The sequence below is a fragment of the Pseudopipra pipra genome, chromosome W (genome assembly GCF_036250125.1).
Source record: "Pseudopipra pipra isolate bDixPip1 chromosome W, bDixPip1.hap1, whole genome shotgun sequence".
In the NCBI taxonomy this organism is placed as follows: Eukaryota; Metazoa; Chordata; class Aves; order Passeriformes; family Pipridae; genus Pseudopipra; species Pseudopipra pipra.
Window position 1 is genome coordinate 55,352,663 of NC_087580.1, and position 72,089 is coordinate 55,424,751.

Consider the following 72,089-nt stretch of genomic DNA (forward strand, 5'->3'; position numbering starts at 1 on the left):
CTCACCTTAATCGGTTCTGAGGTGGAGCCAAGCCCGAGCAGAAATGGCCTAGTAGCTCTCCTGGAGGCTCTTATATAGCCCCCCTATGACCTGCTAACGAGCCTGACCTGCCCCTCACTCGCCTTAATCGGTTCTGAGGTGGAGCCAAGCCCAAGCAGAAATGGCCTAGTAGCTCTCCTGGAGGCTCTTATATAGCCCCCCTATCACCTGCTAACGAGCCTGACCTGCCCCTCACTCGCCTTAATCGGTTCTGAGGTGGAGCCAAGCCCGAGCAGAAATGGCCTAGTAGCTCTCCTGGAGCCTCTTATATAGCCCCCCTATCACCTGCTAACGAGCCTGACCTGCCCCTCACTCGCCTTAATCGGTTCTGAGGTAGAGCCAAGCCCGAGCAGAAATGGCCTAGTAGCTCTCCTGGAGCCTCTTATATAGCCCCCCTATCACCTGCTAACGAGTCTGACCTGCCCCTCACTCGCCTTAATCGGTTCTGAGGTGGAGCCAAGCCCGAGCAGAAATGGCCTAGTAGCTCTCCTGGAGGCTCTTATATAGCCCCCCTATCACCTGCTAACGAGCCTGACCTGCCCCTCACTCGCCTTAATCGGTTCTGAGGTGGAGCCAAGCCCGAGCAGAAATGGCCTAGTAGCTCTCCTGGAGGCTCTTATATAGCCCCCCTATCACCTGCTAACGAGCCTGACCTGTCCCTCACTCGCCTTAATCGGTTCTGAGGTGGAGCCAAGCCCGAGCAGAAACGGCCTAGTAGCTCTCCTGGAGCCTCTTATATATCCCCCCTATCACCTGCTAACGAGCCTGACCTGCCCCTCACTCGCCTTAATCGGTTCTGAGGTGGAGCCAAGCCCGAGCAGAAATGGCCTAGTAGCTCTCCTGGAGCCTCTTATATAGCCCCCCTATCACCTGCTAACGAGCCTGACCTGCCCCTCACTCGCCTTAATCGGTTCTGAGGTGGAGCCAAGCCCGAGCAGAAATGGCCTAGTAGCTCTCCTGGAGGCTCTTATATAGCCCCCCTATCACCTGCTAACGAGCCTGACCTGCCCCTCACTCGCCTTAATCGGTTCTGAGGTGGAGCCAAGCCCGAGCAGAAATGGCCTAGTAGCTCTCCTGGAGGCTCTTATAAAGCCCCCCTATCACCTCCTAAAGAGCCTGACCTGCCCCTCACTCGCCTTAATCGGTTCTGAGGTGGAGCCAAGCCCGAGCAGAAATGGCCTAGTAGCTCTCCTGGAGGCTCTTATATAGCCCCCCTATCACCTGCTAACGAGCCTGACCTGCCCCTCACTCGCCTTAATCGGTTCTGAGGTGGAGCCAAGCCCGAGCAGAAATGGCCTAGTAGCTCTCCTGGAGGCTCTTATATAGCCCCCCTATAACCTCCTAACGAGCCTGACCTGCCCCTCACTCGCCTTAATCGGTTCTGAGGTGGACCCAAGCCCGAGCAGAAATGGCCTAGTAGCTCTCCTGGAGCCTCTTATATAGCCCCCCTATCACCTGCTAACGAGCCTGACCTGCCCCTCACTCGCCTTAATCAGTTCTGAGGTGGAGCCAAGCCCGAGCAGAAATGGCCTAGTAGCTCTCCTGGAGGCTCTTATATAGCCCCCCTATCACCTGCTAACGAGCCTGACCTGCCCCTCACTCGCCTTAATCGGTTCTGAGGTGGAGCCAAGCCCGAGCAGAAACGGCCTAGTAGCTCTCCTGGAGCCTCTTATATAGCCCCCCTATCACCTGCTAACGAGCCTGACCTGCCCCTCACTCGCCTTAATCGGTTCTGAGGGGGAGCCAAGCCCGAGCAGAAATGGCCTAGTAGCTCTCCTGGAGCCTCTTATATAGCCCCCCTATCACCTGCTAACGAGCCTGACCTGCCCCTCACTCGCGTTATCGGTTCTGAGGTGGAGCCAAGCCCGAGCAGAAATGGCCTAGTAGCTCTCCTGGAGGCTCTTATATAGCCCCCCTATCACCTGCTAACGAGCCTGACCTGCCCCTCACTCGCCTTAATCGGTTCTGAGGTGGAGCCAAGCCCGAGCAGAAATGGCCGAGTAGATCTCCTGGAGCCTCTTATATAGCCCCCCTATCACCTGCTAACGAGCCTGACCTGCCCCTCACTCGCCTTAATCGGTTCTGAGGTGGAGCCAAGCCCGAGCAGAAATGGCCTAGTAGCTCTCCTGGAGCCTCTTATATAGCCCCCCTATCACCTGCTAACGAGCCTGACCTGCCCCTCACTCGCCTTAATTGGTTCTGAGGTGGAGCCAAGCCCGAGCAGAAATGGCCTAGTAGCTCTCCTGGAGGCTCTTATATAGCCCCCCCATCATCTGCTAACGAGCCTGACCTGCCCCTCACTCGCCTTAATCGGTTCTGAGGTGGAGCCAAGCCCGAGCAGAAATGGCCTAGTAGCTCTCCTGGAGGCTCTTATAAAGTCCCCCTATCACCTCCTAAAGAGCCTGACCTGCCCCTCACTCGCCTTAATCGGTTCTGAGGTGGAGCCAAGCCCGAGCAGAAATGGCCTAGTAGCTCTCCTGGAGGCTCTTATATAGCCCCCCTATCACCTGCTAACGAGCCTGACCTGCCCCTCACTCGCCTTAATCGGTTCTGAGGTGGAGCCAAGTCCGAGCAGAAATGGCCTAGTAGCTCTCCTGGAGGCTCTTATATAGCCCCCAATAACCTCCTAACGAGCCTGACCTGCCCCTCACTCACCTTAATCGGTTCTGAGGTAAAGCCAAGCCCGAGCAGAAATGGCCTAGCAGCTCTCCTGGAGCCTCTTATGTAGCCCCCCTATCACCCGCTAACGAGCCAGACCTGCCCCTCACTCACCTTAATCGGTTCTGAGGTGGAGCCAAGCCCGAGCAGAAATGGCCTAGTAGCTCTCCTGGAGGCTCTTATATAGCCCCCCTATCACCTGCTAACGAGCCTGACCTGCCCCTCACTCGCCTTAATCGGTTCTGAGGTGGAGCCAAGCCCGAGCAGAAATGGCCTAGTAGCTCTCCTGGAGCCTCTTATATAGCCCCCCTATCACCTGCTAACGAGCCTGACCTGCCCCTCACTCGCCTTAATCGGTTCTGAGGTGGACCCAAGCCCGAGCAGAAATGGCCTAGTAGATCTCCTGGAGCCTCTTATATAGCCCCCCTATCACCCGCTAACGAGCCTGACCTGCCCCTCACTCGCCTTAATCGGTTCTGAGGTGGAGCCAAGCCCGAGCAGAAATGGCCTAGTAGCTCTCCTGGAGGCTCTTATATAGCCCCCCTATCACCTGCTAACGAGCCTGACCTGCCCCTCACTCGCCTTAATCGGTTCTGAGGTGGAGCCAAGCCCGAGCAGAAATGGCCTAGCAGCTCTCCTGGAGGCTCTTATATAGCCCCCCTATCACCTGCTAACGAGCCTGACCCGTCCCTCACTCACCTTAATCGGTTCTGAGGTGGAGCCAAGCCCGAGCAGAAATGGCCTAGCAGCTCTCCTGGAGCCTCTTATGTAGCCCCCCTATCACCCGCTAACGAGCCAGACCTGCCCCTCACTCACCTTAATCGGTTCTGAGGTGGAGCCAAGCCCGAAAAGAAATGGCCTAGTAGCTCTCCTGGAGGCTCTTATATAGCCCCCCTATCACCTGCTAACGAGCCTGACCTGCCCCTCACTCGCCTTAATCGGTTCTGAGGTGGAGCCAAGCCCGAACAGAAATGGCCTAGTAGCTCTCCTGGAGGCTCTTATATAGCCCCCCTATCACCTGCTAACGAGCCTGACCTGTCCCTCACTCGCCTTAATCGGTTCTGAGGTAGAGCCAAGCCCGAGCAGAAACGGCCTAGTAGCTCTCCTGGAGCCTCTTATATAGCCCCCCTATCACCTGCTAACAAGCCTGACCTGCCCCTCACTCGCCTTAATCGGTTCTGAGGTGGAGCCAAGCCCGAGCAGAAAAGGCCTAGTAGATCTCCTGGAGCCTCTTATATAGCCCCCCTATCACCTGCTAACGAGCCTGACCTGCCCCTCACTCGCCTTAATCAGTTCTGAGGTGGAGCCAAGCCCGAGCAGAAATGGCCTAGTAGCTCTCCTGGAGCCTCTTATATAGCCCCCCTATCACCTGCTAACGAGCCTGACCTGCCCCTCACTCGCCTTAATCGGTTCTGAGGTGGAGCCAAGCCCGAGCAGAAATGGCCTAGCAGCTCTCCTGGAGGCTCTTATATAGCCCCCCTATCACCTGCTAACGAGCCTGACCTGCCCCTCACTCGCCTTAATCGGTTCTGAGGTGGAGCCAAGCCCGAGCAGAAATGGCCTAGTAGTTCTCCTGGAGGCTCTTATATAGCCCCCCTATCACCTGCTAACGAGCCTGACCTGCCCCTCACTCGCCTTAATCGGTTCTGAGGTGGAGCCAAGCCCGAGCAGAAATGGCCTAGTAGTTCTCCTGGAGGCTCTTATATAGCCCCCCTATCACCTGCTAACGAGCCTGACCTGCCCCTCACTCGCCTTAATCGGTTCTGAGGTGGAGCCAAGCCCGAGCAGAAATGGCCTAGTAGCTCTCCTGGAGCCTCTTATATAGCCCCCCTATCACCTGCTAACGAGCCTGACCTGCCCCTCACTCGCCTTAATCGGTTCTGAGGTGGAGCCAAGCCCGAGCAGAAATGGCCTAGTAGCTCTCCTGGAGGCTCTTATATAGCCCCCCTATCACCTGCTAACGAGCCTGACCTGCCCCTCACTCGCCTTAATCGGTTCTGAGGTGGAGCCAAGCCCGAGCAGAAATGGCCTAGTAGCTCTCCTGGAGCCTCTTATATAGCCCCCCTATCACCTGCTAACGAGCCTGACCTGCCCCTCACTCGCCTTAATCGGTTCTGAGGTGGAGCCAAGCCCGAGCAGAAATGGCCTAGTAGCTCTCCTGGAGGCTCTTATATAGCCCCCCTATCACCTGCTAACGAGCCTGACCTGCCCCTCACTCGCCTTAATCGGTTCTGAGGTGGAGCCAAGCCCGAGCAGAAATGGCCTAGTAGCTCTCCTGGAGGCTCTTATATAGCCCCCCTATCACCTGCTAACGAGCCTGACCTGCCCCTCACTCGCCTTAATCGGTTCTGAGGTGGAGCCAAGCCCGAGCAGAAATGGCCTAGTAGCTCTCCTGGAGGCTCTTATATAGCCCCCCCATCATCTGCTAACGAGCCTGACCTGCCCCTCACTCGCCTTAATCGGTTCTGAGGTGGAGCCAAGCCCGAGCAGAAATGGCCTAGTAGCTCTCCTGGAGCCTCTTATATAGCCCCCCTATCACCTGCTAACGAGCCTGACCTGCCCCTCACTCGCCTTAATCGGTTCTGAGGTGGAGCCAAGCCCGAGCAGAAATGGCCTAGTAGCTCTCCTGGAGGCTCTTATATAGCCCCCCTATCACCTGCTAACGAGCCTGACCTGCCCCTCACTCGCCTTAATAGGTTCTGAGGTGGAGCCAAGCCCGAGCAGAAATGGCCTAGTAGCTCTCCTGGAGCCTCTTATATAGCCCCCCTATCACCTGCTAACGAGCCTGACCTGCCCCTCACTCGCCTTAATCGGTTCTGAGGTGGAGCCAAGCCCGAGCAGAAATGGCCTAGTAGCTCTCCTGGAGGCTCTTATATAGCCCCCCTATCACCTGCTAACGAGCCTGACCCACCCCTCACTCACCTTAATCGGTTCTGAGGTGGAGCCAAGCCCGAGCAGAAATGGCCTAGCAGCTCTCCTGGAGCCTCTTATGTAGCCCCCCTATCACCCGCTAACGAGCCAGACCTGCCCCTCACTCACCTTAATCGGTTCTGAGGTGGAGCCAAGCCCGAGCAGAAATGGCCTAGTAGCTCTCCTGGAGCCTCTTATATAGCCCCCCTATCACCTGCTAACGAGCCTGACCTGCCCCTCACTCGCCTTAATCGGTTCTGAGGTGGAGCCAAGCCCGAGCAGAAATGGCCTAGTAGCTCTCCTGGAGGCTCTTATATAGCCCCCCTATCACCTGCTAACGAGCCTGACCTGCCCCTCACTCGCCTTAATCGGTTCTGAGGTGGAGCCAAGCCCGAGCAGAAATGGCCTAGTAGCTCTCCTGGAGGCTCTTATATAGTCCCCCTATCACCTGCTATCGAGCCTGACCTGCCCCTCACTCGCCTTAATCGGTTCTGAGGTGGAGCCAAGCCCGAGCAGAAATGGCATAGCAGCTCTCCTGGAGGCTCTTATATAGCCCCCCTATCACCTGCTAACGAGCCTGACCTGCCCCTCACTCGCCTTAATCGGTTCTGAGGTGGAGCCAAGCCTGAGCAGAAATGGCCTAGTAGCTCTCCTGGAGGCTCTTATATAGCCCCCCTATCACCTGCTAACGAGCCTGACCTGCCCCTCACTCGCCTTAATCGGTTCTGAGGTGGAGCCAAGCCCGAGCAGAAATGGCCTAGTAGCTCTCCTGGAGCCTCTTATATAGCCCCCCTATCACCTGCTAACGAGCCTGACCCACCCCTCACTCACCTTAATCGGTTCTGAGGTAAAGCCAAGCCCAAGCAGAAATGGCCTAGCAGCTCTCCTGGAGCCTCTTATGTAGCCCCCCTATCACCCGCGAACGAGCCAGACCTGCCCCTCACTCACCTTAATCGGTTCTGAGGTGGAGCCAAGCCCGAACAGAAATGGCCTAGTAGCTCTCCTGGAGGCTCTTATATAGCCCCCCTATCACCTGCTAACGAGCCTGACCCACCCCTCACTCACCTTAATCGGTTCTGAGGTGGAGCCAAGCCCGAGCAGAAATGGCCTAGCAGCTCTCCTGGAGCCTCTTATGTAGCCCCCCTATCACCCGCGAACGAGCCAGACCTGCCCCTCACTCACCTTAATCGGTTCTGAGGTGGAGCCAAGCCCGAGCAGAAATGGCCTAGTAGCTCTCCTGGAGCCTCTTATATAGCCCCCCTATCACCTGCTAACGAGCCTGACCTGCCCCTCACTCGCCTTAATCAGTTCTGAGGTGGAGCCAAGCCCGAGCAGAAATGGCCTAGTAGCTCTCCTGGAGCCTCTTATGTAGCCCCCCTATCACCTGCTAACGAGCCTGACCTGCCCCTCACTCGCCTTAATCGGTTCTGAGGTGGAGCCAAGCCCGAGCAGAAATGGCCTAGTAGCTCTCCTGGAGGCTCTTATATAGCCCCCTGACCTGCCCGTCACTCGCCTTAATCGGTTCTGAGGTGGAGCCAAGCCCGGGCAGAAATGGCATAGTAGCTCTCCTGGAGGCTCTTATATAGCCTCCCTGTCACCTGCTAACGAGCCTGACCTGCCCCTCACTCGCCTTAATCGGTTCCGAGGTGGAGCCAAGCCCGAGCAGAAATGGCCTAGCAGCTCTCCTGGAGCCTCTTATATAGCCCCCCTATCACCTGCTAACGAGCCTGACCTGCCCCTCACTCGCCTTAATCGGTTCTGAGGTGGAGCCAAGCCCGAGCAGAAATGGCGTAGCAGCTCTCCTGGAGGCTCTTATATAGCCCCCCTATCACCTGCTAATGAGCCTGACCTGCCCCTCACTCGCCTTAATCGGTTCTGAGGTGGAGCCAAGCCCGAGCAGAAATGGCCTAGCAGCTCTCCTGGAGGCTCTTATATAGCCCCCCTATCACCTGCTAATGAGCCTGACCTGCCCCTCACTCGCCTTAATCGGTTCTGAGGTGGAGCCAAGCCCGAGCAGAAATGGCCTAGTAGCTCTCCTGGAGGCTCTTATATAGCCCCCCTATCACCTGCTAAGGAGCCTGACCTGCCCCTCACTCGCCTTAATCGGTTCTGAGGTGGAGCCAAGCCCGAGCAGAAATGGCCTAGTAGCTCTCCTGGAGGCTCTTATATAGCCCCCATATCACCTGCTAAGGAGCCTGACCTGCCCCTCACTCGCCTTAATCGGTTCTGAGGTGGAGCCAAGCCCGAGCAGAAATGGCCTAGTAGCTCTCCTGGAGGCTCTTATATAGCCCCCCTATCACCTGCTAACGAGCCTGACCTGCCCCTCACTCGCCTTAATCGGTTCTGAGGTGGAGCCAAGCCCGAGCAGAAATGGCCTAGTAGCTCTCCTGGAGCCTCTTATATAGCCCCCCTATCACCTGCTAACGAGCCTGACCTGCCCCTCACTCGCCTTAATCGGTTCTGAGGTGGAGCCAAGCCCGAGCAGAAATGGCCTAGTAGCTCTCCTGGAGGCTCTTATATAGCCCCCCTATCACCTGCTAACGAGCCTGACCCACCCCTCACTCACCTTAATCGGTTCCGAGGTGGAGCCAAGCCCGAGCAGAAATGGCCTGTTAGCTCTCCTGGAGGCTCTTATATAGCCCCCCTATCACCTGCTAACGAGCCTGACCCGCCCCTCACTCACCTTAATCGCTTCTGAGGTGGAGCCAAGCCTGAGCAGAAATGGCCTAAGGACCATCAACAAAATTGTTGAAGACTTATGTCCAGTGGTGGTAAACCCTTACACATTGCTAACCAAATTAAAAGATAATCAAGTGTTGTTTATTGTTTTGGCTTGAAAGTATGCCTTATTCTGCTTAGCCCTAGCCAAAAATAGGCAAAAGCTTTTTGCTTTTAAATGGGAAAATCCTGATACAGGACAAATATCCCACCTCTCCTGGACAGTTCCCCCACAGGGTTTTAAGAACAGCTCCACAATTTTTGGAAATCAGCTAGCTCGAGACCTCAAGGGATGGAGCCCTCCAATGCCAAACACAGTTCTGCTGCAGTATGTGGATGACCTCCTCATAGCCACTGAGACAGAAGATGATTGCCTGCAATGGACGGTGAGTCTCCTTAATTTTCTGTGCCTTAACAGGTATCGAGTCTCTCAACAGAAAGCTCAAGTGATGTAGCCTCAAGTGGCCTACCTCAGATATGAGATCTCAGGAAGACAGCGAGAACTGGGGAGAGAATGGAAAGAAGCCATCTGAAGAACCCCAGGGCCTGAAACAGTAAAAGAACTACAAACCTTTTTAGGTATGACCGAATGGTGTAGACTATGGATTTACAATTATGGTTTATTGGTCAAGTCACTGTATGAACTGATAAAAGAAAGTACAAAACAGCTGAGTTGGACAGGGGAGTCAAAGAGGGCATTTGAGCAGCTAAAAAAGGAGCTCATGAGAGCCCTGGCCCTCAGCCTTCCCAATGTGTCCAAACCATTCTGGCTGTTCTCCCATGAGAGACAAGGCATTGCATTGGGAGTGCTAGCGCAGCAATTGGGACCATATCAAAGAGCAGTTGCTTACTTCTCTAAGCAACTAGATGAAGTGAGCAAAGGCTGGCCCGGATGCCTGAGCTGTTGCAGAAGTTGTTCTTAACATCTAAGAAGCCCGCAAATTCATTATAGGTTAGACAATGATTATGTTAGTATCCCATATGGTTTCTGCTGTGTTAGAACAGAAGGGGAGTCATTGGCTCTCCCCATCCAAGTTCCTGAAGTACCAAACTACACTGGTAGAACAAGATGATGTTAATATTGCGACAACTAACATTGTCAACCCAGAATCTTTCCTTAGCGAAGCTGCAGCCACACTAGAACCAGTGACACATGACTGCCTGGAAACCATCGAAGCAGTATACTCTAGTCGACCAGACTTGAAAGAAGAGCTGCTGGAGGATGCAGAGGATTCCTGGTTCACAGATGGAAGCAGCTTTGTGAGAGCAGGACTCATAAAACAGGATATGTGGTGACCACTGCAAACAAGGTAATTGAGGCAAAGATATCTGCAGGAACATCCACTCAGAAAGCAGAAATAATTGCTTTAACAGGAGCCCTAGAACTAGCCAAAGGAAAGAAGATAAAGATATGGATAGATTCTAAGTCTGCATTGGGGTGGTACACGCACATGGAACTGTCTGGAAAGAAAGGGGATTGCTGACCACCCAAGGTAAACAAATCAAACATGCTAAAGAGATCTTATGACTTCTGGAAGTCATGAATCTGCCAGAGCAAGCAGCAATTATGCGTTGCAAAAGACATCAAAAAGGAAACACCTAACAGGAACTGGGAAACAGATTGGCAGATCAAGAGGCCAAACGAGCCACAGATGGGGCTCAGGTAGAGGCATTAGCTTTGATACCAGAGGGGAAACCCATTGATACTGATATAGAGTATAACTACTCTAGTGCAGATTTAAAATTAGCAAAAGATTTAAATGCAAGCAAGCAAGGGACAGCTTTTGCCACACCCAACAATCTCATTCTCATTCCCTCGAACATAATGTGGAAAGTAGTTTCAGAAGAGCACAACTAAACACAGTGGGGAGTAGAAGCCTTAAAACCAGAACTAACTAAAAAGATTATAGGATGTAATTTGCACACCACCATTGCCCAAGTTACAAAACAATGCGAAATCTGACAGAAAAATAATCCAAATACCACAAACAAAGTACCAATAGGGGCAATTGGGAAAGGAAATATACCTGGCCAACACTGGCAAATTGATGTTACTGAATTCCCAAGAAAAGGGGGGTACAAGTACCTATTGGTATTGACAGACACCTTTTCTGGCTGGCCAGAAGTATTCCCATGCAGAACAAACAAGGCTAGAGAAGTCACTAAAGCACTTCTGCATAAGATAATACCTAGGTTTGGAGTAGCTGCAGTCATTTCCTCTGATAGATGTACACATTTTTGTTCACAAATGACTCAACAGGTTAGCAAAGTTTTAGGGATAGACTGGCAGTTGCACACTCCCTGCCATCCCCAAGCTAGTGGGCAAGTAGAGAAAATGAAGTACCTAATCAAACAGCAGTTAGCAAAAATTGGTCAAGAAACTAATTTGCGCTGGGATCAAGCACTACCACTTGCCCTACGTAGGATTAGGGTCAATCTAAGGAAGGTCTGAGTCCATCTGAGATATTATATGGGAGACCTTACCAGATCCAATATAGAGGGGAAGATGTTAACCAAATAGGAGAGAACAATTTAAGGCAGTATATAGTAGCTTTGGGGAAGCAGTTAGATGAAATAAATGAGTTTTTGGAACCAGAGCTAGAGGTCTGGCCATGCAGTTCATTGTTTTAAACCTGGGGATTGGGTGTATATTAAAGCTTTTTCAGGTCAACCTCTGGAAGCAAAGTGGAACGGACCCTACCAGGTGCTGCTGCTGACCTTCACTGCAATCAAAATTAAGAAGCAACCCACCAGGATCCATTATTCACGAGTGAAGAAAGCGCCTGAGGAAACACGGACATCAGAACTCGTAGGACCAACCATACTCAAGTTTTCCTGACATGGATCCTTGGGACTTTGATGAGTATAATGACTTTAAGCCAGGTTTTTGCTTTAAACTGGCCGTGGTCTTATGCTTGGGGCTTTCCGGTCTTAAACTTGACTATATAGGTGATTATACTCAAATCCACAAATATAATACAGCTGCTGTAGTTTTACAGGAAGAAATGAAGGTTCTGAGAGGATGACATAATCGAAACTCAGGGGCAAGTATATTAACTGGAACACTTGGGACAGTAGTACGGGTAGGATGTAAAGTGTTTAATCCACCTTCACGAGAAAACTGGATACCTCGAACTGAGATTACTGTGCGAGGCTCTCTACACACATGGGTTCTCCCTGTGTTGTATGGAAATGTATTTAGCCAATGGTTTTGTGAGTCTGATCAATGCTGGTATCCCTTTGTCCTAGACAAACCAATTTCTGTAGTGTGTAATTGGTCATTTAAAGAGGGAAATGTATCCAGGAGATTTATAATATATACAGAAACCAGTGCTCTGACCAGTTCTCCAACTACACAACCTTCCACAGTGCAAAAGCCTACCAGATGGATTCCTTACATTTATAGTATTGGACCTTATGTAGTGAAATACACTGGACAACAGCAAGTAATGTTTAATCCAACATGATCTCTCAAAAGAGTAGAACTAAAAATACAAAATAATATTTCAGCAGTTTGACCATCTTGCTCACCCTTCCTTAAAACTTTGTACGTGAGTTGGTCAGCCTGGTTACATACACGAACTTTTATTTCAGACAATCAACCCAGAAGAGACATAACTGGAGCATTAAGTTCTGGATTGGGAATTTTGAATAGCATAGACTCAGAAATATTAATGAATATGTTAGAAACAGTAACAAGCAACTTAAACCAGCTACAGCATCCTTTAAAGTCTTCTCTTTCGATTCTAGGATACAGCCAGAAGTTTGTATCAGATGTACTGCTCCCCTGGGAGGAAACTAATTAAAAGGACCACCTGTTGATAGCTAATGCTTTGGGAACGGTACAAGCAAATGTTTCCCTAGTATTGAGCTGTATTCAGGCACAAACTTGGGTGCAAGAAATGATGGGAAGCATCATTAGAGAAGATGAAGGTGGCATCCAACCAACAGAAATTAGGTCAGTCGTTTGGCGAAATGCAACTAAATTTGAGATAGAATTTCAATCATGGTGGAAACTAGATAATTTCACCTATAATCCTGTTAGGAGTATAACCACAGCTTTTGTTTTAACAATACAGAAGGCACAAGCTTACAAAATCTACCCAATTATTGCTTTAGGGGCAAATCATAATGGAACTACAATGTTACCATTAGAACATAAGGTATGGGCCCAAAGAAATGGAAATAAATGGCAAACCATAGATATAGAGGCATGCACTGTACAGGAGCAACAAGGGTTCATTTGTGAAAGTATTACTATCAGAGCACAAGATATTTGTTTGGACGCCGAGCAAAGTATCTGTCACTTTGAAATACATCCATATGAAAACTCTGAAACTGTGATTGTCTATATAGGAAAAGGGTGTGCCTGTTTACAGACCTTCTGTGACTCTGTATATAGATAGACATACTGCAGTTGATACTAATCATTGTAATTTTATCACCACTGAAGGATGTGATTTCAATTATACAGCTCCAGAAGTCTCTTATTCCCTGCTACGATCTGATTATATGTTATTTCAAGATGTCTCAGTTTAATGAGACTGAAGTGTTTTGCTAAGGAGGATGAGTTATGAGGAAGACCAAGCTCCTTCCTCTAAGCAATGGTAAATTTGAAATTGAGACTCCAGTTGAGGAAGTATGGAGAAAGAAAAGATAACAGCCCTTTATTAAAGGATATATGTATATTGGCAGAACAACAAAAGAACACAAAAACAACTAAACAATAATCCTGTACCCAAAAGTCCCCTTCAAAAAGGAAACAGTTCAGTACTTTCTGCCTTTTGGCACAATTCTAACCACAATCAGGAGGGGGTGCTTATAGCTCTCATTCGCGGTCTTGAACTGGCAAAAGGAAAGCAAACAAACATCTGGACTGATTCTAAATATGCCTTCACTGTTGTACACGCCCATGGAGCAATCTGGAAAGAACGAGGGCTATTGACTGCCCAAGGAAAAGCTGTGAAACATGCAGAAGAGATTCTACGATTGTTAGAAGCTGTCCAACTCCCATCACAGGTGGCTATAATGCATTGCAGGGGACACCAGAAAGGCAACACTGTCCCAGAAATAGGAAACAGAAAAGCTGATGCAGAAGCTAAATTAGCTGCTGCAAGAGATAAAGAACTACCAGTAGCAGCCCTACTACCAGAAAAACTAGACACAGATCAATGGGTAGAATATCAAGACACAGATTATAAATAGATACATGAAAATGGAGGTAAGCTGTTAGACAATGGATGGAGTCAACTAAAAACAGGTCAGTTAGCACTACCAGAGAAATTAGTGTGGCAATTTGTAAAAGCAGAACATGATAAAACTCATTGGGGTTTGGACTCACTCTATCAACGCTTAAGGACCAGAGTAGCAGGACCAAATTTATTTACTACAATAAAGCAAGTCACATCCCAATGTGAACTTTGTCTGAAAAATAACCCAAATATTGGAACAAAAGCCCACCAAGGGGTAATAAGCAGAGGGCATTTCCCAGGTGAAATTTGGCAAATTGACTTCTCTGAACTCCCAAGAAAAGGGGGGGATCGTTATTTATTAGTTTTGACTGACATATTTTCTGGATGGCCTTAAGCTTTTCCATGTAGAACAAATAAGAGAAGTGGTTAAAGTTCTGTTGAACGAGATTGTACCACGGTTTGGAGTGCCTAAGAGCATCTCTTCAGATAGAGGTTCACACTTTTGTGCAACAATTGTACAAGCAATAAGTAAAGCATTGAAAATTGATTAGCAATTGCATATGCCCTACAGACCCCAAGCAAGTGGGCAAGTAGAAAAGATGAATCATCTCATTAAACAGCAAATTGCTAAAATATGTCAAGAAATGAATTTTCATTGGTATCAAGCTTTGCCTATTGCTTTAATCAGACTAAGGGTCAAACTGAGATCAAAAGAAAAGTTGAGTCCATTTGAAATTTTATTTGGCAGGCCCTATATGATGCAGATTGAGAATATTGAAACTTTAGATCAAATAGGCAATCAGTATGTCTATGATGATGTTATGGCTATAGGAAAACAACTGCATAAAAATGCTACTGTGGTGTTAGAACACCAGCCCAAGCAACCTGATGGTAAATTCCATCCATTTAGTCCTGATGATTGGGTATATGTTAAGAATTTTTCAGGAGAACCTCTATGAGAGAAGTGGGATGGACCCTTCCAGGTGTTGATGAACGCCTTCACAGCGATCCGAATGAAAGAGAAACCCACATGGATCCACTACTCTCGAGTCAAGAAAGCTCCTGAGAAAGTATGGACCTCAGAACAAGAACCATCTACTCTCAAGCCTTCCCAACGCTGATCTTTGGAATTCTGATAAGTACATCATCATCATCATGGCTAGGCTTCGCGAACGAAGATTTGGGAAGGCTCTATCCGCATTTGCTACAGGCACGCTGGTGGCTTATGAGGCCAATACGTGACAGACATATCCGATTGCAAAAGGCACAGCAGAAAGACTCCTTAGCTGGTGTATTCTGCAATACACGGTTCTTTCTTCGTTGCCTTTTCTCCTCGAGGGTGATCCTGCGTGTGTTCTCAAAGGAGACAGCTGCGTTATAGATGATGTGTCTCCAGGCCTCCCGATTTGAGGCCAGAGTGGACCAGTTATGGTGATCAATATGGCCAAGGTTGAGATGTTGTTTCAGGGAGTCCTTGTATCTTTTCTTCAGGGCTCCTCTCATGCGGCAGCCAGTGGCAAGTTCACCGTAAAGCAAGATCTTAGGGAGGCGGTGGTCCTTCATCCTGGAGACGTGCCCTGCCCATCGCAACTGTGTTCTCATCAACATGGCCTCAATACTTGTGATAGCTGCTTGCTCTAGAACAGATGTGTTGGTCACATAGTCTGACCAGTGGATGTTTAGGATTGTGCAGAGACAGCGTTGATGGAAGCGTTCTAAGAGACGCAGGTGGTGGCGGTAGATGACCCATGATTCGGAGCCATATAAGAGAGTCGACAACACTATGGCTTTGTAAACACTGATCTTGGTGCTTTTCTTCAAGTGTTTATTACGCCATACTCTTTTGTGGAGTTTTCCAAAAGCACTATATGCCTTTGCTAATCTGTTGTCTATCTCTCCGTCGATTTTACCATCTGAGGAGATGAGGCTACCGAGGTAATTAAACTGTTGGACTGATTTGAGCTCTGATTGGCCAATGGTGATGTGGGGATGATGGGGGACTTCCTGAGGTGCAGGTTGATGGAGGACCTCTGTCTTCTTTAAGCTGACTTCCAGACCAAAGAGCTCAGCAGCATCTGCAAAGCAGGATGTTAAACGCTGCAGAGCTGCTTCTGTATGGGCAACAGGGGCGGCGTCATCAGCATAAAGCAGCTCCCGGACAAGATGGTTTAAGGTCTTGGTGTGGGCCTTAAGACGCCTTAGATTGAATAGACTTCCATCAGTACAGTATCAAATGTAGATACCGTCCTGATCATCGAGGTCTGCTGTGGCCCTTTGGAGCATCATGCTAAAGAAGACGGTGAATAGGGTAGGAGCGAGAACGCAGCCTTGTTTCACACCATTCTTAATTAAAAAGGGCTCAGAAAGTGTGTTGCCATATCTGACTTGGCTGTGCTGATCCTCATGGAGTGAGATGATCATTTTAAGGAACTTGGGGGGACAACCTAAACGTTCCAAAATCTGCCACAGACCTTTTCTGCTCACAGTGTCAAAAGCCTTGGTGAGGTCGACAAAGGTTACATAGAGACTTTTGTTCTGTTCCCTACACTTCTCTTGCAGTTGTCTGAGGACAAATACCATGTCTGTGGTGCTCCTGTTGGCTCTGAAACCACGCTGACTTTCAGGAAGGATTCCTTCTGCTATAGTGGGTATTAGTCTGTTCAAGAGTATTCTTGCCAGGATTTTGCCAGCAATGGAGAGCAGAGTAATACCACGATAGTTTGAGCAGTCAGATTTAATTCCTTTCTTCTTATACAAGGTGATGATGACTGCATCACGAAGATCAGATGGTAGTTCGCCGAGTTCCCAACAGCGCACCACGAACTCATGAAATTTGGTGTGGAGTGCAAGGCCCCCATGTTTCCAGATTTCAGGTGGAATTCCATCAATCCCAGCTGCCTTGCCGATTTTCACCTGCTGTATGGCCTTGAGGGTTTCTCCTAAAGTGGGGGCAGTATCCAATTCATACTTTACTGGTTGTTGTGTGATGGACTGAATTGCTGAGTCTTGGACTATGCGGTTGGTACTGAATAGAGTCTGAAAGTGTTCAGACCATCGATTCAGAATGGAGGTTTTATCTGTCAGAAGTGTTTGACCATCAGCGCTGAGTAGAGGGCTTTGTAACTGGTATGTAGGCCCATATGCTGTTTTCAAGGCCTCATAGAAACCTTTGTGATCACCCGTATCTGCGCATAATTGAGTTTTTTCAGCTAGATCGATCCACCACTTGTTCTGGATGTCACAGAGTTTCTGTTGGAGCTTGCTGCATGCAAGACGAAAGGCTGTTTTTCTTGCGTGACAGGATGGCAGTGCAAGGTGTGCTTGGTGGGCGGTTCTCTTCTTCCTCAACAAGTCTTGGATTTCTTGGTTGTTTTTGTCAAACCAGTCCTTGTTCTTCTTGAGGGAGAACCCTAAGAATTCTTCAGAGGATTGCAGGATGCTGTTTTTAATATAGTGCCAGATTGTTTCAGGAGAGGAATCTGCAGAAACTGTGGGAATATTTTCGAGCCTAGTTTGAAGGTTTGCCTGGAAACTGTCTCTTACTGTGGCTGATTGGAGATTGTTAACTTGGAGTCTTCTCCTTGGGATGCTGCCCCTTTTTGGTTTGAATTTGATCTTGAAATTGAGTTTACAGCGCACCAGCCGATGGTCTGTTTGGCATTCTGTGCTGGGCATCACGCGGGTATGGTGGACATCACGGATATCTCTCCGTCGCACCAGGACATAATCAATGAGGTACCAATGCTTAGAACGGGGTGCATCCAGGTTGTCTTCAGACTATCTTTCTGCTGAAAGATAGTATTAGTGATGGTGAGTTGTTGCTCTGCACAGAATTCTAGCAGAAGTCGACCATTATCATTGCAGTTTCCAACACCATGCTTGCCTAATACTCCTTTCCAGGCTTCAGAATTCTTGCCTACTCTGGCGTTGAAATCACCAAGGATAATGATCTTATCATCTGCAGGAACCTTTTGGGTAAGGAGGCGCAGGTCAGTGTAGAATTTATCTTTTTCAGCAGGGTCAACTTGGAGAGTTGGGGCATATATACTAAAGATGACAACATGTTGCTTGTTGTTTAGTGGAAGGCGTAGGGAGATAATGCGGTCAGAGTGACCTGTCGGCAGGTTTTCGAGTTTAGGAACAATGGAGTTTTTGATCATGAAGCCGACTCCTGAGAGGTGTTTTTCGGTTCTGGGCTTGCCTGACCAAAAGAGTGTGTAACCGGCACCATGTTCTCTGAGGCTGCCTTCTTCATGAAGGCGAACTTCACTGAGAGCGGCAATGTCGATGTCGAGACGAACCAGCTCATGGGCAATTAGGGCAGATCGACGCTCAGGACGTCCACCGTCCGCAGAATCGAGCATGGTTCTGATGTTCCAACATGCTAGAGTTAATTTAGGTACACCTTTGGAGGCAGGTGCGTGCCTTTGTCTTTTGATCTTTGTGTGACCGCATTGGAGGAAGATGCCCGTTGGCCTGCAGTTAACCAACCGGGTGAAAGTGGAGATGAGCTTTGTTTAGGCCACCTTTTCTAGGCCCCTCTCCGAGTGGAGCAAGCAGTGCTGTCCTTGAAAAGGCTGCTTGGTCGTTCAGGGTGCTGCCCCAAGAGACTGTCATCTCCGGTCAGTCTCAAATGACCAATATCCTGAACCGCCTGCATGCAGGGTTGAGTCTGCGGCTCCCAGTGCACCTTTCACCTGCCGTTTCGACCCTCACCCATTGCTACAGGACTTTTTGCATGTGGGTAAAGCCTTCAAGCCTGCACAATGGATTTTTTAGGTGAGATGCAGTATGCGCGGAACTGAACCCACCCTTTAATCCTGAGGTTCATCTGCCAGGGCCGAGCGAGCTTGGACGGTGGCAGTGAGGTCTTCAGGACGTAGGTTTGATTAGAGTGACCTTCTCTCAGATGGATGGCCTTACAGGGCTAAACGAGCTCCATCTGCCCGGGTTTGGGATTAGAGTTGTCCTTCTCCTAGGATGACTGCCAGAAGGCTAATGAGCTCATCCTGCCCACAGATTTATTGTATCCGACCCTACAGTTTTGACCTGTCTGGCATGGGTGACCCTACCGAAGGCATGTACCATCGCCAGCATAGCTTGCAACTGCATAGGGGTATACAGGCTGCATTCCTACTATTAAAAACGTTTAGGTCAAGTCTTGCACTACCTAGTTTTCTGTCATCTGTCTATATACAATCCCAGGGAAGCACCCAGGATTAGCCCTTTGTCCTGACCAACCTTTCAGGATGTAACAAATAATCCAGGACATACCAAAACATGGGCAGTAGCCGCGGGTGAACCAAAAACAAACAAATGAGCGAAACTGTTCTGGCCACCGTACCCACCTAGGGCTCGAGGACCTCTCCAGGCCCCAGCCCGACCAAGATCTCCAAACCCCAGAGGAAACAATTATCCACCCTGATCTTGTCCTCCCCCCACCATGATTCCTCATATCTTCCCACGCACTACTTACCTGACCACCCTCCAGTCCGAGGACCCCCACAGCCTGCCTGGTACCCCCCTGCCCCCTCCCCAAACCAGACCGGCAAACCTCTGTGTACTCCGAGGCTTCCACTCTCCTCTCTCTCCTTTCTCACGAGGGCACAAGGCCACGCCGGCGAAGCTTAGCTTCTGTAGCTGTTGCTTCCTTAACTACATCCATACAAACTGCAAAAACAGTTAGTGAGGCTCTCGTGAATGTTACAAAGGAATTTGGAACACAAGAATCAGTCGATGAAGACTGGAAGCCTTAGAGGCAGCAGTAATGTGGTTGGGAGACAGACAGGATGCTTTGCACACTCACATTAGTTTACAATGTGACTGGGAGTTTCAAAAGCAAGGTTTGTGTGTTACATCATTGCCCTGGAACGAAAGTGTACACAGTTGGGACCTAGTCAAGCAACACGTTCAGGGTGCTTTTGACACATCCTTACAGGGGCATGTAGAAACTTTGAAGTTCCAATTAAAGGATCAATTACACCAACTGCAACAGCTACAAACTCAGTGTTACAAACTCTTAAGGATAATGTATCATGGATAAACCCAAAAAACTGGTTTACTTAATTGAATTTGAGAACTTGGGCCTTTATTGGAATTGCAATCTTGATGTTTATTATCTGCATGATTGTAATTACTTTTGTGATTCAAGTTGTTAAAGGTATGCGACAAACTCATAACCAAGTTATGATGAACTTATTGTTAAAAACAGAAAGGGGGAATTGTAGACATTGGTTGGCCTAAATACGTGATGAGAACATGCTGGAGGACTTGGACAAGATGTTTTGACCATGTTCTGACCCAGAGGGTGGAATGCTGTGTGGACGACCAGAGACAAAACAATAGATTAGGGTCTCCAGATGGACTTTAGTTGTTTTTAGTTATGTAGGAAAAGAAAACTATAAATCTGTCAATGTATAGGATCAAAGTGTATTGAGAACATATAAGCATGATTTCTTTATCTAATAAACCAATTCAGCATCTAGTTTGCTGTGTCTGTCTCATGTGCTGTGACAAAGATTCTCTTGCCCTTTTTAGTCAGGTGGATCCCATCCCTCCCTAACAGGCCACAATCATTCAAGCACAACCCACTGTCATAAAAGCCAAAACCTTCTCAACGGCACCAGCCACAAAGCTAGACATTGATCTGCAGTACTGTAGTGGGTTGACCCTGGCTGAATGGCAGGCACCCACTAAAGCTGCTCTATCACTCCCCTCTGCAACTGGACAGAGGACAGAAAATATAACAAAGGGTTCATGAGTTAAGAACTGTGAGAGTACATTTACCAACCTCCATCATGATCAAAACAGACTCAAAATGGGGATATTAATTAAATTTATTTCTAACAGAATCCAAGCAGGATAATGAGAAATAAAATAAATCTTATAAACACCTTCCCCTCACCCCTCCCTCCTTCCAAGTTCTACCTCCTCCCCCTGCAGGGGTAGAGGGAGATGGGGAATGGGGGTTACGGTCAGTTGTTGTTTCTGCTGCTGCTCAGAGAGAGGAGTCCTTCTCTTGCTCCATGTGGGGTCCCTCCCACAGGAGACAGTCCTTCACGAAATTCTCCAACGTGAGTCTATCACACAGGCAACAGTTCATCACAAACTGCTGCAACATGGGTCACTTTTTTCATGGCACAGGCTGCTCCAGCATGGGCCCCAAGTCCTACCAGGAAACGTGCTCCAGCATGAGCTCCTCTCTCTACGGGTCAGCAGGACTCTGCCAGGACTCTGCTCCAGCATGGACCTCCCACAGCATCATAGCCTCCTTTGGGCATCCACCTGCTCTGGCATGGGTCTCCTCCATGGGCTGCAGGGGGACAGCCTGCTTCACCATGGTCTTCACCTCAGCTCTGGTGCCTGGAGCACCTCCTCCCCCTCCTCCTCCACTGACCTTGGTGTCTGCATAGTTATTCACATGTTCTCACTCTGCTCTTCTCTGGCTGCAATTTTCATCTGCACAGTAACTTTTTTTCCTTTTTAAATATGTTATCACAGAAGTGTTACTATCATTCCTGATTGCCTCAGCCTTGGCCAGCAGCGGGTCCATCCTGGAGCTGGCTGGCATTGGCTCTGCCGGACATGTGGGAAGCTTCTAACAGCTTCTTACAGAAGCCATCCCTGTAGCCCCTCCCACTACCAAAACCTGGCCATGCAAACTCAATACAACTATGCATCTGCTTCTGGCTGTCCCCATTTCTCTGACCAGTATGATAGATGAGATGATGACTTGGGCACCAATGTTTTTCACCTGCCTCACCAGGGCTTTGTAGTCGTCCTTGATTCTACCTGGATTTTGGCTTGTGACGTCATTTTGTACCCACATGAAAAAGTAATACTGGGTAGTAGTCCGTACTTCAGTGCCTGGTAAAATTATGGAGAAAATTATTCTGGGAGATATTGAAAAACACATGAAAGACAACACTGTCATCAGTCACAGCCAGCACAGCTTCAATCTTATCCAACCTTATTTCCTTTTATGTCAAGGTAACCCACTGTCTCTGTTTAAAAGACAAATGTCTGCCAAGGAAGGTGGGAACCTTCCTGGAATAGAAAGAAGACCCCTCCCTCCAAAATTATTATCACTTTGAAATTATGAGGCTTTCAGCCAAAAATGCAGAAAAAGGAATAACAGTTCTTCACTAAAAATATGTAGAACAAAACAGATCAAACAACACCACCATAACAGAAGCTTTCAACCAGCTAAGTACTACTTCCCCTTTCAGTGCAGTTATAACCACAACCAACAGGGGGTGCTGGCGGGCTCCATCAAGGCAAAGGCTGCAGTGACTCACTGGCAGCTGTCAGAGAGTGCTGGCTGGTTCTGATGGCAGTGGTGACCACCACGTGTGCGGGAAACAGCCCATGGGTAGTGGTTGAGGTTGTCTTATCTGAGCTCCGGGCTTCCCTGGGTGGTGTGGTCTGCCGCCGGCATGGGCAGGGAAAGGGGGGAGGTCTCCCTTTCAGGGAGTTCCTGCAAACTCACACTGTCGGCAGCTGGTCTCAGTGTAGGTAGTTGCTGAGGTCTGAATCAGCGGGCGGTGGCTAGGACCCTCAGGTGAGCAGCGGGCATAGGTGGAAGGGGCAGGTAGAACTCAACCATGCTGCTGAGCTGGGTGCAGCAGTCCAGGGCAAGACAGCATGGCTCCAGGCGGCACCACATGGCCATTAGGCAGCCCTGGTCCCAGAGCAAAATAAGGCATCCCCAAGCCAAACTGCCAGCTCTTTATTTGCCTCCGCTCCTCTCCCAGAGCCCTCCCTTTGGGGCTGGTGCCCTAGCCATGGCTACATAGGGAATGGAGCTTCCCCCACTGCCTAGGTGTTAGGGAGGGGTTCGAGACATACTGAAACTTGAAACCATGACACCGTTAAAAGCTTAGCAAAAACCAATATTTATTATCAAGAGGTGACCAACAAAATGAACAAACCCAAAAGGGCGGAAGGAGGAGAAAAATAAGCCCCCAGCACGACCTCCCCAGTTACCCAGCTGTTGCCCATAAAGTTATCTTACCGACCTAGCATACCTATAATTACCCATAGCGGAAACTGCATCCTTGGAGTCAGTAAGTTCACAAACTGGCAGGCGTCCCTGCCAAAAGGCAACATTGTCCTTGGTGTGAAGTTAATTGCCTTCCAAGAAAGCACTATCTACTTTTATACAATTAACTGAGTGACCACAACCTCCCAGGTGTGGCCAGCACCGCCCAGCCAAAGGCCCTCAGTCCCACCTCCCGGTTATGTAAGTACATCTCTTCTGCACATGCGTGAGAACTTTGGAAATCCCCTAATGCACACGCAGTATGCTTTGGGGGTCTTTCTTAATTGAGTCTGGGGGCACTACTTCATCCTCCTTTTCCTCAAATTCTCCTTCAAGTGACCTTGGAGGACAATTAACCAATCACAGAACACCAATTAAAACAGTTTATACAGAAGTTCTCCCTCCAAGGAAGAATTCACTGTTTTATCAGTGAACTTGGCAGAGAGAATATAAACTACTGCAGATGGCTGGGACCAAACACAGACCAAAAGTATCAACCTAAATTCACCCCGGTACACTAGGGCATAGGCAGAAGAAACAGAAGAATTCCACTTCTGCAGGGAAAGCCATCCACCCTTCAATGGGAGACCCATTAAGAACCATTAAGATACAAGCTAGAAACACAATTGAATCTTGATGTTTATCCCTCCCTGAAAGAAAAACTTGCTTCGTTTGTGTGGGGGAGCTGAGGCATGGTTGGGCCTACGGGGCCTGTTGTTTCTGCCGATCCGGAGTCCGGTTGCATGGCGGCGCCATTTGGTGCAATTGTGCTATCTCAAGGAAAGTAGTAAGATTTTCTTTGGCTAGTTCTTTATTGAGTGTGTATACCTGGTTTGGGGGTTTTTTTTGGTTTGTCTCTTTTCCCTTTCCCTTTGGGGGTGTTGGGGGTTCCTTTCTCATGTGTATATAGTCTTTGCAATTGTATATAAATGTAATATAAGTGTAAATATATTTATATATTGCTTTAGCTTTCTTATTTCGGGTCTCTTGGGTTTTTTTCTCTTTTCCCTTGGTTTTTAGGGGGGGGAAGCTTTTGCTGAGTTGTTGGAGACTTGGCAGGGAGCCAGCTCCAAACTACCACACTTTTTCTGGTGTTTCTGCCCAGTTTGTTTTGGTTTTCAGAACAGAGTCTGGGAAGGCAACCAAGTTGGTATAAACATAGCCACTGTTTTTGGACACTACAGGGAAAGCTGCCAAGAGGGGGTTTGTTTATATAAACATACTTATTGTTTGGGAACAAAAAGAAAGAATATATAAACGTAGACTTTTTATTCATTTTTTTTGTCATCCTAGCCATTTTTATATATGTTTCTGGATACCCTGTGAGAAGTCACCCAGAAGGCATCTACCATTTTCTTCCTTTCCTTAATTTTGACATCAAAGGCCTAGTAACGGAGGTCACTAGGATTAGAACTGGCCCCAATCCTTACCTAAATTGTTTAGCAATGGTGCTATTATTGATAAAGGCCATGGAAGTGTTATTTAACATTGGAAAGGTGGTGTCGTACTGCTTCCCTTGTTGTAGGAAAGGCCGAACCTATAAAGGATTCTCTGGAACTTTGGGAAGGGCCTTGAAAAGGTCGGTTTCTGGACAGCAAGGAATGTGGGCAAATTTTGGCAAATTGGTAGGACGCGTGACACCTCCCATTAGTTGGGACTCCATGCCAGAACAAGTGTTCGATCCTGACGAGATGGCATGTCGATTAACAGAAGGGTGTTTTTCATATGAGGATTCAAATATGCAATTTTTTGCTTTGTACTGGGGCCTGGCGAGTGCTTATCGAGCTGCCGTTGACTACTCTCGAAGGGCTAAGGCTGAGGCAGAAACTCAAACTACACCACCTGAAACTAACGCCATCTCTACGAAGTCCACTGAAAGTGAGACTCAAACTACACCACCTGAGATACCTCTTGCCCCTGTAGTGACAAGAAAGTCATGGATACTGAAGCCCGAAAGCATAAGTCTACGACCAATGGGAGATCAAAGCAAGTCAGATGATAACAGGGTGGGGCCCAACAGAGTGAGACTCGATACTGATACCAGTGCCAGTACTCCACCAAAACTCACAAAGATAGAAAGTCAAGTTTTGCAATCAATGACCCCAGCAGAACTCTGAGACTTATGAAGAGATTACAGTCGTCAGCCTGGTGAACGAATTCTACCCGGGCTGCTCTAATGCTGAGACAGTGGGGCTAAAGCTCACTGATATGTTTTGAAGCTGGCTCCCTGCCAAGTCTCCAAACCTCACCACAAAAACTCCCCCCGCCTCCTGAACCAAGGGAAAAGAAAAAAAACCAAGAGAACCGAAATGAGAGACAGCTACAGCAATATATATAAATATATTTACACTTATGTTACAGTTATATACAATTGAAATATAGATACAATTTCAGAAGGAAAAGGGAAAGGGGAGGGGGAGAGGGAAGGAAAAAAAAAGGAACAAAACCAAAATAAAATATACATGATCAATAGCCCAAGATCTAGCAACTAAAAGAATTAGCAAAAGAGTATCTTACTACTCTCCTTGGGACAACAGAAAGTCGTGCTGGAATGACCGCCGGCAATCTCCGTCTCCCAAGGTCGGCAAGGCCTTACCAGGCCTCACTCCCCAATATGACAGACCCAACAGCAGGGAAACTCGCACCTCCAAAGCCACCGGAAGGAAAGAGAGCGAAGGCCTTTCCTCCTTTCTTCTTATACCCCGGAATAGTGGGTAAATCTGGGCACTTCCTTGGTTACAAACTGGTCCCCAAGGAAGACCTAGACTAAACTACCACACTCACATGTTAGTAGGTCATGAAGCACAACAACTAGGATCTATCACCAGAGATCGCGAACTCGACCAATTACTTGCAGAAAGGAAACCCATAAGCAGTCTTTGGGTGCGGCTTGTCACAAGTGTGAAAGAAAAGTATACATTCAAAGAATATTTAACGTGTCCCCCAAGAAAGTGGACTGAGGTTGAAGTAGCCATCCAGTACTTAAGAGAATTGGCATTGTTGGAACTTATGTATGATGACCCTCAATACGATTGCATCGTTGATGAACCAGAGGGTGTCACTTGCACATTACCTACGTGGAGAAAGATACTCCAAGGTGCTCCTGCACCATATGTTCATGTCTTGGCAGCACTGATGCTTTCAAACACGGAACCAAGGTTTGTGGGCACAGTGTACTATATTACGATATATAGAAGAAGGTGTAGAATCCAGCAACTCATATTCTAGGGACAATTTCGATCCCAGTTACCAACGAATACCTGTTAGAGAGGGGCCTTATGAGCACTTGTGGTGGTTTGAAAAAGGCTTTTCCTCAGGAGGTATTGTTTTTCATACTGGACCAATTAACAACCTGTATGCTCTTGCGGAAGTTACATGCTCACAGAAACAGAAGAGAAGGGGTTAATTTTACTGCGTGGCTAGAAGCAGAAGTAGCCATGCTCTGAGCGTGTTTGGTGTGGCTCAGGGCCGGGGGGCCTCTCTGCCCCCTGGCTCCTACCGGCTGGGCCAGGAGCAGCCAGCCATGCAGTGGAGCCCCCCCTGAAGCCAGTGACCGAGGAGGACCCTGAAGGATCGAGAAAAGCCTCCAGGTCGAATTTACTCCACTTCGCAGAGATGGGGGAGAAAAACGGCAGCAAAATGCTCAATCAGCCAGGCAGAAGCCTGCGACCGATGGACAGACACAGCGCTGGAACTGAGCCAGCGAGGGGTGGCCGGAGCAAGCTGAGCTGTTCAGCTATGAATTCTGAGGCGGAGGCGGTCACGGAACAAACTTCTGCAGAGGAGTAGCCTGAGCTATCACAACAGCTTGGAACAGAGAGGCCCCCTGCAAAAGGTCAGCAACACCAGTGAATCGATTGGAATCAATTCTGGGGTAAGAACTAAACTAAGAATCCTTAAAATTCTTTTACCCCGAGGAGGAGGAGTGAAATCTTCAAAGAAACTCCCTGAAGGAGCCGGGATTTTCACGAAGTAAAAACGGGATAAAGACAAGATAAGAGACACTTAACAGTGCCACAAGAAATTAATTTAGAAGAACTATAGTTTGAAAGTGAAAAAAGGACTTCTTACTTCTTGGACTCTTTTTGAAAGAAAGGAGAGACTTAATCTAATGTAATATATTGTTTTACTGTAGAAGAAATAGTTAAGTTGTTACATGTATATATGTATGTAAATAAAACTTGTAATATTTTCCCTTCCCCCCTTATACCAAGTTGTGTATGTGTGTGTCTGAAAACTTCTCTTTCACATTAGGACAAATTGTAGCAAACCTTTTAAATTGGCCTCTTTGAAATTGTGTGTTTTTTCAAACCACCACAGCACTCCAAATATGAGGATGACTACAGAGACTACACAGATAGACCAGTAGAACAGTCTCGACCACAATCTTGGTCCTGGTCCCAGTCCCCCTCATGATCTCCTTCCTTCACATGTAGAAGGAGAGAAAGCCCTAAGCATAGGTCACGTGGTGAACTGTGGTCTTACCTGCGTGCCCAGGGAGAAAACATGAGAAAGTGGGATGGTGAATCTACTTCCAAACTTGAAGCCAGAGTGAGAGAACTAAGATGCAAGGAAGTTGATAAGAAAGTTGTCTACATGGTAGATGCAAATGTCCTGGAAAGAGAACTGCGATCTCCAAGACGCAGGAAGACTGAGGTCTGTTTCCGGGATGATAAGAAGGCCTCTGATAAGCCAAAGCAAAGATCTGACGGTGAATGCTCTAACCAGAACCAATAGAGGGGCCCTGCCTTCTGCCAGGAGAAGGAGAGGGACGAGAAAGATAATAGAGTTCACTGGACTGTGTGGGTTCGATGGCCTGGCACATCAGATCCTCGGAGATACCAAACCTTAATAGATACCAGTGCACAGTGTATGTTAATGCCCTCAGGACATGTGGGCACAGAGACTGTTTCAATTTCTGGGGTGACAGGAGGGTCTCAAGAGCTGTCGGTGGTAGAGGTCGAAATAAGCCTGACAGGAGACCAATGGGAAAAGCATCCCATTGTGACGGGACCAGAAGCCCCTTGCATTCTCGGCATGGATTACCTCAGAAGAGGATACTTCAAGGACCCGAAGGGGTACCGATGGGCTTTTGATGTAGCCACAGTGACTGAAGAGGAATCCAAATGATTATTTGCCCTGCCTGGCCTCTCAGAAGATTCCTCCGTTGTGGGACTATTGCGAGTCAAAGACCAGCAAGTGCCAACAGCCACTACAACAGTGCACAGATGACAGTACCAGACGAATCAAGATGCTGTGATCCCCATCCATAAGATGATTTGGAAGTTGGAAAGCCAAGGGGTGGTCAGTAGAACTCACCCTTCAACAGCCCCATCCGGCCTGTACGTAAATCTGATGGAGAATGGAGATTGACTGTGGACTATTGTGGTTTGAATGAAGTCACGCCACTGTTGAGTGCTGCTGTGCCAGATATGTTGGAGCTCCCGTATGAGTTGGAGTCCAAGACAGCGAAGTGGTACCCCACCACTGACATTGCTAATGTGTTCTTCTCCATTCCCTTAGCAGCAGAGTGCAGGTCGCAGTTTGCTTTCATGTGGAGGGGCGTGCAGTACATGTGGAACTGACTCCCCCACAGGTGGAAGCACAGTCCAGCCATTTGCCATGGACTGATTCAGGTTACACTAGAGAAGGGCAAGGCCCCAGAACACATCCAGTACATTGATGACATCATTGTATGGGAGGACACAGCCGAAGTTTTTGAGAAAGGAGAGAAAATCATCCAGATTCTCCTCAAAGCCGGTTTTGCCATCAAGAAGAGTAAGGTCAAGGGACCTGCCCTAGAGATCCAGTTCCTAGGGGTAAAATGGCAAGATGGACGATGACAGATACCAACAGACGTCATCAATAAGATTGTAGCTATGGCTCCAACAAGAAGGAGACACAAGTTTTTCTGGGGGCCATAGGCTTTTGGAGGATGCACATCCCAGAATACAGTCAAATTGTGAGCCCTCTTTACTTCATGACTCATAAAAAGAATAATTTTCAATGCCATCCTGAACAGCAGCAAGCTTTTAAACAGATCAAGCAGGAGATTGCACATGCAGTGGCTCTTGGACCAGTTCGGATGGGACCAGAAGTGAAGAACATACTTTATTCTGCAGGTTGATTACATCACGTTGCTGCAGACCCGCTAAGGTAAATGCTATGTGCTTACCATGGTGGAAGCAACCACTGGATGGCTAGAGACTTCTTTGGTACCCCATGCAACAGCCTGGAATATCATTCTGGGTCTTGAAAAGCAAGTCCTGTGGCGACATGGGACTCCAGAACGCAATGGGACTCATTTTGAAAACGATTTAGTTACTACTTGGGCAAGGGAACATGGTATTGAGTGGGTATATCACATTCCATATCATGCACCAGCCGCTGGGAAGGTTGAATGGTGTAATGGACTGTTAAAAACTACTCTGAAAGCACTAGGTGGGGGAACCTTCAAGAATTGGGTTCAAAACCTAGCAAAAGCCACATGGTTAGTGAACACTAAGGGTTCTGTCAATCGAACTGGCCCTGCTCAAGCAGAATCCCTCCACACTGTAGATGGAGACAAAGTTCCAGCAATTCACTTGAGAGGTATGCTAGGGAAAGCTGTTTGGGTTACCCCTGCCTCAGGCCAAGACAAACCCATTTGTGGGATTGTCTTCACTCAAGGGCCAGGATATACCTGGTGGGTAATGAAGAAGGATGGAAAGATCCAGTGTGTGCCTCAAAGAAATTTAACCTTGGGGAAAAACTAATTTCATGCTCTGAGTTGTGTTTTGCAGGAGGCTAGTCACCAGATGAGAAAGACCTGAACTAAACTGATGTCGGTATCCGATGATGAGACAGCCCAGAACAATGAACCAGCCCTAAACTAGAACTATGACTGTGACCAAGAAGGCCAAAGATTCGAACTGAACTGATGTTGGTGCTGATCTTCAACGACAAGACAACTGCTCCTGTGGGTGAATGCCGGGATTATGAAACCTGGCTTTAGAAATGGATCCATCACAGCAGCAGCTCCCCAGGACCGAGCGCAGTGGAAAAACAACAGCTACTTGCATTTTATTGTACGGGTTTTCCCTGAGTTATGCATTTCCCCCAGTCCGCGCGGTCTCCCCCCCACTCAGAGTCATGTCATCTCCCCTCCCCAAACGTGGACTCCGCCTCTGCACAAGCATGATAGGCTGTCTCTTCCGTTCCTCCCCAATCCCTCGTTCTGTTACTGGAATGCAGTCCTCCTGTATTCCCCATTGGTCGGTAGAACCCTCAAGCCACTCCCTTTACCCTGGACCTTGGCCCAATCACATTCCTCCTTGTAGCCCTCCCCCCGAGCCCATATAAGCCACAGGAACTTCGAATAAAGGCCCTTTTTCTCCCTGGAATCTAGAGAAGGAACTTGGCCAAAGGAGGACTACGGGGCCTGTTGTTTCTGCCGATCCGGAGTCCGGTTGCATGGCGGCGCCATTTGGTGCAATTGTGTTATCTCAAGGAAAGTAGTAAGATTTCTCTTATTTTTAGGGGGAGGAAGCTTTTGCTGTGGTGTTGGAAACTTGGCAAAGAGCCAACTCCAAACTACCACACCTGTGAAACAAGGGAACTGTAATGACAAGGAAAGTTTATTCGCAGCATGCACTGGGTGCCTCCTCCACCTGAGTCAGGAGAAGAAGGACCCTTCGCGTTTAAATATCTCACATTTTATAGTTTTACAAAATCCCACCCTTTCATATCAGCTAATACATATTCATTTTTGCCTTAAAAGGTTGTTTCTCTGAAGAGAGGGGACGTTCCCCTCCTCCTGATTGGCCGCGAGGCATCCCCTGTCAAGATGATCGATCCTCCTTTGTTCTCAGCATGTGGGGAGAGGCTCCTGTGCTGAAAATGGCCAAAAAGGCTTTCATTTACAGGGGCTCTTTCTCCAGCTTTACATTTGCTGTATGCAACCTACAGTTCCCTATCTCCAGCCGCAAGGAGCCCTGGCACCAGGCCCATGCAGGACTGGGTACCTTACAACTTCACGATACACCTATAAGTTTTCTAAAATAATTTGTTTGTAATAAAACCATATTTTTATTTCTCATAACCCATCCCAGGGGACAAGGGTAAACCAGGTTCAAGTTCATAGATCCCTTGGGGCAGATTAGAGTGAAACGACACTGAATCACAGAATCAGCCGGGTTGGAAAAGACCTCTGAGATCATGAAGTTCAACCCTTGATCCACTCATGTATCATGGCTAGGCTTCGAGAATGAAGATTTGTGAGGGGCTCTACCCACATTTGCTGGTGGTTAAAAAGGCCAACACAAGATAGACATGTCAGATTGCAAAAGGCACAGCAGAAGGACTCTTTAGGTGGTATATTCTGCAAGACATGATTCCTTCTGCATTGTCTTTTCTCCTCAAGAGTGATCCTGTGTGCTTTCTCAAAAGTATCAGCAGTGTTAGTGTGTCTCCAGACCTCCCGATTGGAGGCCAGAGTAGACCAGTTATGTTGATCAATATGGCCAAGGCTCAGATGTTGTTTCAGGGAGTCCTTGTATCTTCTCTTTGGAGTTCCTCTCTTGCGGCAGCTGGTGGCAAGCTCACCATTAAGCATGATCTTAGGGAGGCGGTGGTCCTTCATCCTTGAGACATCTCCTGCCCAACGCAACTGTGTTCTCAGCAACATGGTCTCAATACTTGTGACTGCTGCTTGTTCTAGAACAGATGTATTAGTCACATAATCTGACCAGTGGATGTTTAGGATTGTACGGAGACAGCGTTGATGGAAGCGTTCTAAGAGTCGCAGGTGGTGGCAGTAGATGACCCATGATTCGGATCCATATAAAACAGTAGACAGCACAATGTCTCTGTAAACACTGATCTTTGTACTTTTCTTCAAGTGTTTATTTCGCCAAATTCTTTTATGGAGTTTTCTGAAAGCACTGTATGCCTTTGCTAACCTGTTGTCTGTCTTTCCATCAATCTTACCATCCAAGGAGATGAGGCTACCTAGGTAATTAAACTGTTGGACTGATTTGAGCTCTGATTGGCCAATGGTGATATGGGGATGACAGAAGACGTCCTGAGGTGCAGGTTGATAGAGAACTTCTGTCTTCTTTAAGCTGACTTCCAGCCCAAAGAGCTCAGCAGCATCTGCAAAGCAGGATGTTAAAAGCTGCAGAGCTACTTCTGTGTGGGCAACATGGGCGGCGTCATCAGCATAAAGCAGCTCCCAGACAAGATGGTCTAAGGTCTTAGTATGGACCTTCAGTTGCCTTAGGTTGAACAGGCTTCCATCAGTACGATATCAAATGTAGATACCATCTTGATCATCAAGGTCTGCCGTGGCCCCTTGGAGCATCATGCTGAAAAAGGTTGTGAATAGGGTTGGTGCAAGAACACAGCCTTGTTTCACACCACTGGTTATTAGAAAGGGCTCAGAAAGTGCGTTGCCATATCTGACTTGGCCGTGCTGATCCTCATGAAGTGAGATGATCATTTTAAGGAACTTGGGGGGACATCCTAAACGTTCCAAAATCTGCCACGGACCTTTTCTGCTCACAGTATCGAAAGCCTTGGTAAGGTCAACAAAGGTTACAGAGAGACCTTTGTTCTGTTCCCTACACTTCTCTTGCAGTTGTCTGAGAACAAATACCATGTCTGTGGTACTCCTGTTGGCTCTGAAACCACATTGGCTTTCAGGTACAATTCCTTCTGCTATAGCGAGTATTAGTCTGTTCAAAAGTATTCTTGCCAGGATTTTGCCAGCAATGGAGAGCAGAGTAATACCACGGTAATTTGAACAGTCTGATTTAACTCCTTTCTTCTTATACAAAGTGATGATGACTGCATCACGAAGGTCTGATGGTAGTTCGCCTAGTTCCCAACAGCACACCACAAACTCGTGAAATTTAGCATGGAGTGCTTGGCCCCCATGTTTCCAGACTTCAGGTAGAATTCCATCAACCCCAGCTGCCTTGCCAATTTTCACCTGCTGTATGGCCTTAAGAGTTTCTCCCATAGTAGGGGCGATATCCAATTCATTCTTCACGGGTTGCTGTGTGATGTACTGAATTGCTGAGTCTTGAACTACACGGCTAGTACTGAAAAGAGTCTGAAAGTGTTCAGACCATCAATTCAGAATGGAGTTTTTATCTGTCAGAAGCGTTTGGACCTGGTATGTAGGCCCGTATGCTGTTTTCAAGGTCTCATAGAATCCTCTGTGATCGCCTGTATCTACGCATAATTGAGTTTTTTCAGCTAGATCGATCCACCACTTGTTCTGGATGTCACGGAGTTTCTGTTGGAGCTTGCTGCATGCAAGACGAAAGGCTGCTTTTCTTACATGACAGGAAGGTGTGCTTGGTGAGTAGATTTCTTCCTCAGTAATTCCTGGATCTCTTGATTGTTTTCATCAAACCAGTCCTTGATCTTCTTGAAGGAAAACCCTAAGGATTCTTCAGAGGACTGTAGGATGCTGTTTTTAATATGATGCCACATTGTTTCAGGAGAGGCATCTGTAGAATCTATGGAATGGTTTTTGAGCCTAGTCAGAAGATTTGCCTGGAATCTGTCTCTGTGGCTGATTGGAGATTGTTGACTTGGAGTCTCCTCCTTGAGATACCGCCCCTTTTAGGTTTGAACTTAAGATTGAAGTTTACAGCGCACAAGTCGACGGTCTGTTTGGCATTCTGCACTAGGCATCAGGCGGGTATGATGGACATCGCAAACATCTCTCCGTCGCTTAGATCTAGGGTGCATCCAGGTTGTCTTCAGACAATTTTGCTGCTGAAAGATAGTATTAGTGATGGTGAGCTGTTGCTCCGCACAGAATTCTAGCAGAAGGCGACCATCATCATTGCAGTTTCCAACACCATGCTTGCCTAATACTCCTTTCCAGGCTTCAAAGTTCTTTCCTACTCTGGCATTGAAATCACCAAGGATAATGATCTTATCATTTGCAGGAACCTTTTGGGTAAGGTGGCGCAGGTTGGTGTAAAATTTATCTTTTTCGTCAGGGTCAGCTTGGAGAGTTGGGGCATGTCATGGTTTGAATCTTGTTTTCCCCCAGAGGCTAAGAAAAGTGGTAGACCCCAAGGGGTGGAAACCCCTGAAAGTTTTGAAGTTTGGTCCAATGGGCGCTCCTGCAAAATTGTAAACATACCACAACCAGACCGGAAGAGATGAGTTGTAGTTTGGTTGTTGAGGAGTGGTGGCCATGTTGTGAGCCATGAGGAAGGGGCTCTAAGCCCCTTGGGCCCTCTGGGGCCTCCCAGCCCCCAGCGGGGGCTGCAGGGACCTGGAACAGCATAAAGCTGGGTTAGGTGCCTGTAGTTATGCCGGGAGATGGTTTTTCTCCATGGGCACAGAGCAGCAGCCGGCACTGACCAGAGAAACGGTGGCAAAGAGCCAGAGATAAAGACCTGAACTGAAGGAGCAGCAGAAACAACATGCAGCACCGGAGAGAAGACTCCTGGAAAGGAAGGAGAAAGAGAGCCAGCAGCTGAGAGACAGAGTTTGGGGTAAGACTGTACCAGATCCCCCAAAACTCCCTTGAGACCCCTCTTGGAGAAGAGGGACATGGACTCCTATTTTGGAGAGCAATTTTGGACATGCAGCACCAGAGAGAGAGAGGAGCTGAGAAGCTCAGAGCGTCCCGGGAGCTGGACCAGGACGGCCAGATGGAATGCGGGGGGAGTTGACCTTGGCTCCCCCCCTCGCACTGCTGCCACGGTGGCAGCCTGAGAGACAGGGCACAGAGGCCCTGCAAAAGATACCAGACCGTCGCGAAGACCCCCCTGTGTCTTTGTGATATGACGTGGTGATACGACCTTGTCTGGGGTTACGAAGCCCACGGAAGACCCCTCGGTTGTGAGGCGATGGGGCCGAGAGAGAGTTTGGATACCTCCCTCGTTGAGTGCTGGCAGAAAGCCAGCAATCAGCTGCTGCATGTGGAGAAGACAGACAGACTGCTGCCTCAGAAGATGCTGCTGCTCAGAGACTGGAAGGGATCTGTCCTTCTTTCCCTCCTGGACTTTTATTTGGAGGGGAGAGGAGATCTGATTCATTGTAAATACTATATGTCATGGTAGAGATAGTTTGTGATCGTGTGTATAATGTGATATGGTATTTATTTGTACAGTCATTGTAATATATTCCCTTTCCCCCACTTTGAGTCTGGTGTGTTTTGTCTGGAAAAGCCCATCTCACATTAGGTTGAGATGTGGGAGGGGGATGGAGCTAGGGACTTGGATTTTGGGACTATCTCAAACCATGACAGGGCATATATACTAAAGAGGACAACATGTTGCTTGTTGTGTAGTGGAAGGTGTAGGGAGATAATGCGGTCAGAATGACCTGTCGGCAGATTTTCGAGTTAAGGAACAATAGAGTTTTTAATCATGAAGCCAACTCCTAAAAGATGCCTTTCAGTTCTGGGTTTACTTGACCAAAAGAGTGTGTAACTGGCACCATGTTCTCTAAGGCTGCCTTTCTCGTGGAGACGAACTTCACTGAGAGTAGCGATGTCGATGTTGAGACATGATAGTTCGTGGGCAATTAGGGCAGAGCGATGCTCAGGACATCCACTATCTGCAGTATCAAGCATGGTTCTGATGTTCCAGCATGCGAGAGTCAATTTGGGTACACCTTTGGAGGCAGGTGTATGCCTTTGTCTCTTGATCTTTGTGTGACTGCATTAGAAGAAGATGCCCATTGGCCAGGGTTAACCAACCCGGTGAAGGGTGAAGATGAGCTTTGGTTAGGTCACCTTTTCTAGACCCCTCTCCAAGTGGAGCAAGCAGTGCTGTCCTTGAAAAGGCTGCTTGGTCATTCAGGATGCTGCCAAAAGAGACTGTCATCTCCGGGGTCAGTCTCTAGCGACCAATGTCCTGAACTGCCTGTATGCAGGGTTGGGTCTGCAGCTTCCAGTGCACCTTATCACCTGCCATTTCGACCCTCGACCGTTGCTGCAGGGCTTCACAAATGTGGGTAAAAACCTTAGAGCCTGCGCAGTGGATTTTTTAGGTGAGATGCAGTATGCGCGGAACTGGACCCACCCTTTAATCCTAAGTTCATCTGTCAGGGCCTAGTGAGCTTGCACGGTGGCAGCAAGGTCCTCAGGAGGTAGGTTTAATTAGAGTATCCTTCTCTTAGATGGATGACCTTACAGGGCTATGCGAGCTGCATCTGCCCAGGTTTGGGATTAGAATTGTCCTTCTCCTAGGATGACTGCCAGAAGGCTAGCGAGCTCATCCTGCCCATGGACATATTATATCTGACCCTTCGTTTTTGACCTGTCTGGCATGGGAGACCCTACCAAAGGCATGTACCATTGCCATCATAGCTCGCAACTGCATAGGGGTACACAAGCTTCTTTCCCACTAAAACGGTTAGGGCAAGCCTTTCATTCCCTACTTTTCTGGCACCCATCTATACTCAATCCCAGGGAAATACCCAGGAACATCTCTTTGTCCTGACCACACTTTCGGGATGCAATAAATAAATCGAAACCCAACCAAACCTGGGCAGTAGCCGCAGGTGAGCCAAAAACAAACTGTTCCAGCCCCCGCACCCACCCAGGGCTCGGGTACCTCCCATGGCCCCAGCCCAGCCAAAACCCCTTAATCCCCCAGAAGAACCCACTATCCACCCTGACCTTATCCTCCCCCCACCGTGTTTCCACAGATCTTCCCTCGCACTGCTCACCTGCATACAGGTGACTGCCTCGCCCACCCTCCTGCCGGTCTGAGGACCCCCACAGCCTGCCTGACACCCCTCCCCTCCCCCAAACTGGACCGGTAAACCTCTGTGCCCTCCGAAGCTCCCCCTCTCCTCTTCCACGAGGACGCAATCCCCCTCAATCAGGACATGTGGGACCAGAGACTATTTCCATTTCTGGGGTGACAGGAGGGTCTGAAGAGTTGACTGTGTTGGAAGCTGAAGTGAGCTTGACTGGGAAGGACTGACAGAAACACCCCATTGTGACCGGTCCAAATGCCCCATGTATCCTGGGCGTTGACTATCTCAGGAAGGGACAAGGGACATAGATGGGTTTTTGGAAGAGTTTCTGTGGAGATAGAGGTGGCTAAGCACTTGAATTCATTACTGGGCCTCTCAGAGAACCCTTCTGCTGTGGGACTGTTGAAGGCTGAGGAACAGCGAGTGCCAATTGCCACCACAATAGTGCTTCGTCAGCAGTACTGAATGAACTAAGACTCTGTGATCCCCATCCATAAGATGATCCTTGAGCTGGAGAGCCAAGGGGTGATCAGCAAGACCCACTCACCCTTCCCTTCAACAGTCCCATCTGGCCTGTGTGGAAGTCTGATGGAGAATAGAGATTGACTGTGGACTATGGTGGCCTGAATGAAGTTATTCCGCTGCTGAGCGCTGCTCTGCCAGACATGTTGGAGCTCCAGTACGAGCTGGAGTCCAAGGCAGAGAGGTGGTACGCCACTACTGACATTGCAAATGCGTTCTTCCTTATCCCCTTAGCAGCAGAGTGTAGGCCGCAGTTTGCTTTCACCTGGAGGGGTGTGCAGTACACCTGGAACCGATTGCCCCAGGGGTGGAGACAGTCCCACCATCTGCCACGGACCGATCCAGGCTACCCTAGAGAAGGGTGAGGCTCCAGAACACCTGCAGTACATTGATGACATCATCATATGGGGGGACACAGCAGAGGAGGTTTCTGAGAAAGGAAAGAAAATCATCCAGATTCTCCTGGGAGCTGGATTTGCCATCAAGAAGAGTAAGGTCAAGGGACCTGCCCGAGAGATCCAGTTCCTGGGGGTGAAATGGCAAGATGGACGTCGTCAGATCCTGACAGAAGTCATCGATAAGATCACAGCAATGGCCCCACCGACCAGCAAGAAGGAAACGCAAGATTTTCTGGGTGTCAGGTTTCTGGAGGATGCACATTCCTGAGTACAGCCAAATTGTAAGCCCTCTCTATCTGATAACCCACAAGAAGAATGATTTCCATTGGGGTCCCAAACAGTAGCAAGCATTCAAACAGATTAAGCAGGAGATTGCCCACGCTGTAGCCCTTGGGCCAGTCAGGACAGGACCAAATGTGAAAAATGTACTCTACTCTGCAGCCAGGGATAATGGTCTTTCCTAGAGCCTCTGGCAAAAGGTGCCTGGCGAGACCCGAGGCTGCCCACTTGGATTCTGGAGCTGAAGCTACAGAGGATCTGAAGCCAACTACACCCCAACGGAGAAGGACATCCTAGCAGCTTATGAAGGAGTACAAGCTGCCTCCGAGGTGATTGGCATAGAAGAACAGCTCCTCCTGGCACCTTGATTACCGGTGCTAAGCTGGATGTTCAAGGGAAGGGTGCCCTCTACACATCATGTCACTAATGCTACATGGAGTAAGTGGATCGCCCTGGTCACGCAGCGTGCCCCTATTGGAAATCCGAATCGCCCTGGGATCCTAGAAATCATCACAAACTGGCTGGAAGGTGAGAATTTTGGTCTACCAGATGAAGAAGAAGGAGAGCAGGTGGTATGGGCTGAGGAAGCCCCACCATACAATCAACTACCAGAAGAAACACGCTATGCCCTTTTTACTGATGGTTCCTGTCGCATTGTAGGGATGAAACATAAATGGAAAGCAGCTGTATGGAGCCCGACATGACAAGTTGCAGAAGCTACTGAAGGAGAAGGGGAATTGAGTTAATTCGCAGAGCTCAAAGCTGTCCAGTTGGCATTGGACATTGCTGAATGGCAGAAGTGGCCAAAGCTTTACATCTACACTGACTCATGGATGGTGGTCAATGCTCTGTGGGGGTGGTTGGACAGATGGAAAAAGGCCAATTGGAAACGCAGAGGGAAACCCATCTGGGCCGCTGATATGTGGCAAGACATTGCTACCGGGGTAAAGAAGCTGATTGTGAGAGTCCGCCATGTAGATGCCCATGTGCCCAAAAATCGAGCCAATGAGGAGCATTGCAACAATGAACAGGCAGACCGAGCTGCACAAGTCAAGGTGTCACAGGTGGATCTAGACTGGCATCACAAAGGAGAGTTGTTCCTAGCACGATGGACCCATGATGCCTCAGACCATCAGGGCAGAGATGCCCCCCATAGATGGGCACGAGACCGAGGGTTGGACTTAACCATGGACACTATTTCCCAGATTATCCATGACTGTGAGACATGCGCTGCCGTTAAACAGCCTAAGAGACTGAAGCCCCTGTGGTATGGTGGATGCTGGAGTAAGTATAGGTACAGGGAGGCCTGGCAGGTTGATTACATCACACTGCCACAAACCCGCCAAGGTAAGCACTATATGCTCACCATGGTGGAAGCCACCACTGGATGGCTGGAGACACATGTGGTGCCCCATGCCACTGCCCAAAATACCATCCTGGGTCTTGAAAAGCAAGTCCTGTGGAGACCCGGCACCCCAGAGCAAATTGAGTCAGATAATGGGACCCATTTCAAGAACAGCTTAGTTACCACCTGGGCGAAAGAGCATGGCATTGAGTGAGTGTATGACATCCCATACCATGCAGCAGCTGTGGGGAAGGTTGAACAGTGTAATGGACTGTTGAAAACCATCCTGAAGGTGTTGGGTGGAGGGACTTTCAAGCACTGGGATCAGCACCTAGCAAAGGCTATGTGGTTCATCAACACTAGAGGCTCCATCAGCTGAGTCGGCCCTGCCCAATCAGAGTCCCTTCACACTGTAGATGGAGACAACATCCCAGTGAGTCATGTGAGGGGCATGTTAGGCAAAACAGTTTGGATTAATCCTGCCTTGAGCAAAGGCAAACCCATTTGTGGGATTGTTTTTGCTCAATGATCAGGAGATGTTGGAATTTTTTTTTTTCCCCTAGGCTCCCATCCCCATCCTCCGTCATCTGCCCCCATCTGTTTCTTCCAGGATGGGGGGAGTCAGGGAGGGGGTGGAGGCAGAGTAGAGCCACACATGTTGTGCAGCGTGGGAGCAGGGAGAGGGGGAGGTCTCCTGGGGAAGCGCAGTTGCTGCAGGGACAGCTGGGGGAGTCCTTTGTTCGGGGGCTTTTGGGTTTGGTCTGATGACCGGACAGAGCGAGGAGCCCGGTTTGGGCCACCTCCTTTTCTTTTCCTGAGAGGAAGTTTTTTTTTCCCCACGGGACACCTTGCAGAGGACAACTGAGAGAGAGAGACTGACCCATCTCAGAGCGAGGTATTCTGCTTTAAAGACTGCCTGTGGGAAAAAGGACTTTTTTCATTGCTGGCTGCAAGCGCAGGTGGCTGCGAGCAGCTGTTGAAAGGCCAGGACAGTCCTGCCTTCTCCCCCTTCCCTGGGTTGCCATGGGTTTCTCCTCCCCCACCTCGGGAATTGGGACTTTGTTTTGTTTCTTCTGAAAGTTTTTGATTGCACCATTTTTTGTTTATTCTGATTTTGTAATAAAAAACTGGGTTTTTTTCCTTTTCCACACTTCCACCTGAAGTTTCTTAATTTCTAAATTGTAATCTTGTTGAACTAAGACACCTCAACATTGACTGACAGTGTACCAGAGCATGACTGTTTGCAGACTATAGAAGAGGCCTATTCCAGCAGACCAGACCTCAAGGACATGCCTCTAGAAAACCCAGACTGAGAATTGTATACTGATGGAAGCAGCTTCCTGAGGGATGGTAAGCGAATGACAGGATGTGCTGTGACAACAAGGTAATCAAGGCGAAGGCCTTGCCATGAGATGTATCATCACAGAAGGCAGAATTGATTGTACTGACAAGGGCTCTGGAGCTCAGCTCTGGAGCTGAGTAAAGGACAGAAGGTAAATATATGGACTGATTCTAAATATGCATTTAGTGTTGTACATGCCCATGCAGCCATCTGGAAGGAAAGAGGGCTGATGACTGCTCAGGGCAATGGGATCAAGCATGCCAAACAGATTCATGCACTCCTGCAGAGCATTTGGAAACCTACAGAGATGTCTATTATGCATTGCAGAGCTCATCAAAAGGGAAAAACAAATCCCGAATTGGGGAATCATTTTGCCAATCAAGCAGCAAAAGGGGCTGCAGAAAAAGGTATCCTAGCAGTAATACCACAAAAAGAAATCACTCTGTCAGGGTTAACCCCAAAATATGATAAGAGGGACCACCAGTTAATTGAGTCCCTTAAGGCTGAAATTCAAAAAGGGGATGTGGCAGGAGACCCTACCCCTAAAGACCTAAAATCCAATACAATGCAAGCTATCAACAGGGTGCTGTCTTGGTGTTAAATTATGCTAAGACCATCCTGGTTCACCAGACTTTTAATACACATCCTGCTATTGAAACAGGATTTGACAGATAAGCTAGTCTGCTAGCTTGTAGATCTGTGACTAACAGTCAGTCACTTTATACTATAAAAGTCCCGTCCCCTCTCATACAGTTAGGTTCTTCTGACATAACCCTTCTTGGGATGTATGTGTGGAGATTCCTCCCTTAGCTGGGGACACCCTCCAAGGATACTCCTCGAGGTTGAAAGAAAAAGATCTCCCCACTAGCATTGGTATGGGTGAGTTACATCAATGTCTACTTAATAATTATTTCTTTTTGCAAGCTTCAATATAATTGTTTCAATAATTGCTTCAATACAGTGCACTATCCTATCCTATCTTATACTATACTACTAGTAGTTTTAGTGTTTATAATGTTGCGCAGTAAATAATTCTGATTAAGATCTTTTGTCTGACCATTTGTAATAATTAAATGATTCATTTTATATAAATATTCTCATTTTGCCAATCATTAAAACCTGCAGGACAAAAGTTGTTCAATCACACCTCTATAATTCCTTAAACTGTTGACATAATCCGAGGCTAAGATTGGATTTAGCCACACCCAGACTCCTCTGAGAAGGGGTTTAAAAAGCAAGGGAGTCCTCTCTGCACTTTGTGACTCAACAGCAGGTCTTTTTAATCAATTTTGTCTAAACCTTCCACTCCCACCCATGACAGGGGGGTGGGCTGTTACACCTACAGGGCAAGTTATAGTGCTGCCCCAACTTCTTCAGGAGATAGCCCTGCGGGAACATGAGAGTACACATTGGGAAACTGAAAATCTTGTGAAACATTTGAAGAAGACAGTGATAGTGATGCCTTAAGGATTCTTAAGATTTTGTAGCATATAGATTTGTAATATAGCTGTATAATTTCTAACACTTTAGAATAGCAGTTAAGTAAAACTCCTTTCTCACGCTTCATATCAAATTCACGAAATTCTTCCAGTTTTGTTTAATGTTCTTTTCAATGAAAAGATTTTAATGAGTACATCTTGTTAGGAAGATATCATTGTATACAAAGCAACATAGAAGGCCCAGAGATCTTGGAGAAACTCCAAAGAAGGCATGTGACCCGAGGGTGATGATGGTGAAGAAGAAGGGGTCTTGAGATCTCTGACTCAATTCCAGGAAGGCATGCCAAGGGGCGGACCTGAGGGAGGTTCTGGGGCAGACAAATTTTGGGTTGGAAGGCCTCTGATCCTGGGACAAGTGGAACAACAGAGACTGTTACAGATAAAGAGGATCTGGTTTAAACTACTCTTTCTGTGTGTATTGCCAGTAACCACGAATCAAGTTTGCATTTGACTCTAGTTCAAAATGTGTCTGATATTCTTCCTAAAAATGCTTGCTGGATTTGTGCTCAAATGCCAACAATTGGTGAGGTGTGGAAAAAATCCCTCACTCAGCACCATTTTTGGCGAACGAATTCAAGTGGGACAGACTTTTGTCCAGGAAGAACTCTCTTGTAACTTTATTACTCCATACCTATATACAGACTCTCTACTGACCCTGGGTCCAAGCTATCCAGCCAGGCAGATGTTTCTTTATCTACCCACATACCATACTGTGGTGGTTTGGGCTGGTCAGCCCCCGGGGAAATGGTTAATTCCAAAGTGGCTCTTCTGATATAGAGCCAACCAGAAGCTGCGTTTCGCCCCTGTGAAATTAGCATATTGCAACAGCCAGAGAGGAAGTTGTTGGCAGAGAGGATCAGAGCCACGAGGGGTGGCCAGGGGCCCCCAAACCCGGGAGGCCCCTAGGCCTCCACAGCCTTGGTTCGGGCAGGGTTGGGGTGGTTTTCTCACCGTTTCCCCCCACTGCGAGTGGGGACAGCAATGATCATGTAGCAGAGCTGGAAGAATTCCAACCAGAGGAGAGAGAAACTTCAAGCAGTCTCGCTGCCACCTCCCCCACAATGGTGGGGGAGGGGGAGATTGGAGCTGAGACTGAAGCAATGGAGACGGGCCAAGGGGCTCGGAGGTGCCCCGCGTAGGTTTGGACTAGGGCAGTCGAAAACTGAAGGACGAGGAATGCGGGGGAATGCCCCCCCCTTGCCACATGAAAGTCGAACTGATGCTGCAACTGAGATAGAGAGAAGCCAAACCAAGCAGGCTTTTTCTGGGTAAGGACTTTTGATGAAAACTATTTGGGGTATAAGACTGAGCAAAAACCCAGAAAATCCTGCAACCTGGGGAGGAAGAGTGGACCCAAAGTGGAGAAGTCCCTGAAATCTTACTCCCTGGGAGGAACCTTCACAAAGCAGGGGGAAAGGACTCAAAAGCTGACTCCCTGTAGCTCGTGATGCAGACCTGATGAAGCAAGTGTTCCCTTGCAGCTCAGGAGGAGACCTCGGCAGAGTCCGAGCAGCTGGTAGGGATGTAGAAGACCCCTTCCCTGATACCCCAATGAGAGAGAGACTTTAGCTATCGCCCTGAAGGTTTTTCTTCTGAACTGATGTGGGAGGGCCCCAGGGGTGGTAGAAATTGTATTAATACTGTGTATTTATTTGCTTTTTAGTTTCTATAGTTTTTTATTTTGTTAGTAATAAATTTTGATATAATTCCCCCATGCTGAGTTGTGCCTGTCTGAAACCTTCTCTCTCACATTGAGGCAAATTGTGGGGCGACTTGGAAATTGGATTTTTGGGAGCTTTCAAACCACTACACACACATACCCACGTGACTGCTTCCAGCCACAGAGAACAATCATGCTTCAAACAGCTTTCCAACTTGACCTTGTGATTCTTTTCACACACACACTAGTCTTAGCTCTGGCTCGCTCAGGACCACAATATTTTTGCTTTAGTATTTTCTTCTTCTTTTATCATCCAGGTGGCTGGTGTTGTCCGTCCAGCCGCTTCTACAGTGAGGATAACAGCTGGCCTTTAATTGATATCTTAATGAATGAGACAAACATTGGTGAGGGCACTGAACTCCAGGACCGCTCAGAAATTTTTGCATCTGGAAGGTGGGAACAGGTCACTAAAACCTATTTACCCATAGTCCTGAGCGGCTTAATTCCTGATCAAGAAAGTTATATAGTTCTCTGCATAATTGTTAATGCCACGGGAAAGATAATTCTCCCTTTGTATTGTTATAAAACTGAATCCAGAATAAGGTTAACACCAGAAGTTATAAAAGTAATGGCACCAATACCCTGGAGAATGAGTCCCTGACAGGGTGGTGAGGGTGGTGAGGCCCTGGCACAGGTTGCCCAGGGAAGTTGTGGCTGTTCCATCCCTGGAAGTGTTCAAGACCAAGCTGGATGGGGCTTGGAGCAACCTGGTCTAGTGGAAGGTATCCCTGCTCATGGCAGGGAGGTGTAACAAGATGATCCTTAAGGTTCTTTCAAATCCAAACCATTCTAGGATTCTATGATTTATTTAAATGAAGATTGGAAAATCCGGGGTTCATTAACCAAATCCTAACAGTTGATCAAAAAGGCTTACAGAACCTACTGTGTCAGTAGAAGTATACAGAGAGTTCTGTTATAAAGTTCTTTGATAATTAAAAAGGCACTGCCATATTTAAATACTCAAAACAGAGAAGACAGAAAAATGAAAGAAGGAGAAGGAATAAAAGTTTAAAGCCATTCCCACTTTGGAGTAGAAATCCAAACAGCCACACAAATGCATGCCTCTATGAATAAGCCCAAGAGTATAAATTAATTTCTATAACTACCTTCTCTGATGTCTTTGATGTCTTTAGGCAGAATTCTCTGTTCCTTCCTTTGATCTCCATTGCAGATGGAAGCTGATAGTATCATTCTCACCTTTAATTCCTCTTTTGAATGCAAATAGATGCCTGTAAGGAGGTTGTAGGCAGGTGGGTATTGGTTTCTTCTTCCAGGCAACTAGCAGTAAGACAAGAGGGCACAGTCTTAAGCTGTGCCAGGGGAGGTTTAGATTGGGCATTTGGAAGAAGTTCTTCACAGAGAGGGCATTGGAATGGGCTGCCCAGGGAGGTGGTAGAGTCACCGTCCCTGGAGGTATTTAAGAGACTGGATGTGGCACTTAGTGCCATGGTCTAGTAGACAAGGTAGTGTTAGGTCAAAGGTATCAGAAAGCATAAGCAATAGTATAAAGCTTACCTGATCACCATCCCTATGGGGGAGGACATAGGTACAGTCTGTCGACCATCCCAGGACACAAAGATGGAGTCTCCTCTTATCGGTGGACAGAAATTGTGTGAACAATTTCAATTGCATTTCTGAGACCTTCACCTTGGCATGACTGGGTGCAGACAGTAAAAAAATACTGCGCCACTAATATGGCTGCAGGCCTTGTGCCAAGGTGAAGGAGGAGTTGTTCTGGCAGGAAAACAAGTTTTATGGACACCTGCTGTTATCCAGTTAGTACTGTACACCACAGTATGTTTTCCTTACGTATCCAATGTAACCTGGGGAAGAATCACATGTCTGTGTGTCACAGGCAGCATATAAGCTGTCTGTCCTCTAATAAAGCGGACATTTTTGCCAATCATATTGATTTGTGTGCATTTCTGTCTGACCCCTCCGCCGATATCCTCTGACCTCCCTCCTCTCTTATATTTATATTGTTTTCTTTGAGGATGGGGAAAAGATAAAGTTTAAGCTGATGTCATTTCATGATCATGTGGAGTTTGAGTGACTTTAGTCATACGTGTAAAGCATGTACAGGTTTTACTTCATTAACATATGCGAAGTGTGAAAAGTAACATGTATTTCTGAGTTAATGAAACAAAGTTCAGCTTTTGGTCACCAGTTGGGTCATTCCTTTGGCATAATTCCCATTAGCTGCACTGTTTTAAACAGAGCATGACCACAACACCTCCGTACCACTCCATCCTTTGTTTCATGCCTCTCAGGGCAGTACACCATGCTCCCTTTAGTGTTCCTGCTCCTAAGGTGTGCAGACAGTTTGTCCCTGATGAACTATAGTCAACACAGGCACTCCTTCTTGCTGAGCTTTCTTTCAGTATTTTTTGACAAGCAGGTCCAGAGGAGGGCCACAAAAATGCTCAGAGGACTGGAGCACCTCTGCTATGAGGAAAGGCTGAGACAGTTATGGTTGTTCAGCTTGGAGAAGAGAAGGCTCTGGGGAGACCTTATAGCAACCTTCCAGTACTTAAAGAGAGCCTATAAGATAGATGGGGACAATCTTTTTAGCAGGGCACAAGGGACAATACTTTTAAACTAAAAGAAGGTAGATTCAGACTAGATATAAGGAAGAAGGTTTTCTTACAAGGAGGGTGGTGAAACACTGGCACAGGTTGCCCAGAGAGGTGGTAGATGCCTCATCCCTGGAAACATTCAAGGTCAGGTTGGGCTCTGAGCAACCTGCTCTAGTTGAATATGTCCCTCTTCATTGCAGGGGGGTTGGACTAGATGACCTTTAAAGGTCTCTTCCAACCAAAACTATTTTATGATTCTATTAAAAAAAATCTTTCATTTTACAGCTTCATCTGGGATTAGAAATTCAAATCTGAACATCTAAGAAAGACCTTTTTCAAGATTTTCAGAATAAACTGAAATCAGAAATAATAAGCATTTCTGACCTGATTGGCTATAACTCACAATGAGTTCTGAAGTTCAAAACGTTGGAAATACCTCCAGGCTCCATGCACAACCCTTTCCAGTGCTGGACTACCCTCACTGGGAAGAATTTCTCCCATATGCCAAACAAGTTATCCCTTGCTGCAATTTATGATTGCTACCTCTTGACTTTTCACTGGGCATCTGTCATAGGTTTACTTGTTCTAAAAAAAAAACAAAACAAAGGGGAATGATTTTTTTTCTTTCCCCTGCATCACTGTAAAAGAAAGATGTTGAATGGGGGAGGATGGTTTGCCTTGGGTGATTGATCCACACAAAAGAACTAACCAGCAGATCCACATTTCAAGCTGATGGCCCTCCAAAGACTGTGGGGAGGGGTGATGAGGTTTTTTTTCTCCTCTCCTCCGAAACGGGAGGCACTTCACTTTTGCCTTAACTCAGGCAAGGTGTGTGTTGGAGGGGTCTGAGGTTCACTTTGTTTATGGCCTGGTCACCTGACTGTTTCTGGCCCCAGTTTGCCTCTGCTTTCCTGCACCCTGTTCTGCCCCCAGCCCAGACCTGCTCGGATTTCATTGCAGAGACTTGACCCATCCGCAGAGGAATTTTTTGGGGAGAAGGTTGCCCTTTCCCTCCTCCGCTCCTGCGTTGGCAGCAGCTTGTGTCCATCAACGAAAGGGGGGAAATCCCTGCCACAGACAGCCACAGACAGCGTGAGTTTCATGGGAAGAGCACCCTTTTTCCCCTTCCCCTTCTCAGTGTGGGGTGGAAGACCTCCATTTTTGGCTTATTCCACACACTGGAGCCCCACAGCACCCCCTGCCAACCAACACAGAGGAACTGCAGGCTCTGCACCTCCAGTGATCCAACAGTGCCCCCTCCTGATCATGGTTAGAATTGTGCCAAAAGGCAGAAAGCACTGAACTGTTTCCTTTTTGAAGGGGGTTTTTGGGTACAGGATTATTGTTTGGTTGTTTTTGTGTTCTTTTGTTGTTTTGCCAATACACATATATCCTTTAATAAAGGGCTGCTATTTTTTCTTTCTCCATACTTCCTCAATTGGAGCCTCTTAATTTTGGATTTACAATTCCTTAGAGGGAGGAGCTTGGTCTTCCTTATAACTCATCCTCCTTAGCAAAACACTTTAGTCTCATTAAACTGAGACAGCATCTTTGAGGAAAATCTGTTCCTCTCTTCTCTACAACCACCCTCTAAGTCATGGTGCCTGAGCCTTCTCATCTCCAAGCCAAACTAGCCCATCTACCTCAGCCTCTTCTTTGGATGTCATTTGCTCCAGTCCCCAACCACACTGGCAGTCCTTCCTCTGCTAGACTTGCTCCAGTTTGTCCTCATTCCTCTTGAAATGGGTAGGCTTAAAGCTGGATTCAGCACATTTCAGAGGTTCAAATAAAAGCTGACCATAATTTCCTATTCTTGGCACATATTTATTCTAATATCATAACAAGACACATTGTCACAATATTAAAACAGGTTTTCTAGATTACATGTAATGGCATCCCCTCTCAGTGACAGCCCCAGCTCCCTCAGCCTTTCCTTGTAAGAGAGATGCTCCAGTCCCCTCATCATCTCCACAGTATCTGCTGGACCTGCTCCAGGAGCTTCATGTCTCTTCTTGTACTGAGGAGCTCAGAACTGGACACAGCACTCCAGGTGAGGCCTCACCAGGGCTGAGTAGAGGGGCAGGATCACCTCCCTGACCCACTGGCAATGCTCTTCCCGATGCACCCAAGGATGCCATTGGCCTTCTTGGCCCTCAGGGCACACTGCTGGCTCAGGGACAGCTTGTTATCGACCAGGACCCCCAGGTCCTTCTCTGCAGAGCTACTCTCTAGTAGGTCAGCCCCCAACCTGTACTGATGCCTGGGGTTATTCCTTCCCAGGACCAGGACCCTGCACTTGCCTTTGTTGAACTTCATTAGATTCCCCTCTGCCCATTTCTCCAGCCTATCAAGGTCCTGCTGAATGTCAGCACAGCCTCCAAGTCTATCAACCTGTATTTGTGCTTAATTAGATGCTGCTACCTTTGGTCTGTGTTTGGCCCAGCCACCTGTGAGAGTCTATTCTTTTCCTGCCAAGTTATGAGAATACAAGCACTGATAAACGGGAACTTCATCCTTGAAGGAAGCATCTTGTATAAACTAGAATTAATTAGGGCCTCGCTATTGGCTGATGGCCCTCCAAGGGCATTTGAAGGAGAAAGTGAAGAGGAGGAGGATGAAGTAAGCCCCCAGACTCATTTAGGAAAGACCCCCCCAAGGTGTAACATGCAGACGCGGGGAAATTCCAATGCACACGTGCATGTGCAGAAGGGGTACCACTTACATAACGGGGGGAGGGACTGAAGGCCTCTAGCTGGATGGTGCTGGCCACACCTGCCCAGGTAGACATCACAGGCAAATTGTATAAAAAGCAGATAGCTCTTGCTGAGAGTGGACTCAAGCTTCACAATGAAGGACAACTTTGCCTTTTGCAGGGACTCCCGCTATCTTGTGAGCTTGCCAACACTCTGAGGATGCAGCTTCTTCTATGGGTAATTCTAGGCATTCTGGGGTCGGTAAGACAACTTCATAAGCAACACCTGAGTGAGTGGGGGGGTCGTACTGAGGGCTTATTTCCTTCCTCTTTCCTCTCTCTCGGGTTTTCATTTTGTTGGCTACTTTTTGTAATAAATATTGTTCTTGTTGAGCTTTCAATGGTGTACTGGTTTCAGTTTTGGCATCCTCCCGGCTACACAGCCACTCCCCCCAGTTTTGTATCATCATCAAACTTGCTGAGGGTCCATTCTATCCCTTCATCCAGGTCCTTGTTTAATAAGTTGAACAAGACTGGACCCAGCACTGACCCCCGGGTACATCACTAGCTACAGGCCTCCAACTATACATTGTGCCACTGATCATGACTCTCTGGGATCTGCCATTCAGCCAGTTCTCAATCCACCTCACTATCCACACTTCCTGAGCTCACCTATAAAGATGTTATGAGTGTCAAAAGTCGAGGTAGACAATATGCACTGCTCTCCCCTCATCTACCCAACCGGTTATTCCATCATAGAAGACTATCAAATTGGTCAAGCATGCTTTCCCCTTGGTGAATCTATGTTGACTACCCCTGCTAACCTTCTTTTCCTCCACATGCTTAAAGATGACATCCAGGATGAGCTGTTTCATCACCTTCCCAGGGATGGAGGTGAGGCTGACTGGACTGAAGGTCCTGCTTGTCAAACATAATTTTCTTTTATGACAAGATTACCCACCTAGTTGATCAAGGAAAGTCAGTTGGTGTAATCTTTTTGGATGTCAGTAAAGCTTTCAATACTGTCTCTCCCAGGATCCTTCTGGACAAACTGTCCAGCCCACAGCTTGTGGGGTGAAGTCACAGCCCCACAACTGAAGTTTGAGGGGTTTGGAATATTACAAAGTGTTGGGCCGTTTTCCATGAGAGCAGTGGAGCTAATTAGATAGTTCCCATGGACACAGACTTGAGTTATAAAGAGTACAAGGTTGAATCTGTTTGGCTGAGTGCAGGTGCTGCATTCCTCGGTGTTTTTGTAGGAATATGTTTATGTTGTATGTCTGGGAAAGTGGAAGTTAGAGAATTTAATAAAAAGCTGCCTGCTGCGCTGAGCAGGCAGACATCTCTCTGGCTCATCCTAGTGTCTCATCATCCTAGTGTGTGTGTGTGTGTCGCGTGTCTTTCTTCCTCCACAGACCAAGGCCTCCGACAGATACCCTACAACATTGGTGCCCCGTGTGGACCAGAAAAAGACTGTCGAGTATTGCCCGGGTTGTCTGGGGTATCGCGACCAGAGGCAGTTGAGCTGCGGGGCGAGGTGCAGCGAGGTCTTGGTGCTCAGAAGCTGTTAAAGCAGCATGATGCTGCAGGATCCGGGTCCGGTCGTTCTCTATACCTGAAGGCAAGTGTTTCTGCTGCACTTGGAAGGCACAAGTTGCCTGGAGAGCCTGGGTGCATCTGGCACTTGGTAAGGCACAGGTGAGCTCCTGAGAAATTTTTCCTAGTCACCATGGGGGCAGACCATGAGTGCAAATGAAAGGCATGTGTTTATCGCCTGGAAAGCTTTGTTACGGCATTTTGGTGTTAGACCGACGAAGCTAAGTTATGTCGCTTGTTAGTTTTATGTCTTCAGACTGAGAGAGAGGCTGCTTTGCCTGGGAGGACATTAGAGTGCTAAAGAAGAGGGACCGGGTGGAGCCGAAGCACGACCAGAGGTTGCAGAGATGGGTCGAGGGCAGCCGAGCGGCCCCGCCAAGATGGACGCACTGCTAGCGACTCGGCAACACTTGTCCAAGATGATCAAGGATAGCTACGGCATGAATGCGCTGCTGATGGGCCAGTGACTGGTTTTCACCTTGAGGAGCTTTCTATGTCTCCTCCGGACGGTGCCGTGTCTGGTCCGCCTGCTGCGGGTGCCTGCGGGGTGGCGCCGGGTCCGACTTCGGCGCTGCCGAGTCCATCTGTGCCTGCCCGGGCAGCAGCAGCCACGCCGCGGCCCAAACGGCAGCGGCCGCGGTCCTGGGTGCCGGTGGATTGGTAGCAGCTGCGGTCCCAGGCGCCGGCTCCGGGCGGAGTGGCCCCCGCCCCGGCCCCGGCGGCAGCAGCTCCATGCATGATTGCGGTGCCGTGCCAGGCCCCAGCGGGCACGTTGCCAAGGGCCGGCGGGATCGCTGCGGCGGCCCCAGCTCGGAGCGGTACGCCCACGCATGCGCCGGTGGCAACCCTGGTAATGGCGACCGCGGGCCCCGGTGCAGCGGACAGCGGGGGGGTCTGTTTTCCCCCACACTGCTGACAGCCATGGTCCCGAGCAGTGTTGCGGGGGGGGCGGTATCCCTCCCCCTTCTTCAGTAATTCTACTCCGCGGCGGGTGTTTCCCCTGGCAACCCTCCTCTCCTTTGCAGTGCCTGCAGCAGCCCTGACCCCGGGGGGGTAGCAGGCTGGTAGCGGCAGTCGCGGTGTCAGGCGGTGCAGTGGGGGGGCTGTCTGTGTTCTCCCCTGTTTTCACCCCCCCCAACCCCCCCCCCCGTAACGTGTCCATCTGCAGCTGTTCCTTCCCTCCTATGTATCGTTCTTTCTCAGCAGACCACGTAGCTAACTTGCGACATAAGGAGAGTAAAGGCAATTTGACTTCTCTTCTTGATTTTTCTCCAAATGAACCCAACCTTAACGGCGGAGGGGGTCAGACAGAAATGCTCACAAATCAATATGATTGGCAAAAATGTCCGCTTTATTAGAGGAAAGGCAGCTTATATGCTGCTTGTGACACAGAGACGTGATTCTTTCCCAGGTTACATTGGATACATTAGGAAAACACACTGAGCTGTACAGTATTAATTGGACCACAGCAGGTGTCCATAAAACTTGTTTTCCTGCCAAAACAACTCCTCCTTCACCTTGGCACAAGGCCTGCAGCCATATTAGTGGCACAGTAATTTTTACTGTCTGCACCCAACCATGCCAAGGTAAAGGTCTCAGAAATGCAATTGAAATTGTTCACACAATTTCTGTCCTCCAACACAACCTCTATTGCCCCTCCTCCCCCTCCCTCCCTCCCTCTCTCTCATCCTCCGACAAATGCTAGTGAAAACTCCCTTAACGAAGCAACACTTTTGCTTCCAGGGGGGCCAAGTGCTCAAGACAAACAGGAGCCGCAGGGGGGCGAAGGGCGGGAAAAGGTGAAGAAAGGAAGACAAAATGGGGTAGTCCTGCCTTTTGCAGAAGCGGTTCTGTTGCTGTTATGACAAATAGAGTGTCCTTGCTCTACGAAAAAGGTTGAAAATTTCCAAGGTAATATCCTGTCCGTTCCCGTCATATTTGTCTTTTGCATGGAGAGTTGTACAAGATTTACAAGTCAATATTAGCAAATATGCCTTAAATTCCCTTTAAATTATGAGACTGATGAGAACTACACAGCCAATAACTACTTACGATGTGTGTGTGAATGATGAATGACTGAGGTGGCCACCTATGTATGATTGGAAAAAGATTGTGTGAAAGAGAAAAGCTACATGAATGTGTAACTGTGTAAACTTAAAAATACTTTCCGCCGGTGTCAAGATTTTAAAGAGATGTGTAACATGATTCTGTTGAACCATAGTGAGTCCTTATTCTGGATGGTGTATGAACTCTTCAAATTCCCACCATAAGTAATTCCACTCTTATGAAAACTGGTGAGGTTTTAGTTATTTCAAGACTAGCCCTGTCTGGCTAGCCATTTGATTAGGACTGAAGTTAAATAAGAGATTCTTACACAAATTTGGTGTTCTATTTCAACCTTGTATGAGGTTTATAGAGGTTAAATCTCAGGTGGAACCTTTCCACTTTTGCTGTTCTTTTTTCATGTGTCATGCTGCCCATGGGCTGTAGCTGTGTGGGCGGTGTAGGAGGCAGAGTCGTTTGAGCTCTTCTGTGTTTTCCAGGGTTTAAATCAAGGGTTGTCGATATTGCTGCCCTACTTGATCAGCCTTTTGGGGGGGGGCCTGCAGACTGTCAGGGCCATCCTGTGTCCTTTCTCAGATGCATCAACAGCGTTATAGATAGTGTGTCTCTAGACCTCCTGATTGGAGACCAGAGTACACCGGTTATGTTGATCAGTGTGGCCAGGGCTGCGATGTCGTTTCAGGGAGTCCTTGTGTCTTCTCTTCGGGGCTCCTTTCATGTGGCAGCTGGTGGCAATATTCATCATAAAACAGCTAGTCCTTCATCCTTGGGACGTGCCCTGCCTATTGCAGCTGTGTTTTCAGAAAAATGTCCTCAATGCTTGTGACTGCTGCTTGTTCTATACCAGATGTATTGATCACATAATCTGACTGGTGGATGTTTAGCATTGTACGAAGGCAGCGTGAGTTAAGTGCCTTGTTAATCAGCCATTCTAGTAGCACAATTGCGGGATTTTGGGATTTTTTTGTTCATGTTACAGTCATTGATGCTAACTATACGAGGCAGATCTGTGCTATGGTCTCCACACCTTATCCTCCAGTGACAATTCCTAAAGGCACACAAATAGCTCAACTTGTACCTTTTCTGAGTTGTGTTCCCCAAGCAGAGCCTCGTGTGCGTCGGGATGGAGAAGTTGGTTCTACTGATGCACCACAAGTCTTTTGGTCACTGCCAATCTCTGCGTATGTCCACAGCTGACCTGTACTCTCTACGACACTTGAAGCTTGCTGTCAGTTGTCCAGGCGGACGAACTTCTGCATTCGGGACCTGACGTAACTATCATTGCACAGACATCCTGGCCCGCCTCCTGTCCTGTGGTAACGTCAGGGGTTTGGGTTGTGAGACTAGGAGGTACTGCTCAGAATTTTCTTTTACAACATACAGATCCTGTGTGACTTCAGCAGTGGCTCATACCGACAGAACAACTGTTGGCTCTGCAACAGCTTGTTAAAGAGCAGTTTGATGCTGATCACATTGAACCATCTCAGAATCCTTTAATCACCCCTGTCTTTGTGATAAAAAAAAAATCTGTGAAATGAAGACTGTTGCATGATTTCAGACGGGTGGTGTGGTCATGGTTACCATGTCAGCATTGGTTTATTGACCCCTTCTATGCTTCCTGCTGAATAACCCATTGTTATTATTAATTTGACAGGTTGGTTTTTTACAATCCAGTTAGACCCCAGTTATAGAGAAAAAAATCGCATTTTCACTTCCATCTACTAATCGTGCAGAACCTTACGAGTGTTATACATAGAAAACCCTCTCCCAGGAAATGAAAATATTCCTATAATTTGTCAGTGGTTTATGATTCCAACATTATCTCCTGTAATTTTCTGACTGTCTTTTGTTGTCATTATATAGGTAATATTTCTGCTGGCTATAGCCACTGAGGATCAGTTGGGTGTGTTGGAAGCTGAAACCAGAAAGAGTCTACAATCCTTTGGCCTAGTAGTTGCTCCTGAGAAGGTGCAGCGAGAGGAACCCTGGAAGTATTTAGGGTTCAAAATTACACGGAAAGCAGTCATTCCTCAGCCAGTTCAATTGGATATTGATGTCAAAACTCTTACTGACGTACAAAAGCTATTAGGGTCTTTGAATTGAATTAGGTCCTATTTGGAATTGGCAAACACCCATTTGGCACCTCTATTTGACCTGCTCAAACATTCTGACAATCCTCAGGAATCAAAGGAATTGACTAAAAGAGCAGTTCAAACTATCCAGCAAGTAGAGTAGGCTTTACATTCTAAATTTGTTTCGTGAATTAATCATTGTCAAATTGTCCAGTTTTTTATTTTTGCAGATCACAGTGTTCCTTTTGGGGCATTGGTGCAGTGATTTGACCATTGGTCTGATCCACTGCACATCATAGAGTGGCTATTTTTGCCTTATTGGGCTCAAAAAACTGCTCCTGGATTGTTTGAGCTCATAGCTCAAATCATTATTAAGGCTAGAAAAAGGTGTGTAGAGTGTACTGGCAGAAATCCAGCTCGCATTGTTGTACCTGTACAATCTCCTTACTTTGAGTGGTGCCTTGGAAAACAAATATGAATTGCAAGCTGCTTTAGCTGGGTTCCACGGTCAAATTTCTTATCATTTACCTTCACATCCCCTTCTTAAGTTTTTTCTTAGGGAAATTCCAATTGGACAAAAACACTACGCAGCACAGAGCCCCTTGATGGCCTTACAGTCTTTGCGGATGGCTCGAGGAAGACAGGTGAAGCTGCGGTAGCATGGAAAGCAGAATGTGGATGGCAGCATCAAATTGTTCATCAAGAGGGTTCTCCTCAAATTGTGGAACGTTGAGCTGTAACTCTTGCTTTTCAGTTATTTCCTAATTGGTCTTTAAATGTTATTACTGATTCTGCATATGTTGTTAATTTATTACAGCAACTCTATCAGGCGATGTTGTATTGTCCATCTCCAGGTCTTATTTTTCAAGTTTTGTTCGAACTCTAGAGAACTCTTTTGCAGAGGCCTGTTCCTTATTTTGTGCTACATGTTCATAGTCATACCTCTTTGCCAGGATTCTTCACAGAGGGTAATGCCCGAGCAGATGCTCTTGTTTTTGCTGTTGTTTTGAGACTTGTTCCTAACATTCACCAGTAAGCTGTCTTGTCTCATTAGTTTTTTTTTTATCAAGGTGCAGAAGCTTTCAGACATCGATTTGGTTTGACTCATTCTATTGCTCGCTTAATTGTTGCCTCCTGTCCAGACTGTCATAATGCCTATACTCTTGTCCAGACTGTTGTAATGCCTATACTCTTGTCCAGATTGTCATAATGCCTATACTCCTGTCTATTTTGGTACTAACCCTCGAAGCCTTAAAGCCTCACAGATGTGGCAATCGGATGACACTCATATCAATGATTTTGGTAATTTAAAGCATGTCCATGTGTCCACTCACATGTTTTCCCATGTGGTGGTTGCTAATGCACATACTAGACAAAAAAGTCATGATGTCATTAAACACTTCCGTTGTGCTTTTGCTACATCTAGAGCACCTGCTCAAGTGCGGATGAACAATAAGCCGTCTTATGTCTGTAAATCTGTCCAAATTTTCTGTGCTTTGTGGAGGATCACTCATGTTACGGCTATTTCACATTCTTCTACAGGACACGTTATTGTGGAGAGAGTGTATGGTGCCCTGAAGCACTTGCTTCAAGAACAGAAAGGGGGAATGAGGGGATAACCCCCTCAGTCTCTAGGCTAGACAAAGCTCTGTATGTCTCAAACCTTTTGTCCTTCTCTGGTGATTGTCTTTATTTACCTTCTTTTAGAGTTTCAGGAAAAATATGCTGTACTTGGCAAAAAGCCTCCTCCAAACTGATAATCTTGTGATCCCTGTGAGAGCTGAGGATGGAGAACAGCATGCAGACAGAGGCCTTGTCTCTGGTTCATGGTCTGATCCACATGACTTGATAACTTGGGGAAAGGGATATGTTTGTCTCTACAGATAATCACCATGGCTAGGGTTCCCGAACAAAGATTTGGGAAGGCTCTATCCACATTTGTTACAGGCACGCTGGTGGCTTATGAGGCCAATATGAGACAGACATATCCGATTGCAAAAGGCACAGCAGAAAGACTCTTTAGATGGTATATTCTGCAAGACACGGTTCTTTCTGCGTTGCCTTTTCTCCTCGAGAGTGATCCTGCGTGTGTTCTCAAAGGAGACAGCTGTGTTATAGATGGTGTGTCTCCAGGCCTCCCGATTGGAGGCCAGAGTAGACCAGTTATGGTGATCAATATGGCCAAGGCTGAGATGTTGTTTCAGGGAGTTCTTGTATCTTTTCTTCGGGGCTCCTCTCATGCGGCAGCCAGTGGCAAGTTCACCTGTCGTGGTTTGAACCTTGTTTTCCCCCAGAGGGCTGAGAAAAGTGGTAGACCCCAAGGGGTGGAAACCCCTAGAAGTTTTGAAGTTCTGCCCAATGGGCGCTCCTGCAGAAATGTAAACAAATCACAACCAGACCGGAAGAGATGAGTTGTAGTTTGGGTTGTAGAAGAGGTGGCCATGTTGTAGGGCCACGAGGAAGGGGCTCTAAGCCCCTTGGGCCTCTGGCCCCCTCCCAATCCCCAGCAGGGGGCTGCAGGGACCTGGAACAGCATAAAGCTGGGCTAGGTGCCTCTAGTTATGCCGGGAGAATGTTTTCTCCATGGGCACAGAACAGCAGCCGGGACTGACCAGAGAAACGGTGGCAGAGAGCCAGAGATAAGACCTGAACTGAAGAAGCAGCAGAAACAACATGCAGCACCGCAGAGGAGACTCCTGGAAGACAGAGCCGGGAGAAAGAGAGCCAGCAGCTGAGAGACAGAGTTTGGGGTAAGACTGTACCAGATCCCCCAAAACTCCCTTGGAGACCCTCTTGGAGAAGAGGGACATGGACTCCTATTTTAGAGGAGCCTTGGAGTATGCAGCACGAGAGAGAGAGGAGCTGAGAAGCTCAGGGCGTCCTGGAGCTGGACCGGGACGGCCAGATGGAATGCGGGGGGGAGTTGACCTTGGCTCCCCCCCCTTGCACTGCTGCCGCGGTGGCAGCCTGAGAGACAGAGCACGGAGCTCTGCAAACGGGAATTTGATTCCCCTGAGGAAGGGACTTTCACGAAGATGCCCCTGCATTTCGTGATATGCCTGTGGTGATGCGAGTCTTGTCCCTGCTGGCAGTCCACAGGTGAGGCCTTCGCTTGGACCGAAGGAGAGCCGAGGGGCTTGGAGACCCCCTTGTGTATGTTGAACAGAGATCCAGCTACAACAACCCAGTTACTGCTGCATGGAGGACAGAAGAGGAGCTGCTGCTTAAGGACTGGAAGGGATCTGTCCTTCTTTCCCTCCTGGACTTTTATTTGGAGGGGAGAAGAGATCTGGTCCACTGTAAATACTATATGTCATGGTAGAGATAGTTGTGATCCTGTGTATAATGTGATGTTATATTCATTTGTATAGTCATTGTAATATATTCCCTTTCCCCCCACTTTGAGTCTGGTGTGTTTTGTCTGGAAAAGCCCATCTCACATTAGGTTGAGATGTGGGAGGGGGGATGGAACTAGGGAATTGGATTTGGGGACTATCTGAAACCATGACACACCATAAAGCAAGATCTTAGGGAGGCGATGGTCCTTCATCCTGGAGACGTGTCCTGCCCAGCGCAGCTGTGTTCTCAGCAACATGGCCTCAATACTTGTGACTGCTGCTTGTTCTAGAACAGATGTATTGGTCACAAAATCTGACCAGTGGATGTTTAGGATTGTTCGGAGGTAGCATTGATGGAAGCGTTCTAGGAGACGCAGGTGGTGGCGATAGATGACCCATGATTCGGAACCTTACAAGAGAGTAGACAGCACAATGTCTCTGTAAACACTGATCTTGGTACTTTTCTTCAAGTGTTTATTACGCCATACTCTTTGTGGAGTTTTCCAAAAGCACTATATGCCTTTGCTAACCTGTTGTCTATCTCTCCATCAATCTTACCATCTGAGGAGATGAGGTGTAATGGTTTGAGATCCCCAAAATTCTAATTCCCTAGGCTAAGCTCCCCTTCTACATCTCAACCTAATGTGGGATGATTTTTTCCAGACAAAACACACCAGACTCAGAATGGGGGAAAGGGAATATATATTACAATGACTGTACAAATAAATATTATAATACATTATACACACGATCACAACTATCTCTACCATGACATAAGTATTTACAATGGATCAGATCTCTTCTCCCCTCCAAATAAAAGTCCAGGAGGGAAGAAGGACAGATCCCTTCCAGTCTCTAAGCAGGAGTATCTTCTACAGCAGCAAACTGTCTTCTTCACATGCAGCAGCTGATAGCTGGATTTCTACCAGCACTCACGAGGGGGGGGGTATCCCCCTCGGCCCCGTCGTTTCCAAACGAGGGGTCTTCCGTGGGCTACGTCACCCCAGACAAAGGTCGTTCCACCATGGTCATATCACGAAGTACAGGGGGTCTTCGTGACAGTCTGGTATCTCCAGGGGACTCAAAGCCCCTTGCAGAGCTTCTGTGCCCTGCTTCAAGATGGCTGCGAGTTTCTTTGTAGCTTGCAGCAAGGGAGGGCCCCCAAGGCCCACCTCCCACACCGTCCTGGCTGAGCTCTCAGGACGACTGAGCTTCTAGCTCCTCTCTGCAAGTGCTGTAGCACTCCAAGGCTCTTTCGAGTAAGATTCTATCATCTTCCTCCTTTCCAGGAGGTCTCAAAGGAGTTTGGGGGGTCTGGTTCAGTTCTTACCCCCAAAACTCTGTAGCTCTGCTGCTGACTCTTTTTCTCGGCTCTCCAAGACAACTCGGTGTCTTCCTTACTCAGTTGCATGCTGTATCTGCTGCTTCTCCGGTTCAGTTCTTATCTGTCCTGGCTCTTAGTCAGAGTCTCTGGATGCTGCATCTGCCGCTGCTGTCTCTGCTCACTCACAGTGGAGAGAACTTTCTCAGCTCTCACCTGCAGGCACCTAGCCCAGCTTTATGCTGTTCCAGGTTCCTGCAGGCCCCCCGCTGGGGGCTGGGGGCCAAAGCCCCCCTGTGGGGCTCTGAGCCCCTTCTTCGTGGCTCTACAACATGGCCACCTCTCCTACAACAACCAAACTACAACTCTTCTCTTCCGTTTGCTTGTGGTATGTTTACATTTTGCAGGAGCGCCCATTGGACAAAACTTCAAAACTTCCAGGGGTTACCACCCCCTGGGGTTTTACCATTTTCTTAGCCTCTGGGGAAAACAAGGTTCAAAACACTACATGAGGCTACCTAGGTAATTAAACTGCTGGACTGATTTGAGCTCTGATTGGCCAATGGTGATGTGGGGATGATGGGGGACTTCCTGAGGTGCAGGTTGATGGAGGACCTCTGTCTTTTTTAAGCTGACTTCCAGCCCGAAGAGCTCAGCAACATCTGCAAAGCAGGATGTTAAACGCTGCAGAGCTGCTTCTGGAGGCGACTCCTGTCAAGCGTGAAAGAAAGGTATATATTATGGTTACAAAGGCCAGGGGATGGAGCTTTAGTAATGAATATTCATACCATCACATCATCATGAGGGGTATGGGCTTAATAGGAAAAAGCTGAGGACCAGAAGGAGAAGGGGCCACTTTTTCTCCCAGTGCTGGAGGGAGAGATAGCTGCTTGCTGCAGGTCAGGGCCATTCCATGAGTCCCAGCTGAAAGGGGAGCCACTCTGAATCTGAAAACAGCATGCCACCGTTTCTCAGTTTAACAAGACAGAAGAGTTTGCTAAGGAGGGAGAGATAGGAGAAAAATCCAACTCCTCCTGAATAATTATAACTTCGAAATTAAGAGGCTTCAGTCAAAAAAGGTGTGGAAAAGAAAATAACAGCTCGTTACTAAATATATATATATATATGTAACACAACAGAACAAGCAATAATTCTGTAACCAAACTTCCACCAAAAACAATTAAGTCCTTTTTGTCTTTTGGTGCAGTTATAACCACAGCCGGCAGGGGGCGATGGCGTGCCTTGGGTGGCAGGGGCTGCAGTGCCTACTCACAGTCACCAGGTGGTACTGTTGGGCCTCTGGAGGAGCAAAGGCTGCAGTTACTCACTGATGGTTGACAGGTGGTGCTGTTGGGCCCTCAGGAGGTGCAGTGCGAGAGGGGGCCAAGGGAGTAGTGCCAGCCTCTAGACGAACCCCATGTGGCAAAGGGTGGATCTCAGCCGCGGCAGCTGGTCTGAGACCCCAAGGCAGGCCTCCACCCCTCAGCTATGGAGGCGGCGTCTGGCAAGGGACGGAGGTGCCAGTCCATCCAGCAAAGCGCAGGGAGACCCTAGAAGAAACCCTCAAGGCACTGACAGCCTCTGTGACAACAGAGGTGGTGTGCAACCCCCTACGGCAAGCACCACAGGGATGAACAGGAGCTCCTTTGGTCTTTGGCAGCTCCGAAGGGCACCTGGGCAGTGGACAGAGCAGGATGTGAGGAATCGGAGGCAAACCGGGACCTCCCTCGGGGCTCGAAGAAGCCGGTGACCTGGCCAAAAAATGAACCCGGAGACCCCCTCTCCACCTCACTCCCTGAGTCAGGGCAAAAGGTAAAGTCCTGCCCCCAGAGGAAAAGAACTTACCTCCACCTACAGTCTCCAGAAGCCATTAGTTTGGAATGTGGCACTATCAGCTAATCCTTTTGTGTGTGGATCCCCGCTGGCCATCTGTCTTAGTTTAAGAAGATTACAATTTAGAAATTAAGAGACTTCAGGTGGAAGTGTGGAAAAGGAAAAGAGCAGCTTTTTATTAAGAAAATCTGAATAAACAACAAATGGTGCAATCAAAAACTTTCAGAAGAAACAAAACAAAGTCCCAATTCCCCAGGTGGGGGGGAGGAACCTGGGGGGGGGGAAAGGAGGAGGGAAGGCAGGACTGTCCCGACAGCTGCTCGTAGCCACGTGCACCTGCAGCAGTCAGCAGCTGATGGCTTCACAGCCAGTGATGGAGTCCTTTTTCCCATAGGCAGTCCTGAAAGCAGAATACCTTGCTCTGAGATGGGTCAGTCTCTCTCTCTCTCTCAGTTGTCATCCACGAGGTGTCCTGTGGGAAAAAAAAAAACAACTTCCTCTCAGGAAAAGAAAAGGAGGCGGCCAAAACCGGGCTCCCCGCTCTGTCCGGTCCGCAGACCAAACCCAAAAAAATCCCCGAACAAAAGACTCCCCAGCCGTCCCTGGGGCAACCGCATTTCCCGAGAGAACTTGCCCTCACCCTGCTCCTGTGTTGTCCAGTGTGTGCGGCTTCGCTCCATTCCCCCCCCATCCTAGAAGAAACAGATGGGGGGGGAGGCAGACTTTGGGAAAAAATTCCAACAGCTCTTTTCAAACCTATGACACCATCCCTTCAGGCCAGGGGGAATCCAGTCAGCTAACTTCCTTCCCTCTTCCATTGCTCAACACCTTTCTTTCACAGTGGTAAAGGGAAAAAAATCAAAGCAGGATTTTTTTCTTTAAAAAAAGAAAACCTATGACACATCCCCTTTGCAAGCCAAGCTGCAGGTCACAGCTGCCCCACCCCATGTCAAGTCTGCTCCACAAACCTCACGGCCAGCCAAAGGATGAGGGGCTGCCTCACCGCTGCTGATCCTGAGGGAGAAGGCCTTCTGCCACCAAGAAATCCCTTGCCAGCATCATTAAAGTTACTCCAGTTGTTACTTCAGCTGTTACTGTAACCGCCACAGTCGCCTGACCACTGGAAGGAGCCTGAGAGAGAGAGAAAGAAATGGAGACTACTACACACCATGGTTCCCTGCACCTCATTGCCACCCACTGCCACTGCAGGGCAGGAAACAAAGACTCCTGGCACCCATGCCAGTATTGCAGCAACACAACCTCTTTTTTGGATGGAATAATCTTCCAGGTTTTGGGGAAGCAGGGGACCAAGTAACACCTTGTCACCTTTCTTGGTTTAAACCGTTTTCCTTTGTATCTTTGTAGTTACTGCCGTTTCCTTTAGTAAATTGTTATTTTTTACTTATATCTCTTGATATTGTCCCTTCATTATTGGAGGGGGCATGGAGAAGTTAAAACAAAAGGGGAGTGATTTATTTGGAGTTCTATTTCTTTGGTTGGTTTGTCCTTCAAGGATATCATGTCACCCAGGGAAGTGGACTACAGTGGAAAGAGGTACCTCAGGGAATGAGCCATGCTAGTGATGCCTTAATGTCCTTTTAGTTTTTTGATTTTTCTAATTTTTAAAAGTTTTACAAGTAGATTTTAGAAGCAGTACCATTTATTCCCTTACCTTTACCCTTAGCACAGAAACTACACTGTGGTGGGGGAAAAATCAGTTTTTCCCCTGAAGTTATAAAATGGTAACCCCCCAGGGGGTGGTTACCCTTGGGGTTGAACCAATGAGCACTTCTACAAAATATAGACATATCATATAGGGTCGCTGTCTTTATATGATAAAGAATGCTGTACGCTCTTCGTGAAGTGGAAATCAAAGAGCATTTATTTGAATTTCGCGCCCCCTTTTATCCCCTAAAACCATGTGACCTTCTAGCCAATGGGGTTGTCTGTCCCTGTGCATGTCCCTTGGTTCTCCTGCCCCTGGGACACGCCTCCTACATCACTCCCTTCTCAATTATTTAAGAAGGTCACAAAAACAGTGTAACAACAACAATACAAACAATCCGAACAGTACATTGTAAACTACTAAAGCTTGCAATGACCCAGCACATTGCTTGCTTTGGCCTCTTATACATCTATGGTAAACTTTATAAAACTTTCTTATATTCCTAAAGGGTAGTGCAACTTGGAGAAATAACTTTATTAACTTAGGGGCCTTAGCCCCAACCGTGCATACTTATAATCTTTATTAATCTGAGGGTTTTAAATAACTGGGGAGTTCAACTTTATTTAAGAAACAGGCTAAGCTTAGCAAAACTAAATTCTCTCAAAGTAACCATGTGGCAGAGGTAGTCTTATTTTGTGAAGTGTTTTGGTGTTTAATACACTTGTCCAGTCAAGCAACTCTCTTATTCATTCATGCTCTCATTCACTGACAGCTGTCATTCATTAATCATACACACATTCATGGATTTTTTATAGGCTGCTTTTTGCTACACTGGTCGTCCTTAAATGTAAACCTGAAACATAAACATAACTCTTTTATAACTTCTGCGTTACTCTGGTTCTTGCTGCTGTGGCTGTGTACCTAGGTAGGGTCTAACACACCCGGAAGGAATCCATTTAAGCTCTTTTTCTGCAGCCACACAGGCGTAGCCTCTCCCCCAAGTCACGAGATCTAATGGTCTCGTCCACTGTCCTGAAATCAAACCTCTTACCATGACCGGTGGTTTGGGATAGGTGAAAGCCTGAGGCTTGTGCTGCCTTTCATACTTGCTTCTTTCAGCACTGTAACAATTTAAAAAATTGATAACATACGTGGTTTTCCACAGATGCTCTTGCGGGCTACACAGATTCCCCCTTTTTTGCTTATCTAACATGTGTTTCAGTGTGCGATGTGCCCTTTCAGTAATTGCTTGTCTGATGGATGAGTGTGGAATACCTGTGATGTGTGAAGTTTCCCTATTTGATAGGAAGTAAAGGTCTTTTATTGTCAGTTTTTATTTGATTTGGGGTACTCAGGGTTGCTAAGCAACTAAACCAGTGTGTTTTACACTCTTGGCCTTTTCTCCAGTGGGTGCTGTGGCAGTTATGTATTGGGAATGTGTATCTATTTACATGTACATATTTTAATGTGCCAAATTCAGAGATGTGTGTGATATCTGTTTGCCAAATCTCATTTGCCATTAACCCTCTGGGGTTAACACCTTCTTGAGATGGCATGGGTGTGATTTTCTGAAAGTCTGGGCATGACATGGTGATGTCTTAAGCTTGATTGAGTGTTATTTGAAATTGTCTCTTCAGAGAACTTGCGTTCTGATGGAAAAAATGAATGAGACAATTTTGCTTGCTCTAAGACTCTAGGTATGGTGTTAAGCATTGCTGCTTTGTCAGCCTCTCAGTTCTTGTCAGCTATTGGCCCTGGCATGTCAGTGTGTGACCTTATGTGCATTATATAGAAATCAAACTTTCTATGATTGACAAGAAACCATACAGAACGCATTTCAAACAACAGGCAAGGGTTAATGATATCTCAAAGAAATGAACTCTCGAGACAGGAGACTAACTTTGCAGTACAACAGGAATCAGTTACTTATTAATAGATTGTTCAGAAAATTTCCCCAAGGCAATGAGAATGGCAGCCAGTTCCAGAACCTGTACAGAACCTTGGTTCATGGTCTGTACCTCTCGCTTCCATTGTCCTGTGTCAGAGTTTTACCCAATTCACTGCAGCTTTTTGTGTTCTTCCCAGATGCATCTTTGAAGGCCCTGAGGCCTTTCACTGGTTCATGTTTGCATCTGGTTGTGGCTTTTAAAGGTAAACTACCAATTTCTGCCCACAATCTGTGTTTAGGGAGATGAACTGAAATGTCACGGTCAAAGCCTGCCAAGGCAACCTGGAATCCTGCGTGCTCAGCTAGCATCCAGTCGACGTTGTCCTTTGCAGCTGGGGTGTTGGTGGTGGCAGGGCCTCTCCCGTCTAGTTCCTGTAATCGTCTTCTGCCTTTAATAACAAACTTGGCAAACATTTCATTAGCAGTCCACACAGTTTTAGGTGGTGCGTGGGGCAAAAACAGCCACTCTAGAATTTGCAGTGGGTCTTTTTCAGTCTGATCCCACTGAAACAAAACTGCAAATGGCTGGTACCTGCTGGGAACAAGGGCCAGGAAGATTTGCAGTTCAGGATTTCTCCTTCTGCCTTGTCTGCCCTCTATTGCCTTGTCTGCCCTCTATTGCCTTGGCACAAATGTCTAATGTCTGCTTTGCCTCTGCTGTCAGAGACCTGTTAGGCATTAGGTCTGAGTCCCCCTTTAGCAGCTCAAATAGAGGGTGTAGCTCCTCTGTGGTTATGCCAAAAATAGGCCTTAACCAGTTGATGGCTCCCAGAAGTTTTTGCAACTCGTGTAAAGTGTTTTTTACCTCGAGTTGCAGTGGCTGTGGGGAAATTTCCTGCTGAGTGATTTTCTATCCAAGGTAAGTCCAGGGCTGCAATCGCTGGATTTTCTCTGGAGCAACCTGTAACCCTGCATCTTGGACAGCTTTGATTAGAGCAGTAAGAGTAAATGGCAGTTCATTCTTTGTGGCCATGGTTATTAGTATGTCATCTACACAATGGCATATGATGTCTGTTTGATTTCTCATCGGGCTGTTTTGCATCCCCTGAGGAAGGATAACCCAGCAATAGCTTTGCATGAGTTGTACTTTGTTTAAGGCCGTGATGGAAAAAGCAAGCCTTGGTGCGTCCTCAGGGTGTAGGAAGATGGTAAAAAGGCAGCTTTTTAAGTCAGTGATTAGTGGTGGCCACTTTGCTGGAAGCATAGCAGGTGAGGCAAGTCCAGGCTGCGATGCTTCCTTAGGCTCTATGACTGCGTTTACTGCTCTTAAATTTTGCAGCATTCTCCACCTCTCACCTTTCTTGAGGGTGCAGAATACAGGGTTATTTTTGGGGCTGATTGTTGGCACATTGTGACTTGCCTCAAGCTGCTTCCTCTCTTGCTCAAGAAAGCGGGTGGCAAAGAGGAGGATGGCAAGCAGTACAGCAGCAAGCAGTGCGATGCTCATGGCATGGCCCCTGCCTCGCCCACGTCACCTTTGGTACAACTCAGCCCATTCCCTACTGTTTAGGTACTTGTGGGATGTTGCTGCTAAGGGTCTCCAAGAGCAATCCCTTTGAAAGTGGTCAGGGTCACTACATCTAACACAACTCGCTCTGTGTCTGGCCTCTTTTTTTACTCCTAGCTGGGCGCTCAGGGTTGTAGCAAAAGGGGCAGACTGGTGCTCCACAGAGCCAACTCTTTGGTAGGGTCAAACCAACTCAGCAATGCTGTAGCTCTCCCTTTCAGGAAGGGCTTGCAAAGCTCTTTTACAGCCTGTGTTCACCTTTTCAAAAGCCAGTTGCCTATACAGAATCTCTCTGGCTTTATTGTACTCAACTTGCTTATTTAAAGCAGATTGCAGCCAATCTAAGCATCGTGAATTTGGTTCAGTACAACCTTGTAACTCTTTTGTGGAGGACAGGTTGCTTTCTTGGTCTGTAGTGGGAAGCTTTCTCATAGCTTTCAGGACCTGTTTAGTTATTACTTTGTACACCTCCCGGGGGATAGGCTGATTGGGCATCTACTGTGCTGTGACTTCCCTCCCCGGTTATGCTTGTTTGGGTGTTGGTTGCATACTTAGCACAATTCTCCCGATAGTCAGTTAACCAGACTGTATACTGAGTGTTATTAAGAACTAATTTCATTCAATTCTTCCAGTCATGTGGGGTGAAAAAATAGATGGAACTCAATGTCTCCAAATACTTGAAAGTATTGGTTAAGGACACATCAGCATCTCTTACCGATTGCCTCAATTTCTTTATAACCTCATATGGCAGAGACTGGAATTGAGGGGGCTGACGTTGGCTAATATCAATTTGGCATGCATGAATAACCTTCAAACCTCCCACTCAAAATGCCTTATCCCGACATTGCTCCCACTTGTTAACTGACTTTCCCCTGTTTGCCTCCTCGTTCCCTCCCGGTGGAGCCATCTCTGGTCCCTCCTCCTCATCTCCCCATTCCTCCCCCCCTGTGGCCCCAGTGAGCCCGGTTCCCTGTGGGGGGTGGTGGTGGGTGGTGGAGGCGGCACGGGGGAGGGGCCTTCTTTCCCCTCGTGCCTATGGGTGGGGTGGGGCGGCGTTGGGGCCGGAAGAGACAGATTGGCTTCCGTTCCGTTTGACGGGCAAGATGGCTGCGCCCACCCCGAAACACGTGCTCGCTGGTCATCCGCAGCGTGGGGTGGCATATAGGCTTGGTTACCCTCCTCATCGCTGCAACGGGGTCCCCTGAGCTGATCCCATGGGCGGGGATCTCGTATATAAGGGTCCGTTCCCTCCCGGTGACCTGTGTTTCCGTGGCTTTCGGCTACCGACCCGTAACTTAATTCACGAACAACTCCTTCCCCTCCCCCAGCGGACCTCATGCATTTGTGTTCCTATGCCTAGAAGTCGGGCTACTGCTAGCAGTGTGGGCAGGGGGTGGGGTGTGGGTTAATTGTTTCATTTGCTCGTGTGCCTTATGGAGGGCAGACATTATCATTGTATCATTGTGTAAACTGGAACAATGTTATAGGCTTGGCGATTGCCTGCCTCGGTTGTTTGGTTCAGAATGTGTCCCAGTGTTTTCCATGTATTTATATGTAACACTTCTGTTATTGGCAGTGTGGGGTATACAGACCTAATAAATCTTATTAATTCTGGTAACTCTGCCTTTGTACTTTGGATGTAGTAAGATCTTAGCAGTAGAGTTAATGTTTCAATGTCTCGTGAGGTTTCCATGGAGACAAAGCCTCCCATGTTTACCTTAGTTTCGGTGCTGCAGATACACGGAGTTCTTTGTTTGGCTGATGAGCTTAGTTTCAGTTTCTCAATCGCTGTTTTTTTGTTTTGGTTTTTTTTTGTTTGTTTTTTCGTTTGTTTGGGGTTTTTTTCCGGGACTTTTTTCTTTCAGCATCTGTGTCAGTGTCCGGGGGCTCTCCGGCTCTCGTAGCCGGGGGGAGTGGTGGCGGGTCGGCACGCGGGGTCCTGGGGTCCCCAGGGCGTCTGGGGAGGTGGCACGGGGCGGCTTAACTACCTCTGCACGGAGTCTCCATTGCTTTTTAGCTGCAGAGCCCCCGGCGGCAGCTCACGAGATAAACAGAACAGCTCCAAGCTCCCTCGGTGGGGGCTGGGGGCTGTAGTGTTAGTAACTCAGCTTCGCTGTTTTGCTTCCCGCTTTTGCCTGCGTGGTCCCCGTGTCTTCTCTTCACCGCCCGCCGTTCCGTTTCTCCTTCTTCTTTTCTTCTTTCTTCTTCGTTCCTGTGCACTTTTCCCTAATATTTTTGAGCTCCTATATTAATTTTCCATTTCTCATATGTGACTGAGACAATGGTTTTACAGACGTCTAAGTTTTTTTCGGTTAAAATTCCCATCTCCACACAATTGAGACGAAAAATGGAATTACCGATTTTTTTTTTTGCCTGATTCAGAATATGCTAAACTCGCCTAATTTAGGTTTTCAGCCCAAGTTCGGTGCGCCACGTGTAGGGTCGCTGTCTTTATATGATAAAGAATGCTGTACGCTCTTTGTGAGGTGGAAATCAAAGAGGATTTATTTGAATTTCGCACCCCCTTTTATGCCCTAAAACCATGTGACCTTAGAACCAATGGGGTTGTCTGTCCCTGTGCATGTCCCTTGGTTCCCCTGCCCCTGGGACATGCCTCCTACAATATCACCCAGACCAGAAAAGAAGTTTAGTTGTAGTAGTTGGAGAAGAGGTGGCCATGTTCTAAGCCACGAGGAGAAGGGGCAGGAGCCCCGGCTGGGGGGCTACAGGGACTTGGAACAGTGTTAGACTGGGCTAAGTATCTGTAGCTGAGAAGCTGGGAGTTTTTCTCCACTGTGAGCAGCAGACGGAGCAGCGGCAGAACAGCACTGGCCAGAGAAGTGGCAGAGAGCCAGAAAAGATAAGAACTGAAGAAGCAGCAAAGCTGGCATTGCAGCCAAGGAGGAGAGACACAGAGTTGTCTGAACAACAGAGAGAGTTGGGGTAAGAACTGAAAACAAACTCCCCAAACCCCTCTGAGACCTCCTAGGAAGGAGGAGGAGATGGACTTTTACTTGAGGAGAGTCTTGGAGTAGCACCGAAAAGAGAGGAGCTGAGAAGCTCAGGCTTCCCAGAGTTGGACCGGGACAGTTGAAGGAATGCGGAGGAGGGCTTTGCCCCCCCCGCTGCTGCCAAGCTTGCAACAGCCTGAGATCGGAGCATGGGAGCTCTGCAAGGGAATTTGAATCCCCTGAGGATAAGGACCGTCACGAAGGCTTCTGCACTTCATTGATATGACGTGGTGAAGCGACCTTTGTCCTGGTGAACGCAGCCCACGGAAGAGAAAGACCCTTGCCTGAAGTCGAAGGGCCGAGAGGGGCTAGGAGATCCCCCTCGTGTGTAATGAAAAGTGATCCAGCTACAGCTGTTGCATGGAAGAGAGAGAGAGAGACTGCTGCCCTAGAGAGACTGCTGCTCTGAGAGTGGAAAGGATCTCTTCCTTCTTCCCTCCTGGACTTTTATTTGGAGAGAGAAGAGATTTGATCCATCGTAAATACTGCTTTATCATGGTGGATTTTGGCGTCATGGACAGGATACTGGTCATGGAAACTCACCGTTGCTAGTTGGCGGGACTCCGCCGACCCTGGGAGGGAAGGGGCTGGGCACACCGCCCCATTAGTGGCCGGGACCCCACCGAGCCCCGCTCCGGGGGCTGCGCCGCCCCATTAGTGGGCGGGACCCTGCCGAACCCCGCTCCCAGCCCGGCTCCCCCCCCAAGCCCCCTTCCCCTGGTCGAGCCCAACTCCTCCTACCGAACCCGGCCCCTCCGAGCCCGGATCCCCCCCGAGCCCGGCTCCTCCCGCCAAACCCGGCTCCCCCCCCAACCCCCTTCCCCCAGCCGAGCCCAGCCCCTCCGAGCCCAGCTCCCCCCCGAACCCAGCTCCTCCCGCCAAGCCCGGCCCCCACCCGAGCCCAACCCTCACCGAGCCCGGCTCCTCCTGGCTAGCCCGACCCCCGCCGAGCCTGGCCCCCACCAAACCGAGTGGTTTTCTGTTGTTGGTTTGTTTGGTGTTGGTGGTTTTTCTTTGTGTTGTTTTCCCCTTCCCCTTTGTGTTATGTGTGTGTTTTTGTTGGTTTTGTTTCGTTACTGGTTTTCCAGTTTCTCCCGGCTCCCGCTTGTTGGGAGGGGGTGAGGTCTTTCGGTGGAGTTAGGAACACTCTTCCAGGATCCACATAGGGACAAACTCCACCCGGGGGCTGTCACGACTGACCTTGCTGGGCAAGGGATTGGAAGGTTAGCCACTATCCCTTCCGCTTTTATTCCTAATTGATTTCCCAGGTCCTGTCTTTCTATCCTTGTTGGATTGCTCCAGGCCGTGCTGCCTGTACCTTCCCTGTTCCTTATTGAGCGTGAGCGGGGGGGAAGCGTGAGCAAGAAGCTTAAGTATGAGCCGGTTAGCAAAACTGTTAACTTCTCAGAAACGGGATGTGGGGGGCGCTCCTTTCATGGAGCGTGCTGGGTGGACCCAGGAGCCCTGGAGTGTTCTTTGGGGCCATCTAGAAACCTGTACTGGGGTTGCTCCTGAACCATGGAGTTGCAGTAGCCCAACAGAAATAATGAAGCATTGGGTGCAGTTCGAGGAAACTTCACAGCGCTTAAGTCATATTGGCCGTATGACAGGAGCTCTCCTGTTTGCTTATAAAATGGCTATTAGTAAAATAGAGGATTTAGAGAAGCAGCTGGAGTGTGTAAAGACAGAGCTACAAGAGGTAAAAGCTACATCTATTATACAACAGCAAGCCTTAGTAGCTGCAACTAATCAGTGAAGCATCATGGAACAGAAATGTGCCACGGTAGCAGAAAAATTTGCTGTACGTACTGCGAGACGGAGAAAGGGAAAGGCACGTAGAGAGAAAGACACAGAGCCTCGAATTAGGGCTATTGTAACTGATCCAGGGTGGGATCCAAATACTTGGGATGGCAATATCTGGAATACCAGTGAGTCTGATAGTGAACAGGAGGATGCACAACCATCTAGAGGGGAAATATCTTCGGGACCTGCAAAAGCAGCTCCTGTGGTTAAATGGAAAGGGACCATGTACCCGGTCACAGGGCGATGGGCACGGATCGATACCATGGAGGACTTCACACCTGAGGATGTAAAGAATTTAATCAATCGTTATAGTCAACGCCCAGGAGAGAAGCCCCAACTGTGGCTAGTGCGGCTAATGGAAGAGGGTGCTGACAGTGTGGTCATCGATGGGGTAGATGCCCCACGTTTTGTAGGATTGACAGGGGATCCGTATGTTCATGCTGCCTTACGTCATGTTCCTGTTGGTCAGAACTTTACCTTGATATCGGTAATTGCCGCGGGATTTAGTGATAGGCACACGAATGATGGAGCATGGCCTCCCATAACAAGTCAGTGGGTTACATTACAGCAAACTATTCTTCTACTCAAGCAGGAGGGGATGAAACTTGCTGTACAGCATGGTGACCTGGGAACATACCTGGATCAACCTTTCACACCAGGCATAAGAAATATATTGCTTGAGGGATGTCCATCACAATGGAGGCCTTATCTCATACCCATTCTGATGACAGCGCAAGGTAGCCCGATTCGGATGGTGATTGAAAAATTGGGGCAGTTAGGGGATTTACCAGGGCTTCCTGGGGGTCTAGGACAAACCGAGATACATGGAGACACTAAACCTCTAAAAGAGACACCAGTAGGGGACAAGGGGGATACAGGAGAACGCTCCCGTCTGTTCAAGCGTCTGCTTCAGCTTGGAATCCCGAAATCCGAGATTGATGGTATGACCCTTAGTGGACTGCGACAGCTGCTGCAAACTCAGAAAAAGGGAGATCAAGTTCGCAGTGTAACTCAGATAGAACCTGGGGTGGGCTCAGTCCCTGTTTTAGAAACAATGGAACCACAATATCTCTGGAAGGATTTAGATAAGACCCTTGCTAAGTTCCACCCTAAAACGGAATAGGGAAGTGGCCAAGTCCCAGGTCCACAAATCTGTGTAACTAGGAGTCACCCGTGCCCTTTTGTCATCTGTACCATTTGGTGGGGGCCCACCAATTTGCAACGGGTGCGGGCTTTAGTGGACACTGGGGCGGAGGTCACAATTTTACATGGGAATCCTAC